The 72,089-nt window shown below is 36.0% G+C and overlaps 1 protein-coding gene, 1 long non-coding RNA gene and 1 other non-coding gene across 3 annotated transcripts; all 3 read right to left on the bottom strand.

Annotated features, from left to right (window-relative positions):
- Positions 1 to 27,528: 27,528 nt before the first annotated feature.
- Positions 27,529 to 31,801, bottom strand: LOC118499477. The gene is made up of 2 exons (XR_004901965.1): positions 31,573 to 31,801; positions 27,529 to 31,265 (listed from the first exon to the last, which is right to left on the bottom strand). It is a non-coding gene; the product is annotated as an uncharacterized LOC118499477 (long non-coding RNA).
- Positions 31,802 to 61,252: 29,451 nt separating this feature from the next.
- LOC114501826 (cytochrome c oxidase subunit 7C, mitochondrial) lies at positions 61,253 to 63,971 on the bottom strand. The gene is made up of 3 exons (XM_036020499.1): positions 63,769 to 63,971; positions 62,647 to 62,790; positions 61,253 to 61,793 (listed from the first exon to the last, which is right to left on the bottom strand). The coding sequence occupies exons 1-2, from the start codon at positions 63,841 to 63,843 to the stop codon at positions 62,674 to 62,676; spliced, it is 192 nt and encodes a 63-aa protein (XP_035876392.1). The 5' UTR covers positions 63,844 to 63,971; the 3' UTR covers positions 61,253 to 61,793; positions 62,647 to 62,673.
- On the bottom strand, positions 61,899 to 61,961 carry LOC114514389. The gene has a single exon (XR_003686050.1). It is a non-coding gene; the product is annotated as a small nucleolar RNA Z39 (small nucleolar RNA).
- Positions 63,972 to 72,089: the final 8,118 nt, after the last annotated feature.

Below are 72,089 nucleotides of genomic sequence, written 5' to 3'. Positions count from 1 at the left end.
TCTATTAATATGCCTATTCTCAAAATTTTATACAAATGGAATCATATAATATGTAATCTTTGGTGATTAGCTCCTTTCACCTAGCATAATGTTTACAAGGCTTATTCATTCTTTCATTTTATGTTTTAAAACATTTTTTGTGGTAAACCTAAATGTAGAACTTTATAGTTATCTTCATTTAATTCCATCTTTTAAATTATGGCTAGTTTTCCAACCTGTCCAAAATAATTTTAAATTCCCACCATATACTTCAAATAGTTATTCTTTTACTAATGGCCTGTCTTGTGGTAGCCTGGTCACTGGTAGGGGGAAAACATTAAAGTTACATTAATTACTATTTTATAAACCACTGAATGCCAACCAGGGGTTAACTTATTTATAAGCATTGCTATAAATATAATAACAATACTATAAGGTAATACATGTCTCCATTTTATTAAAAAACAAACAAACAATGCTTAAACCAGGTGAGTAACTTGCATAAGTTTATACAGGCAGGGAATGGCAGAACTAGGGTTCAAACCCAGTTTGAAAATCTGGTTCTAAAGTTCATACTTTAAACCAGTAGACTCCATGATACCCCATGACAATCTTCAGTCCCCAATAATAATAATATCCAGAAGCATAAATATGCACAGTTATCTATATATATTGCTTCATGTTAGTACCATTCTTTGGAAACAGTATAAATATTGTGATCTTTAATATACTGTTAAAGACCTTAAAAAGCATAGGTAATCTGTCCAAGTTTACTAGGTAATGAGTGATCTACCTTCTGTTTGCTTCCAAGTGGACCTAATGTCAAAGGCTTTGCCTTTCCCCTAAGATACTGTACCCCTTGGGTGGTGGAATAGGTCACTTCTCTAGTGATGTTCTGGGAGGATCAGTAGTTGAGAAGTCATCTGGAGTCCTCATTCTGATGTAACAGTTGATCTCTTGAGACAATAGGCAGAGGGGAGGTGGGAGGGAATAATGGGAAGGAAAAGGAGGAAGGGTTTTCAGGAACATATATAGAGGACACATGGACAAAATCAAAGAGGGAGAGGATCAAGGGTGGGAAGTGGAGATGGCTGGGGTGGGGGGAGTAGTGGGGGGGAAAATGGAGACAATTGTACTTGAACAATTTTTAAAAAGCCATCAATACTGCTATGTGAATATACACATGCATGTAAACATGCACAATATGTGTATATACATGAAATGTGTATCATATGTATATGTGCACATAGGTAAACATGTTTCACATATGCACACACATCTATATTCAGATCTGAATATACATGAATACATTAATATGTGTATGTGTGTATATATGTGTAACCTAACCTAGCCATTTGGCCTAAAACTGAGAAAATAGTAAATTCCTACTGCTGACAGATTTCTTTTCCAAGATGTCAGTTTTATGATGAAAAATTCAGCATATCACTGTTCAATCTGTTTCACTGCTTCAGTCTGAGAAGTTATTCATTTTTAAAATATATCCCTAGAAAGTCCTTTTGATGGGAAGGTGGAACTTAGAAAATACCATATTATGGATTTCACAGTGAGGTCCTTTGTTCATATGCCCATTTTAACACAAATACAGTTTAAGATGAATAATGTCTGACAGGAAATAAGGGAAGTGATGTCACATAAAAGCAATATGAGGTCTGAGGCATCCAGTTCTGAGGTAGGAGTTGGCTAAGGCTGTTAGTCAATCAGGCTTGTAGAGACCAGGGTGTATGGGCGTTTATTTAAGTTGTCCTTAATGGCTCTTACATGACTCACCCTCTTTTTTAATGGTGACAACCACTAATTATACAGTTACCGTACAAAAAATATTCATAGTCTACAAATTGCCAGCTATTATTATTATGATCATCAAAAATAGTGATAATCACACTCTGGTACTGTTCATTTTAAATGAGATCTTAAAATTATCTTAGAAAAATTATCAATTATCTTTGAAGCACAGTCTTAAGGGAAAAATTTTAATGAACATTGTTTTAATCTCCATATGATTATATAAAATAGTTACTTGATGCTATTATTTTATCAAATAATTACTTGGCATCTTTGGCTTTTTTGAAATATGGTAATTGCCACCAATATGGCTATTGCCTCTGTTGTCAGGTGTCCTGGTTCTAGTGGCCTAATAGGCAGCCAGGTTTGATTGTGTGAACTCCAGTCATCTGAGGGTGCTTTTCTTTGTGTGGTTTTGTTTAAAATTATGATGATAAACAAACTTTATCTCACCTATAACTTAATACCTTCCTTATTCATCTCAATTGGTTGGTTCCTGTATCTGAGTCAGACTCCCATATCAGAAGTTTTATATTTAAAGCCTGTCAAGCTTACTTTCAAAGAAGTCTGCTGCAATGTCCTAACTTCAACATCTATACAGCTTGTCTTTCACCTCTAAATTCCTGGTATTCTGAGAGGAAAAACTCTCCCTTCTTTTTGGTGAGTTTGCATGACTATCTAGTTTCCATCTCTGTGCCTGATTTCTTCTTCCAACCTGTTCCAATCTGGAAAACTTCCACATATGCATACTCCTTTTAAGTACTTCCTGATTTAGTAGCTTTGCTGAAAAAAAAAAAAAAAAAGATTCTTAAGGAAATAGCCACATCAGGAGCTCACAGGCTCCAAACCCTGTCCTCTCAGTTTCTCTCTCAGTACTTTGCTCTTCCAGGAAACATTCTTCCATTTTCTCCCGCAAAATATTTTTTTCCTCCCAAATTCAGCCCTCAGTGCTTGCCTTTCTCCCTAAACTCAGTTTGTTAGGGACTGTGTTCCGAAGGAGGAAACCCTGTAAAGGGAAATCTGGCAGCACAATATCCTACATGCCATGCATTGTCAATTGCCCTACTTATTGCCAATGCTACTTCTGTGCTGTCATTTCCCAGGGAAAACTTTGGAAATAAAACTGATCCATCATGTACAACATACTCAGAATCTAACCACTTTTTTTACCTTTCCACTACAGCCACTCTGGTCCTAGTCACAAGCATTTCCCACCCAGATTACTTCCATAAGTGGTCTTCCTCCTTCCATGCTTGACCCCGTACTGAGGACTCCTGACACTGCAGCCAGAGGATACTGTTAAGACATATTTTATTTCTCAGCTTAAAATCTTGAAACCTACCATTTTTACCCATAGTAAAAGCCTGAATCCGTTCAATGGCCTTGTCCCTCCCTGGCTTCTCCTTTTAGGCCGCAGAGTACTCCATGGCTCACTTCCACCTCCAGGTATTTGAACATTTTATTATTTTTATTTTTGCTTCTTTTATTTGTGCAGCATGATTCTTCTCCTAGGAAAGATTTTCCCTAGCCATTTTATTTAAAATTTCTCACACTCCTGATCTTTCTTTTCTCTTTTGCTCCTGTAGTGATTTTGGCCTTTAAATTTCTCCCATAATTTTCCTATCCATCCACCACCTCATGCACAACCCCATTCATGCCAAGAATATAAGCTCAGTGAGGTTTTTTTGGTCTTTAATTGATATGTTCTTAGAATCTAGGATGGTTCTGGGCACTCACCCACCAATAAATATTTATTATATAATGAAAATCAATGAATTAGTTACTGGCATTACCTCATATTTATACTGGGATCTATATCTAGCTCAGTACATTAATCAGTGTTCTTTAAAATTTGATTAAAAATCATCTACTCTAGGAGCACACCAGTGAATAAGCACTTAACATGTACATCTACAAATAAATAAGAAAACATTTTTGCAAGTTGATAAGTGCTTTGAAGGGAAGAAATGGGGTACAGTGATGGAGAATAGCTAGGAGGATCCAAATCAAGTGACTGCCCTCTCTAAGAAGGTGTCAAACCAAAATTTGCAGAATAAGGAGATAGCTGTGCAACGAGTCTAAATATTCTGGAGTATGAAAGAGAATTTGAAAGACTGAAAAGAAGCTGCAACTGGAGCCCACTGAGGGAGAAGAAGGAATGTGGATAGTGAGGTGGACCATGATTAGGCAGAGACTTACAGACCTAACATTTGTTTAGAGTGAACACTTTCCTTCTGAGTAAATAGGTTTAGGGACAAAGTGTCTCAGATGCTATGAATTCAAGAAATATGGGATGACACAGTTTTTATAAAATATAATAAAAATAAGAAGGCATGCATAAAGCAAAATATAGAATATAAATAGGAAAAATGAACCATTTTTTCCTTCCCTGTTAGTCTACTTCCCTATAGTCTCCAAATTATTTAGAGTCAGAATATCTTAGTTTTAATGGAAAAAAATTCACATTCATTTATATACCCATAACAACAAAAGAAAAAAGAAGAAAAATTCCAAAATAAATTGTGGAACTTGCTCCAATGAACATTTTTTAATGGAAAAGATATATTTTTTAAAATTTAAATTATTTTATTGTTGTTCAATTACAGTTGTCCATATTTTCTCCCTACCCCTCCCTCTACCCCCTCCAAACCCACCTCCCTCCCTTGCATCCACCCTCCCCCTTGGTTCTGTCCATGTGTCCTTTTTGCACACATGTTCCTGAAAACCCTTTTTCCCACTGTCCCCTCTCCCCTCCCCTCTGGCTATTATTAGATTGTTCTTAATTTCAATGACTCTCATTATATTTTGTTTGCTTTTTTCTTTTGTTGATTATGTTCCAGTTAAAAGTGATATCATATGGTATTTGTTCCTCACCGCCTGGATTATTTCACTTGGCATAATGCTCTCCAGTTCCATCCATGCTATTGCAAATGGTATGAGCTCCTTCTTTCTCTTTGCTGTGTAGAATTCCACTGTGTAAATGTACCATAGTTTTTTGATCCACTCATTTGCTGATGGGCACTTAGGTTGCTCCCAGCACTTGGGTATTGTAAATTGTGCTGCTGTGAACATTGAGGTGCATAGGTTCTTTTGGATTGGTGTTTCAGAGCTCTTAGGGTATAATCCCAGCAGTGGAACTGTTGGGTGAAAAGGCAGTTCCATTTTTAGTTTTCTGAGGAAATTCCATACTGTTTTCCACAGTGGCTGTAGCAGTCTGCAATCCCACCAACAGTACACTAGGGTTCCCTTTTCTCCAAATCCTCTCCAACGCTTGTTTTTTGATTTGTTAATAATGGCCATTTTGACCAGTGTGAGGTGGTATCTCATTGTGGTTTTAATTTGCATCTCTCTGATGGCTAGTGATGCTGAGCATTTTTTCATGTGTCTCTGAGCCCTCTCTATGTCCTCCTTGGAGAAGTATCTGTTCAAGTCTTTTTCCCATTTTATAATTGGGTTTTTTTGTCCTCCTGGAGTGGAGTTATGTGAGTTCTTTATATATTTTGGTTGCTCCAATGAATTTTTAAGTAATTAACTTGTGATTGAGGTTTTTAAAGAGCAAAATTGCCATTGATATTAAATTTAGGTCATATTTCTTTTTTGGGCTATCTTAAATAAAAGTGCACATACAAATAATATGAACATTTATCATCATTTTCTGTTATTAAAAAAAAACTCACAAAAACCACCATAACAAAGATTTTGCAACAGTGGACAAATTGCTATCAGCTCAGTGATCAAAGATAATCAAGTCATCAAAGTCAGTAGAAGGAAGTGCAGGCCAAAGTAGTTTAACATGTTCCTTCTACTGTCTGTATCTGTTGTGAAAAATAAAAGTTTCTATATATTCATCTATTATTTAAATATTTTCTGTCTACAGTGTTGGCTTTATTTCTTTGAAAAATCTGTGTTTGTGGGAAAATTCTAGAATTAATCATAGAGCAACATTTCCATTCTTTTAGTCTGTTGAAACTGAATTCAGTAGGAACAGACCAGCAGAGCCGCTGATGGAATTAATGCTTATGCAATTCAGTGTTGCCTAGTGACAAATTGTGTGTGTGAGCCTTTAGCCTTCTGGAACTACTTCCCAGGTTGTTATAAGTCTGTGGAATGCTTTATGAAATCACTAGTTTCCTAGGCCTATAAGAGTACTTCAAAATGCCTACAGTTATATTTTCTGGTTCTTAAAAAGGATCAATAGTTTTTAAAAATAAAATGCCCAATTATATATTCTTTACAATATCAGTTTTTTCACTCAGGAGTTCTACTAAGCCCTATAAACCAGAAGTTGTTTCTGTAATACCTTGGCTTCCTTGATACACTGAATACTTGGAAATAACTAAATGTTACTAAATATATTAAGCCAATAATGAAGGCTGGCTGAGTTTAATACTCAGTCTTACATGTCTCTCTGCCCCTAAAGCAACAGGATTCTCACAATATTAGCCTCTACCTTAAATGGCCTTTGGGAAAAAATATTTATATATTCTGTATTTTTCACATATATAATTCTTTTACTTGTATTAATTTAAATAGGCCTATATGATATCTTTAAAATGATTTTGGGGAAAATTTACACAAGTTTCAAAATCATTCACTGTCACTAAAGGCAATCTAATGGTCAATGATTTCCTTTATGTGGACGTTGGTTTTGGTTCTGGTTTCCTTGGGCACAGCAAAGGCTTTTCTAATGTGGAAATAACACCTGGGAAAGAACCGCACTGTCTATGCGAGTAATGAAGTCTTAACCGCCTCGCAGTGGGTTTGGCTGTGGGATCTGGGAGCCTTCCTAGAGCCAAGTTTAACAGCCCAGGGAGAATGTCTTCTCTATTTACTACCATGAACATCCTCGGAATGAACTGAAGGGGGAGATATTTACCAAGAAAATTCAGCAGGGCAGTACTTTGGAAATGAACCTGGGAACCTCATACATTTAAGATATAAATCATTTTTATTTGCCAGCTGCCACTAACATGACACAAACATCATACATACACACACACACAATGTGCAATGCAGAACTACTAAAGGGCAAATTTCAAATAGCACAGGTTGTATTATGAAATATATTCATAGATCATAGTAATAGCAAGTTTGTTTTTGTCGATAAAAGTACCCTCTACCATGTCTGTCTCAACTTCAGGAAACTTTTTTTTTAAAATCAAATGCAGTCTTAAAAGTCCCTCATACGATGGACTTTGGTTGTTTTTGTACACCAAAAATAATTCTCTTTTCAATTATGTTAATGTGGATAGGTAATGTCAGGCTCTGTGGTACTTCTCCTTCCAAGAGCTCTTTTTCTATTTCGGGCTTCTCCTAACCCTTAACAGAGAACTTCTTGCAATTAAATCTTAAACCTGTGCTAGAAAAAGTAGTCACCAGTTTAAATGACATTTGATAAAGTTATTATTGGGGAATAAATACACCTGAATAAATGTAAATGTGTATATACATTTAACTTCATGTGTATAAAACTGAATCTAATAAAATAGAAAAACAAAATAATACCTCCAAACCTGGGGATTTTGTTATCCTGCCATTAACAAAATAAACAAAACATATAATAAGTATATATGCTCATTTTGTAACAATACCCACACTACCCCTGGTTTGCCTGTGCCAGAAAGTTTGTGATTCTAACCACTCCTCTCTTTCCCCAAATAACTCAATCTGCAGTAAAAACCCCAAGCCTCCAAATTATACTACTGAGTTATTCATTTTATTCTCCAGTCTAAAAGAAAAACAACCTTGGGAAGATTTAGGTTGGTAGTATAGCATAGATAAGGTATTATTTGAAATACAGTTTAAAAAGGTTAATATTTGCTATTTTTAAAGGGGGATACTCAATAGTTGTATGTCATACCTATAAAAATCTATATAGACAGTTTTATATAATCCTCAAATATAAGCACAAATCATCACTTGTACAAAATAAATATGGTTGACTGTAGATAGCTCTCTCTCTAGCTTAACTTCTCTATCCCTAAAACGGGAAAGTTGGACTAAATTTTCACTGGACAGAGCTCACTTCCTAATCTAATACAATCACCTCAGAGACCAGGAATGAAGACTTGATTGTCCAAGGTCAAAGAGCTAAAGACAGTCAGAGTCTAGCCTGGAACCCAGATTTGCAGACAAGCCTGCTCCCTGCTTCTCCATCAGAAATGCAGTGCGTGGCTCCTAGGATGAATGCTGTTCCATGATGTTGGCAAGGTGCATACAAAGGCAGATGCTCCTGAGCCAGACAAACGATGCCAAAGTTTCCATGTACACATATCACGAAATATCTTCTACCAATCAGGGAGAAATGGAGAAAAGCAAAAAGGGGAATGAAGCTGAGAAGCATGAGGGGATGTAGTCTCCATGGACAAGGGCAAATCATAGATGTGGTGAGGGTGAGACCAGAGGCTGGAGAGTGCAAGCTGGATCCCTGTATGTTTGCCAAAATTGAAACAAGGAGTTTTCTGTAGGTTGCCAGATAATCACTTCCCTGCTGCCCCCTTCATGTAATGTGTGTTTTCGAGAAATCTTGGTTTCCCCTCCCTTTTTTTCTCTCTTTCTATATGCCTGCTCTTCTTTCTCTTTCAACTCAGTGTCTGTTCATTCTTATTACTTAAACTTTTTAAATTACTAGATGTTTAAATACATTTATATTGATTTCACTTTAATTTATTTTTAAATTGGGAAACAGTTTAAGAACTGGCATAGTCCCTAGTTAGGGGTACATTGAGAAATTAAATTTTATTTCAAAAAGAATTTGCCTTAAAATTAAGAGCCTGCTGCAACTACAAATGTAGAGCCTTTCATAACATTCCTGAGACATTTTTCAAGTATTTGCAAAATGACACAATTGTCACAGTCAAATAAACCATTTGCTTATCACCTAAGGGGCCCCAAGTCTAAAACATGTCCTCTCCTTCCAGCATTATTTTCCAGTAAATAATTTGCCATGATGATCTTGTTTTGCTCTTGAGGTGCTTTATGTCAACTCAATGCTCTTACATTTCTCTATATCACATATTGAGCAATTGAGTTGGTTGCATATTAGCAAAGATCAAGACTATCAGGTTTCTTGTGATTATTTCTATGCACTCAATCATCAAGCATGTTGAATTCACAGACAGTGGTAAAATATCAATCCCAAACTCAATTCAAAACTATGGATATGTGTTGCTTTGGGCTTGGGGACAATCTCTTTTATGATTGAAGACTGTCTCTAGGAGAGAGCACATCGGAAAGCTGATGTCCTTCTCTAAACATGATGCCACTGTTTGCTTTTGTATTTAGAGGTCTTTCCATGCTATGCATTGCTAGAGTTAGTTCTTTAGTTTACTGCTGCCATCAATTTTTACAGCTCTAACTCTGAGATTCATTTACAAATGTAGCTGTTCTTCTTTACATAGTGTCTGCTGTCAAGGCTGCTCTTCCCACTGCTCTTGTGGTCTAGCCTTCTCTAATGCTGCCATACTAATTAAAATAAGAAGATTTTTAGTTTTCTCCTTTTTATCACCATAAGTATTAAATTCCCCATAACTAACTACTCATTCCCGGAATACATACTGCTTTCATCAGACACTCAAAAGAGATATTACTATTGGGAGGTATTATTGATTTCTAAAATGACCAGAGGAAATTTTGTGATTTAGTTTTTTGTGTCTTCTTATACAAGGTTAATGAATTTATGAAGCTTTCCCACAACAGAGCATGTCAGGCTATAATGACCATCTGTGAGCCTTTGGACTCATAACATCGGCAAATCAATAGCAACCCAACAAAGCAGAGAGAGGGGCACTTTGCTACAAAAGAGTATTGAATAATTACAGATTATTCTGTAGTGTATAACTGTAGTGTATGTATTCATGTGGGTATCTTTAAGCAATCCCTCCTTCACAAATAATCATACTCAATAAAATTATAAAGTTCATGAATAATGAGAGAGCATATCTTTTCTTTTCATATAATACTTTTTATTCATTTGCTGTGTCTCTCACCTTTATGAAACATCTTAAAGCTGTACAGAAACTATGAAAACCTAGGAAGAGAGGGTGATCTGGAAAAAGGGACCAATGAACTTTAATTAAGTTCATTTTGGTAGGTCTTTGGAAGAAAGACAAAATAGAATTTGTATTTATGAGAATCTGGACATAGTGGGCTGACTGCTTGGAACTAAGTTTTGAATTATTAATGCTTAAAAAGATTTTCTCCAAATGTGCCTAATAAGAAAGAGTGGAATAGAAACCATGTGTACTAGAACAGGTACTTGAATAACTTCATTTCATCCAATGTCATTTCATTATACCATTGATGAGATTCCACAGAAACTTAACTCTTGTTTCTGAGTAGCCTATGGTAAAATTGGTTTTGTTATTTATTGTTTTGCTTAAATTCATAGAACCTATTGACAGTGTTAAGTGAGGACTGACTTACTGCACTCTTTAGTCAAAATATATAAATATTTTGATTGTGTATGACCTTGACTGCACTGATGTCTTTTAAAAATGGGAGTGCACATAAAGAAAAAAAGCACAAAGTTAAAATAAAACAAAAATTAAATGAGCAGTGTAAGTTAAAATAGCTGTAATTAGTTCCTATGAATTGGTATAAGAATATAAATTGTATTTATGCTATTTTTATGTTATATATACACATATTTCCCACTTTCCCAAAGTTTATATTATGCCACTTTGCTTTTACAAAGGACCTACATTAGTGTTGTAAAGGCTTTTGTTTGTAAAGGTGAAAATCCTCTTTAGCTTTCTTTTGGTTAGTGAAAACAAGTACTAATGAAAGTTGTGTAACTTGAACTTTTGGAGAGTGAAAAATCAGTTTCTCTTATTTAATTTGGCTATAAAAACATTTGACAAAATGATTTGCCAAGCCCTGTTCTAGACTGACTCAGAAAGAAAAAAGCTAAGACTTCTTCTTTTAACCAATTAACCTGATATTTCTCTTTCATCTTTATTATCATATTGACTAGCACACACACACACACACAGACACGATTTTGTCTTTTAATTTTCACATATTTGATGCAGAAATCTAAAACCAACACAAAACAAACCTAGCAACTGCCTGGTCTTTTGCATGGTCCCAGGCATGTTTTTAGATGCAGTTCTCAGCAATCCTCTGAAGAGAAGAGGCCCTGACACCTCCCTTCCATGTGCAGCCCTCAGTCCCAGCCGGGCCTAAAGCAGCCCATGCCCCAGGAATGTGTAGCTCCATGTTCTGGTTTTTGCTCTGACAGTCTTTCCATCTAACAATAGTGGCTCACATACAAACAAAAAGGATGGTAGTGAGCCATCCATTATAGGACTAGAATCAAATCTTGGACTAAGGATGAAGACTGAGCTTCTTATATGAAAGCTAACTCCATGGGGATTATAAAGTTTTGCCACTGAACTATTATGTATCCTTTTCCATTCAAAATAAAGTCAAGATTTATATTCAGAGAAACTGTTTTCTGGCCTCATCCATATTGATAACAATAGACCATGGTACAGATGACCCTCTTAATTGGCTAACATGTCATTTTACTTTTCTTGGAGGACATTCAGTATGAATTTATATTTTGTGTGATAGAAGTTGCCTTTGTACAAATTCCATGGTGACTTAAAACTATGCTCATAGACATCTGCTCCTTTAGTGGGAAAGTGCCCACATTCACACCTTTCTGTTGAAATAAGGTAGTCACCTGACCTGTTGGTGAGTAACTAGTCTGCCCTGACAGGGAACATGTGGACAGTTTGATAGAGTGAGCAAGAATAAGATTTCATTCACATAGCAGGACTCACAGGAAATTAGCAAGTAGGAAAACATCACTGAGCAAAAGTTGTATTTTGACACTATCTATCATTTGTCCTTTGAATCTTGCAGTCCTTATAATGGTGATAAATATATCCTTGTTTTAAGTTACCCACTAGATTAAAATACAGAACTGAAAAAAAAGACAAATTCTTTCCTACGAGGTGGTTTTAAGCTAATATATTAAGCTGCAGTTTGGATATACAAAAAGCATCTTATTAAATCACATCATAAATGACCCATGTAGAACAGTTTGTTTTTCATTAACAAGGTAAGGAGGTGTGGGGCCAAATAAATCAAAATGAACAAGGCAATAATTGTCCCTCCCATGATATCATCTTAAATGTGGGAGTAATAAAGAAAACACACTTTTAAGAAAGAATGTTTTACTGGTGAATTCATTTTTATATTTAGAAAGAAAAACTTCTTCATGCCTCTGGGAAATAGTGAGTCTATTATTTTATGTGAAAAGTAAAACCTAAAAGAATACAAAGTTAGATTCATGAAACTGGCCCAGGAAATACAGTAGTAATTTACTTTAAATAATAGGAGTGCAAGAAAATTTTTAACTTTTAAAAGTAACTTCTTAATAACTTGGTATAGTGACAGATGGATACTAGACTTATTGTGGTGATCATATTGTAAAGTATATATAAGTGTAGAACTACTGTTGTACACCTGAAACTAATACTGTATATCAGATAGAATAAAAAAATCCTAGCTAAACCAAATGATTACTTCTGATATGAACCCCAATGATCACAGGATTAACATTCAGAAAACAACATTGTCTACAATATCTTTTATATTTATAATGGTATAGATTTCATCGGAATATAATGACCATTATTATAGTATACATATATTTTTAAATACACATTGCTCAAAAATTGACAATAATGTCTTCACAGGCAGTGAGACTCCCAGAATTCAAATGTCTCTTTCCTACGAATAGGTGGTATTGACCAGGTTACAGGTTGTCAGTGAATGACACACTGAGTTTTTTAATCTCATAAAGCAAGTAGGTATGAGCCTATGACTTTACCCACCAATAATTTTTTTTCTAAATCTCATACTAAATAATGAGGACCTAAGAGCTTTTGTTTTCTTTATTTTAAGCAAAATGATCAGTGACAAACAGCAACCAATGCTGCTTCTCTTACAATTTGTATTACATCCACTTAATGAATAACATACACTCAAGGACCCACTAATAAATGAGATGATAAAAAGCTATAGTACATACGTACAACAGAACATCACTAGGCCATAAAAAGTGAAATCTCACATTTGCAACAGCATGGAGGGACCTAGAGGGCATTAGGTTAAGTGAAATAAGACAGAGAAAAACAAACACCATATAATTTTACCTATATGTGGAATATAAAGAACAAAATAAATGAACAAAAAAAAATAGAGACAAAGTCACAGATGTAGAGAACAGACTGATGGTTGACAGAGGGGACAGGTTTGATGGGCTGGGTGAAACACGTGAAAGGATTGAGCAGTACAGATTGGTAGTTACAGAATAGTCCTGAGCATGCACAGTACCGCACAGGGAATGTAGTGGACAATACTGTAGTAACTCTGGATGGTGCCAGGCAGTTATTGGACACACTGGAGGACAACTTTGTAAAGTACGTGATTGTCTAACTAGTAGGCCATATACCTGATACTAATACAAAATAATATTAAGTACAAACTGTAATAGAAAAATAAAAGTAAAAAATAAAATCTAGAAGCAATAAAAGTTTGATCAAAGAAAGCTTGAATCTGAGTGTTTTAAATTGCATTGTAATAAATAAATGTTAGTGTTACTTACTTTTTAATTTCCTTATGTATTTATAACCAACAGTCACAGATTTTTAAATAGTTTTATTGAAATTTTTGAAAATAAAAAAGAAATCTATTAATGTCTATTGGTAAGTGTGATTTCATAGGTGGTTATATTCGTATATTTATTTTGTGTTTGACCAAGGTATCTCTATGTATCTGGAACACATAGTTTTTAAATTTTAAAATTTTATCATTTAACAGTAAACAAATACTTTATGTTCATGTAGAACAAAAAAAGAGTATTTTAGAATTTCTATATCCATTAGAGACATTTAAATATTTGTCTTAACCCCTCCCCCCGTTTCCCTGTTTGTAACATATTGTTTTCTTTTGCCTTTTTCAAAAGAACAGTCTAGAAGCATATGCTATTTTGAGTATGTGAATACAAATTTTCATAACTATAAGCATGTTTCTACAATAATTCATCTATACCATGCAAACAGGAAAAGTATATAGCTAAGAATCTGAGGACTGAACCATCTGAAAAGAGCGCTTGTTTAACTAAAAAGGAAGAAGACTAGAAGGGTTATCCATGTGGAATAATATTATAAACTCGGTCAGATTATGCAAATAATGATTTTGTAAAATATGGGCTGGGATGGGAGTAAAAGACAGAAAACTGTACTTGAACAATTAAAATAAAATAAAAATAAAAAAGAAAAGAAAACATGCACCAAGGGAAAATCTATTAGTAAAATGTTTACCTTCTGAAAGCATGCAACCTAGAATATTTTCTTGATTTGTATAGAGCATGGGTGTGGTCATTACACAGAATAGAGTTTTCAAACAGGGGTCTACAGACTAGCCTACAACAGAAAACCCAATGACTGTGCTAGCAATGCAGCTTTCTAGCACTGTTCCAAACTTCACTAAACAGAATCTCGGGGACTGGCTTCATGTGCCAGCGTAGAAGAGCAGCACCCTCAGTTCAATGGTGTGCTGTCTCCATGTTGAGACTTTACACTGACTTTTGAACAATGGGCTTCACACTCTTATTTTGCATGGTGTGTTGCTTGAGTATGTAACTGGTGCTAGGAATGGGCACTCAGTAATCTATCTGCCTTTTAAGCACCCAGGGCAGGTGATTTTGATTCAGACGTTTGCATAACACATTGTAATATACACTAAAGATTGAGAATAAATGACTTCTAAGGTAAAAAAGCAAAAAATAACTAAATTTTACTCTGATTTTACTTCTTATTGTCTAACAAGAAAGGGCTAAGAACGTAAAGGCAACAAGGAAACCATGGGAGATAGTAACCATGTCATCTTATAATTCATAAAAGGCTAGTAGTGAAAGTCAGAGAAAAGCCTGAAACTATACTTATATTATAAGAACATTTTCAAAGTTCTGAGATAGATGGGATTGTACATTTGGTCAGGAGTTCTATAAAGAATGTGGTCAGTGCCCTTGCTGGTGTGGCTCAGTGAGCTGGAGTGTCATTTTGTAATGGAAATATTGTGGATTTGATTACCAGTCAGGGCACCTACCCAGGTGGTGGGTTCATCCCTTGTCTGTGTGGAGACAGGAGGCAACATATCAGTGTTTCTCTCTCACATCAGTGTTTCTTTCTCTCCCTTCCTTTCACCCTTCCTCTCTCTTTCAAAGCAATAAAAAAGGTCCTTGGTTAAGGATCAAATAAATAAATAAATATGTTCGTACATATATATATTATGTTGTTCAAAAAATATTTTTTTTCTGTAAAAAACACATGTTTTATTTCCACCAATAACTTTATTGATTGGGTATTTTGAGTAAGTGGGCTATCTCTTGCATGGTATTATGTTGATTGTTCTCAATAAATGTCTCAATTTGATTGCTATCAACTTCAGCTAGTCTACCCAACCATGGAGCATTGTTCAGCAAGAAATCTCCAGCATGAAACTTCACACATCACTTCTGACATGTTCAATCAGTCACAGCATCTTTTCCATACCCTGCACAAATCTTTTATCATGTTTCAGTTGTGTTTTTACTTTTCTTGAAATAATAAAGCATAACATGCCAAAAATGTCATTTATTTTCTTCCATCTTCAATATTAAAATAGCTACACAAAAATTCACCAATTTTAATGTTTTTTTAAATGCATTCTGATATGACAACTGTCACAACACAATTTACCAGAATTGTGTCAAATGAAGTTAAATACAATTAAGCAATATTAACCCCGTGTATGGAAAAAGAATGAACAGTCTTTTTGTCCAATCCAATACACACAAATATACATACAGGCACACGTACATACATACTGGAATATAGTCAGAAAAAATTCAGAGACAAAGTCAGTATAAACTTCATGTGAGATCCTGACCAAATTTGTTAATCAAAGATAAAATCTTCATTTCTGAATGTATCCTGAGCTCACATGTTAAAGTTGTGAAGATGCAAGAATACCAAAGATGGAGAAAATCCAAAGGAAGTTTACAAAGACCTGGAACATTTGAAAGTTCTCATGCTAAAATAACAAGGGTTCTTAAATAGATTAAATAGAATAAGAAAGGACATCAAGCAGAATCACAGGCCAACACTGAGAACCTTGTAAAAAAATCTGATGAAGTTATCAATCAATCAATCAATCAATAGATTGAAAGGAATGAAGCTTGGAGCAAACAGAGCCCACAACCTTTTTATAAAAGAGAGCACTGAATTCTACCATGAATTTGGAGACACTTTAAACCATTTTCACTATGCTCGAGTAATAGCAACCATACAGTAACAGGGCTGAATACAGAGAAGGTGCTCTATAGATTTTATCTAAACTTGTAACTCTGTGCTCATTAAAATGTGGAAGTGCTACCCAAGGCTTCCTCAGATTAAAAATACTGCATTTAGCTGGAGTGTTATGCTGAACTTAAAACATCCCAGGTGCTCCTCCACTAAGTTCTCCCAAACACAGATTAATCTCATCAAGTTAGCTCAGCAATTTGAACACCTATGTCAAGTTAGCTCAGCAATTTGAACACCTACGTATACATTTTTAGTTTCAGCTCCACTGGTTATTAAGTGGTCTTTATTCCTAATAAGTAGCATTTCTTGGCTATATTGCAGAAGACTTCTGCTCAAAACAATCCATATTCCTCAAAAAATTTTGCAATTTATAACAAAATATGTAATGTTAAGCAACAAAACAGAGAGAGTAGATTCATTCATATTCTGTTTTGTTTCCTTTTTCTCCATCTAGGGAAATAATTTTCAAGCTGGCAAATCTAGAATAAACATTATTAGGAGGGAATTGAAGTGCAAGAGAGGTGCAGAGATAATGAGAGACTACTTTGTGGCTTTAAATTAATTCACGCCTTTACCCCACATAAATTATATCCCATAATATTTAGACAACTTGCAGATGTGATCATGCAACAACTGTGGTTAAACTCTAAGAAACTATAGAAAAAAAAGTGGTCCCCCAAATCTAGACAAATGTTATCCCCTCTAAAAATTATAAATTTAATGTAAGCTTTTGGTCAAATTCTTGAACAATGGTTAAGCAGACTGTGAGTAGCTTCCTTGATGGAAAGAGCCCATCTGAATTGTTCAACATCCAATTCTAAAGTTCCTTAACAGGTTGTGTCCTTAGTAGGTACCTGTTGAGGTACCTGCCTGGTCTTAGGAATCTGTAACCACCTGTGACTATGGCTGAGCAAGAAGCCTCTGAACCAGGAGACGCTAAGGAGACAAAAACTTATTTCCCTGGCATGAACGCTGTCTGTTCTAATGCCTGGCTCCCTTTGCATGATCAGCAGTCGATGACGGGTAACAATTCTCTAGGAAAGAGAATGAATCAAAGACAGATGCAATCACTTGGGAATGCCCTAAGTGAAGAAACTGAGGGGGCTATGGAAATGATGTGGTGATCAACATTGTCTCCTGACCCCTTGGCTTTGCCAAAGCCTGAGTCCTTGAGAAATCCAAGTCTCCCAGCTGCCTTTGTCTCCTCTGCCAGACTCAGGAGGAGACAATGTTATTACCTTCGGAAATAACAGGGACGGTGCAGTCCAGACCAGAGTTGGTGGGCCCCCCGGGGTAATCAGGCCTAAGACACAGAATATGAAAGACCCTGTGAGATCTGCTTGCTGGAGGATGCTCTTTAATTAAAATATGAAGGCACAGGGAGGAAACGAAGCTAAATTTTTAAGTCCTATAGTTTTTTTAAATGGTAAAACCCCCAAAATCTCTGGCTTAGGATCCCAGCAGGAGATCTTCCAGGGCCTTTCAAAGCTAACTACTTGTAATTTGCAAACAGTATTTGTATTCAAGAATAAAAGCCTGCTTGGAGGAAAAGACGAGGTGCTCCCCACTAGGGAGAGTGGCCGTTTCGTCTCTATTTCCCCACAGGACCTGGTTGTCTCTGTGTATGTTTTTCTTGTGTTTCGACGAGGCATCCACAGCAGGGATGGATACTGCTGGCCAGTATCCACCACAGGTACCTAATAAATATTTATTAAATATTTAACTGACCACTTAGAAAGAAAAGTTATGTTTGAAATCAGCATGGATTCACCAAGAAGTATACACAAATTACTTAACTCTCAGGTTCATTATTGTGCTAGGTAGAACAGACCAGCTTATGCCCTGGAGAAAACCCCCAAATCTTGAAGTTTTAAATCAAAATGACTCACGTTTTGTACACATTTCATGTCCTTGTGGGGGACGGTGGACCCTCTCCATGCCATCCTCACTCCAGAACTCAAACTGCAGAACAGACACCATCTGAAGTGTTGCCGATCACAGGGGCAGAGAGGAGAGAAAACTCTGTGGGGATGGTAAACCTGCATTACAGCTTCCACCTGGAAGTGATGCATACCTTTGCACTCATGTGACTGGGCTAACAAGTCAGATGGCCATGCCTACCTGAGGAAGGAGGTAAAAACCTACCCTGTGCTCAGGAGGAGAATCAAAAATACCTAGCCAAAGTACCAAAGGCTACCATAGTTATCTGGAAAATGGAAATTGTAGTAGCTATCTCTTATAATATTATCGAACTATAATATAGCTATCTGTTATAATAGCTATGTTGTATTTTTTATATGAAATGTCATAACACTTTCATTTTCTAACTTAATTTAAATCTAATGCTGAGGCACCAGTGCCCAAGCTGGTGAGTAGTGATGTTATGCTCATCTTGATTTTGGTGGCATTGGAAGAAGAGCAGCATTCATCATCATCTTATATTTGCACAAGAACACACCAAAGCGCTTTCATCCTATTGATACCTTGAAAGTAAAGCTCAATTCTCCACTCTTCCCTATGTAAAATAAATTGTCCACTTCCAAGTGATCCATTAGAAAACAGGCCTTTAGTGCTCAGCTTTGGCATGGCTGTTTGGAGGTAATATTAGATTGATGTGAGGCTAAAAGCTTTGGCCAGTTGTCTAGCCTCCATGACTGCACCTTGCAGCCACCCCTTCTGAAGTCCTGTTCTTCCCCTAGGTTACTACACAGGAACATAATGCTCACCACCTGGCACACACGTTCTTTTAAAGTTTGAAGGAATCTTTTATTTTCACAGCTCTGAACATTTCTGTCTATTCTCTCCATACCTCCCTTTACTTTCCAAAGACTGGTCTCTCTCCTATCCCTCTCTGAAATGAACTGGCTTAATCTCTTAAATAGATTATGTTTTAGAAACAGGTAGAGATGAGGCTGTTGTTCAACAACTTCTGCTTTAACTCTTGCAACATCAACCAATACTCTTGAAGTAAGACAACAAAAGCCTGGCTGAATCCTCACTGAAAGGAAGAAATGTTGTAGGAGAAAAATACAACAAATTATGTTTAATAATATTTCAAGGTAATATCTTTAACTTGATAATTAAATGAAAATGCAAGTAGAATCAAATATAGTAGCTGACAGAGTAAGCTTTCAATCAATGATATTTTTATTATTACTGTCAAATCATATTTAATTAGTCATATTTTCATATTTAGGATAGTTACTGAACTGGCTATTCAATAATGATGTAATCAAAATGTCTCTATGGATTCAGGGAAATAAACAGTGTTTGTAGAAGGTAGTACATGAAATCTAACATCAAATTATGTTCCTTCATTTTGTAGATGAGAAATCATAATACATGGAGACTTTCTTTCAATAGTCAGAAATTTTACATTGTTCCCTGTAATGAGTATTAGTAAGCAATTCTATTCCTGTTTTTTGTTTGTTTTAAAGTTTTAATGTTATCAAAAATAAATGGATATCTATGTATTAATCACAAAACTATAAGTTGAATACTTTATTAGGTCTCTTTCAGTTTTATTCAAATAATTGAAAATTGTTTGGCCAGCAAAAAGATGCCAAAATACCAAAGTCATGATTGCTCTTTGGAGGGTTTTCCCCCCTTTTCTTCTTTCCAGAAGTCTGTTACAGCTTGGGGCAGTGCACCATGGCAGCATGCATGGTGGGTGAAATGATGAGGTATAGGTATATTTCTTTGCTAGAGTACAAACTGGGTGATTTAGAAAGGGGAAATAAGGAAGGATTTAGTGCATATCAGTACCTGAAAGAAGGCTCATTGTCAGGTAGTTGAATTTTAGGAAAGACCTGAAAGAAGCCTCATCAACAGGAAGGAAAGACTGTCTGGGGGTCCGACAATCGATTCACATGCCTGTGTGCCCTTGCAAAGGACCTCAGGTGAAAGACAACAGCACTACACCAATGGAATCTTTAGGGTTTCAACTTCTTTTAGTTTGGTTTGAGCAGGCATCCCTGAAGTTCTTATGGATTAACTTAAGAGAATTGTTTATCAATAGTATATGTTTCTGCCATCCTGTTTTCAAACTTATTATACTTATTAACTCCGAAGAGAAACTTGAAATCAAAATTGACCTCAATTTATTATCAAATGAAAAGGTGACAAGCAATTTCAGTCTTAATAGTTTGAGAAATAAGGGTCAAGAATCTATAAACTCCAAATCCTGACCAGAACTTTCAGTCCTGCACCTCAGATCCACTTCCTGACACTTGCTGAAAATGTCACTGACTCTCTGAGTAGCAGAACCAGTAAATGTGAAGACAGGTTTTATTGAATTCCTTTCAAATGTATTTTCTTTATTTTTACCTTTTCTAGTTTGAGAGCCACCATTGTTATTGATAACAAGTATGAACGTTAAAAAAACCCCAGATTTTTCCCTCCTTATATGTTTACCACTTGGTTTTTCCAGGCTAAAACCTCCTTTTATTTTACTTCTTGCTATTAGTACAGAATTTCACTGTAAAACAAATCTCAGTGTAGAATTCTGTAACTGTAGACTTGGAATAGCAAGTTAAATACAAGGATACTCACTACAGAATTATTTGAAAAATAAAAACCTGTAATATATGAATGGGAATTTCATAAATACGTTATAGTCTATCTATACCACAAAAGACTATCTTAAAAGTGATATAGAAGTATAGATATTTGGAAGATGCTTAATAAATATAAAAAAACATATCAGTACAATAAGTACTGTGTGATCCCATTATGCTATTAAATATTTTATACACACATTTATATTATAAATGCATAGATGAATTCTGGAGAGGTAAATTAGAATGGTGAACACTGTTACCTCTGGGGGTAGGATTGGAAAGATTGTTGGGGAGGGATCTTTTTATTTCCACCTTTGATCTTACTGTATGGTTAAATTTTTTGAATCACTATATATTTATTGTATAATAAAATGCATCTTTGCCACTTCTCTATCCTTTCATGGTTAACATTAGGCATTAATATGTAGTTCATAAGTCTCGCAAGCAAGGTAACGCCTATTTTTAAATAATCGGGAAGTTTTTTTTGTATTTATTTTTTGAAGAATTGTTACAGTAAGATACTCACAACATAATAAAATAAATGAGAAAATTAGGGTAAGAAGAAAGCAAGGGAAAAAGTAAATTAAAGTTAAGAGTTAGTACACAAAAAATATCTTGTTAAGCAGTTTGCTCTAGTTCAGGTGTATCAAACTCATTTTCACCAGGGGCCACATCAGCCTCACGGTTGCCTTTAAAGGGCCGAATGTAATTTAGGACTGTATAAATGTACAGTCTGTACATATTAACTGTTAATATCTCCTTAACAGTTAAGTGAGAGCTTGGTGCTGCTGCTGCCCGTGTAAAAACAAGGTGCCGGGCTGGAACAAACAAGGTGGAGGGCCGGATTCAATCGGCAGACCTTGTGTTTGCCACCTGTGCTCTAGTTGTTAGAGATGAGTTTTCGACAAACTTTGTGCTTTCATATATGCAAAGAAATAGGTAAAAGTTATCAGTTTTAAGAATTACGTAATATTATCCTTGTGCTGAGATCTAAGATCAATTTCTACTACTTTTGTAAGCCAGGAAAGTCTGTAACAGAAAGGCAAATCAAATCAATTTGATCCCAAATCACTGAGGTTTACTTCTAGAGAATACCAATTTTCAAAAACTTTATTCATAACTAAATGCTGCTTCCTGATATATTTGATCAGGGATGGATAGTTGAAGGGTTGTTACATTTAAATCAAAACTGAAAAAATTAAAAGTGAGTTATGCTCAGTTTTACTAGAGAAGCGCACTCATTGCGACTTTTGTCCTTAGGGAAGCAGGGAGGACTCCAAATCCTGATAACTTTAGTGTCTTCCCTAATTTTCAGTCATGTTGAGGGACTCCATCCTTACTCCTGGACCCAGTTGAATTAACCCCAGTTTGGAGCACTGGAAAGCATTATTTGAAAATATTACTATTACCACTTAGAGATATGTAAAGTACCTATGGTTTCTTTTAAGAAAAACTGTCCATATTTTAAAAAATTGCCTTGACAAAAACAATTCTGGTTTGACTAATCATTTTGTTGCTTAAAGTGATGAGTGGATACAAGGGTTACTTGATGAACCAACACTGTACTGCAGACCCACGTGTATGGTCACATACTATCAGGACAGGAGGCTCTATATGTAGAAATATTGCTTTGAAGCAACACAAGGTACATGCAAAACACGCACACTTCTGTAACTGTCTTTGGAAAAAAATAAAACAAGTTTTTGTGTTTTTTTTAAGTTGCAGGACTCCGTGCTATAAGCAATGAGAAAATCTGTGTGGCCCTGGTGTAATGCTATGATGCAGTATAAACTTGGTTTTCACTCTGAAATGTAGTTCTCTCTACCATTACATCTGTTAGCATTTTCTTTTATAGTTTCAGACCCAGCTTTTCTTTTCATCTGACCATGATGAAAAGCAACAGATAAATGATAGCAAATAAGTGCAAAATCATTTTTTAAAGGTGAAATGTGCAGTGATATATCAAAATATTCTTGTTTATGTTAGGCCTTCCTTTTTTGAACTTAATGTCTTAAAAACATACTAAATCAGCTATTTTCTCTCACTTAATTTCAACTCCGCACTATTCATTACTATGTGTGGTTTCTCAGTGTTAGTTGTAATTTACTTAATTTTCTCTACCTCCTAGTCCCACTCTCTAATACAGTTTTTCCAGGGCTGATGGAGGATCTTAAGAAAAATGGGAGATTTCTTCAGAGCTCTGATTTTGTTTTATTTTTTGCCAATATGTGATGTGGAAAAATTTACTTAAGAACATTAGTACATTATGCTATAAATATAGAGTCTGTAAAGTTAAAACAGGCCCTGGCACTTCCATTTTCTGAGGTTCCTGTTATGAAAAAGAAGGAGGAAAAAGAAAGAGAAAGAAGACAAGGAGAATGCAAGAAATTTTGAAATGTATTAAAAACTATGGCATAGTTTCAGTATTTCCATTTATCAAATCAATACTTTAATTTTAAAAATATCATATCTGATTTAAAACTTGATTTGGAAAAAACATTAAAATATATACATTTGAAGCTCTGTGGGAATGTGAGCTATGGGCTCAACAGCCCTGCTGCCCTTTTGGGCCCACCCTTGTCTTTTCCCACTTTTCTCATTTCTTTCTTCACCCTCACCCCTACTCTGACTTCCCTCCCTCCCTTCCTTCCTTCCTTCCTTCCTTCCTTCCTTCCTTCCTTCCTCCCTTCCTCCCTTCCTTCCTTTCTTCCTTCCTTCCCTGGAATTTCCCACCCTGCTAATGCTGTTTAAGTAATAGAACTACATTAAGAAAAACAACAACAGGGAATTTTTTGATTGAGGATTATTTTATGTAGTGTATGCACTATAAAGCTAATATATGGTACATTATAGAAGTTTAAGAAAATTATAAAATAAGTCATAACATTGGAGAAAAAAATTCTAAAACATCATTTAAAATCTCCCTAAATATGTTTTTCCATATAGATTGCATGTATATTTAAAAATATTTTTTCTTTTTAAAGAAAATGTCCTGCAGCTTTACTGATGAATAACTGACAAATAAAAATTATATGTATTAACAGCATACAATGTAATATTTTGATATACATATATGTTGTGAAATGATGTTTACATGAGTAAGTTAGTTAACAGGTCCATCACATCACATACTTAGTTTTTTTGTTTGTGGTAAGAACATTAGAGATTTATACTCTAAGCAGATTTTAAGTGTACAACACAATGTTATTAACTATAGTCACCATGGTGCACTTCAGATCTTCAGAACTTATTCATCCTGCTTGGCTGAAACCTTGTGTCCTTTGGCCAGCATCTTCCCATTACCCCACTACCACCATGGACAAACCTCTGCCACCACTTGCCAGCCACCATCCTATGATCTGTCTCCATGGGCTGGAATTCTTTAGATTTCACATACATGAGTAAGTGGGATCCTGTAGTATTTGTCTTGCTTATTTTACTTCCCATAGTGTCCTGCAGGTTCATTCATGTTGTCACAAGTGACAGGATTTTTTATTTTTTAAGGATGAAATATTCCACTGTATGCATGTACACACACACACACACACACACACACTATATCTATATCTTTCTATCTATCTCTCTATATATCACTTTCTTTATCTTTGATGGACTTTTAGGTTGATTCCATATCTTGGCTATTGTGACTAATGCTGCAATGAACATGGAAGTGTAGTATTTATTTGATATGCTGATTTCATTTCCTTTGGATATATACCCCAAATTGGGATTGCTGGATTATGTATATGGTAATTCTCTATGGTATTTTTTTTTTAATTTTTGAGGAATCTCCATATGGTTTCCTGTAACAACCATACTGCTTTACATTCCCACCAACAGTGTACAAGGGTTTCATTTTCTCCATGTTCTGGTCAACAGCTATCTTTTAGCTTTTGATAATAACCATTCTAACAGGTGTGAGGTGATATCTCATTGTGGTTTTGATTTGCATTTTACTTAGGATTAATAATGTTGAACATGTTTTCATGTACTTATTAGCCACTTATATGTCTGAATCATGAAGAAATACAAAATCTAAACAGACCAATAACAAGGAAGGAGACCGAATCATTGATTGAAAGACTCCCAGCAAAGAAAACCTCAGGATCTTATGGCTTCATTGGTGAATTCTACCATTTAAATAAAAATCGACAACAATCCTTCTCAAACTCTTCCAAAAGTTGAAGAGCAAAGAACACTCCAAAACTCATTTTACAAGACCAGCATTACTCTGATACCAAAACCAGGCAAGGCCACCACAAGAAAAGAAAATTATAAGCCAATATTCCTGATGAACTTAGATGCAAATATATTCAACAAAATGTGTTTTATCAAACTGAATTCAACATTATGTTAGGGATCTTACACCATAATCAAGTGGGATTTATCGTGGGATGGAAGGATGGTTCAACATCTACAAATCAATTAATGTGGCATGCCACATTAATAAATAAAGAAAAAATCATATAATTGCCAAAATAGGTGCAGAAAAAAGCATTTAAAAGCATGCAATGTTTTTTCATGATAAAAACTTTCAATAAAATTGAATTATGAGGATTATGAGGAATATACCTCAACATAAGAAAAGTCATGTATGACGATCCCATAGCTGACATCATACTCAGTGGTAAAAAGCTGGAAGCTTTTCCAGATAAAACAAGGCAAGGATGCCCTCTCTTGCCACTTCTACTCAACATACTACTGAAAGTACTAGCCAGAACATTTTTTGCAAGAAAAGAAATGTTATATAAATCAGAAAAAAATGTAAAAGTACCTCTGTCAGTAGATAACATGATTTTATATATAGAAAACCCTAAGGAATCCATGAAAAACTGTTGGAACCAATAAGTGGATTTAGTAAAATTTCAGGAGAGAAACATATATAAAAATTAGTAGCATTTCTATACACTAGTAATAAACTATCTGAAAAAGAAAATAAGCAAAGAATCCAACTTACAAAAGCTTCAAGAAAAAAATAAAATACTTAATAATAAATTTAATCAAAGAGGTCAAAGGTCTCTCACTGAAAACTATAAGGCATTGGTAAAAGAAATTAGAAAATACACAAATAAATGAAAAGATACCCTACATTCATGAATTAGAAGAATTAATATTGGTAAAATGCCCATACTATCCAAAGCAATCTACAAATTTATTGTGATCCTTATCAAAATTCCAATAGCAATAGAGATAGAAAAAACAATCCTAAAATTCACATGGAAGACAAAATGACTCTGAATGGCCAAAAGCAATCTTGAGTAGAGGAACAAATTTGGAGGCAGCATGCTACCTGATGTCAAGATATACTATAAAGCTTTAGTAATCAAAATAGTATGGCACTAGTATAAAAAAACAGATACTATACATAGATCAATGGAACAGAATTGAGAACCCAGAAATAAATCCATGCATTTACAGTCAATTGCTCTATGATCAAATTGTCAGGAATATAAAATGGGAAAAATAGTCTCTTTAAAAAATAGGATTGGGAAAATTGGATACACATACAGAAGAATAAAATTGGACCTTTCCCTTACACCACATACAAAACTAACTTAAAATTGGATAAAGACTTAAACATAAGATCCCAAACTTTAAAGCTACTAGGCAGGAACATAGGGAAACGTTTTCCTGATATTCACTGGGGCAATGCATTTTTGGATATAATTCCAAAAGCACATGCAAGAAAATCAAAAATAGAGAAATGAGATAGTGCCAAATCCAAACCAGTAGACAACCAAGGAGCAGTAAATGTGGGAGGTAGGGGTGGGTAGGGCAGGGAAGAGTATGAGAGGAAGCTGGGGACAACTGTTATTGAACAACAATAAAAAAACTGAGAAATGAAATTGCATCAGAGTAAATGCTTCTGTACAACAAAGGAAACACTCAACAGAATTTAAAGACAACTTACAGGGTGGGAGAAAATACTTGCAAACCATATGTCTAATAAAGGGTTACTATCTAATATATTAGGAACTCAAAACGCTCAGTAGCAAGAAAACAATTACTTGATTAAAAATGGGCAAAAAACCTAAATAGACATTTCTCAAAGGAAGACATAAAGATGGTCTGCCTTATATACACAGGAATTCCACTGAGCCTTCTCAAAATATGGCTCGTTAGTCCTGGTTATCCTGATGGTTCTTGTATTGGAAGTGTCATGGAGCCTCTCAGAGGAAATGTGTTCCATGTCACATTTTCTTCAGAACATGACAAGGACACGTGAACTCAATGTCCAGTCAAGGGACTGGGGAAGACAGGAAGCCAGAGAGGATTCTATAGATGTCTGTGTGAATCTTTGTCATATGTGCATTGTGGTGGAAACATGTCTTAATGCCCTAGACTATTCTTTTAGTTGTTAAAAGTCCATAGAAAATAAATAATTATCTAGAACTTAATATTGCATCAATAACACAGTAATAGAATGTTTAGGTACATGAGAAGCTGGTTCTAAAGTTCATTTGGCAAACAAAACATGCAAGAATGCAAAGGATATTTTGGAAAGAAAGAGAGCATGCACATCAGAAAGAGAGGAGAAAGAGAAAGAGAGGAGAGAAAAAAGGAATTTGACTTACCAAATGCTAAAATTCATGATAAAGTTAAAATTGCTAAAACATGATGTTACTGGACAAAAAAATAAATAAACCAATGAAGTAATGGAATGCATTTTTTAAAGTCTAGCAATAAAGCCAAATATATCAGAGAATATGACCATGATGAAAGAGGCATTTCATATTATGGAAAAATGGATTATTCAACAAGTGGTGTTAGGAACACTAGATATACTTTTACGGAAAAGATTTTATGGATTCCTCCCTAAGTTCTTATGTAGGAAAATAAATTCTAGGTAAAATGTATAAGTAAAGAACATAAAACCATAATAGCAGTACAGATAACATTAGATAATTTAAAAATAAATTTGGTCTTGAGAAGTACTTTCTAAATATAACACAAAATCTACAAGTTATAAAATGTTACTAATATGGCAATACAATAAAATGTTAAAAATCTGTTTGGCAGAAGACAACAACCACAGTTTAAAAATGAACAAAAGACAAAAGTCTTGGGGGAAAAGAAACCCATCATATTTAACAGTTAATGTGGAAGAAAAAGACAACAGAAATAACATGACCAAAAAGACAGCAGAAGAAGAGGGGTAAAAATAAACAGTTAATGAAAAAGAAATAATGAGTTTTTAAGCATATACAAAGACATTTAATATTGACCTATTTTTGGAGGAAGGCAAATTAAACTACTTTAAAATTCTAATATGCACGTATCTCATTGTCAAGATCAAAAAGTTCAATCACATCAGGAAACAAGAAATCTTAGAGGCCATTAAAATTCAGTAATATATATCAAAATTGAAGATGCATATTTTTCCCTAGAAATTCCACTTCTAGGAATTTATCTAGTGTATCCTTTTACACAAGTGAAATGATACTGTCACAAAAACACTCATTGTTTTAATATGAGATTCATAACAACATAATTGGCTATGAGTAGGGGATCAACTAAATAAATTATGCTATATCCACAGAAACAAACACTATGCAGCCATTAAAAGTAACAGGGAAATGCATAACTAACTCACATAAAAGACAAACATGGTTACCGTATAGAGACAAGGGATAGATAGATATAGATACTCTTGTACTTTGCTTTTTTGCTATAATATACAATTATCTGGGCAAAGAGAAAAGATGAGAGAAAATCCACAGGTATTTGTAGATAGAGATTATCTCTGAAACTGCCAAAAATGATAGCTTTTAGAAGCAGAACAAGTGGCTGGAGGTTACAATGAGACAGAAGCCTGTTTTTCCTCTCCATATCCTTTTGGACACTTTGCATTTGCTGTTACAGGAATGTTCTACATTTCAGAAAATTTTAATTAATTAATGAATGTTTAAAAGAAAGAAAATAAATTCCAAGGAGATGACTTTGTGTCTTGCTGCCAAATGCCAGCTAGGAATATGGAGACAAGTGCTGAGACTGTGCAGAATTAAATCCATATTTGGAACTCATTTCTTCCTTGAGAAACAGTAACTGAGTAGGAGTTCAGGTAGGTACTTGTTATTGAAACAAGATATTTTTCCTGTGATTTTCTTGTACTCCTCTCACAGCTCTTGTTGCCTTTAGCAGTCTTTATAGATGGCAAGTGGAAGTTCTAATGCCTCTCAGCTGAAGCTGGCTTTATTTGGACAAGTTAACCTGCATAGGAGATTTGAGAGCCTGCAGCAATTTTTAGGGCAGGGAATTCCAAACATGAAAGTGTCTGTAATTGAAAACCACATGTAAACCCCAAGGGTCAACACAGTTGACTGCCTTTTAACCCAGCAAATACCCAGCTGGGTAAGGGATTAAAAATGTGTCTTTACCAGAGCAGCCTCCTCCCTTAGACTGTGGCCTTCCTTATTCATCTGGGGGTGTCCAAGGCTCTGATTTTCTAGTGTCACGTAAGAGTCTTTCTTCAACTTCATTTCCACTAGAGGAGAGGATGAAGTTGAGCATGTGCAAATAAGGTGCAGGGTCAGATTTGACTTCTGTCTTTTCTCCATGTTCTGGAGATTTAATGCCTTGGAGCATCTGTAAAAGCTGGCACCCGCAGGTTCTTTCTGGCAATGCCATAACCCATAACACTTTATTGGGAGGCTGTAACATTGCAAAGGTTGAAAGTGGAAACTGAATTACAGCACGTCCCAATTCTTCTCTCTGCCCACTCATGATATTTAAACTTAATTAAGACCCTAGGAGGATGTAGAGTGGTAGAGCATTCATATGTACCATGGCGTCGTCTACCTAATAGGGATACTGTTTTCTGTTTCCTTTTGGAGGTATATCCACATAGCATCCTTTTGGAGGTATATGTACACACACACACACACACACACACACACACAGATACACACACATACACAAAGAAGTTGTAATAGGTTGTTCAGCTACGTCTACTATTCCACTAGTCCCTTCATTCTTTGCCTCTAGGAAAAGAAAAAAACACATGTCTTGACATACATTTTCCCCCCTGAGAAATCAGGACCAGGTGTAGACAATAGTTTAAAGTAAGCATGTGGGCTTTCAGGCCCTTTCGGGTCTGTTTTTGGACCTCACGTTAAGTGGGTTTCCTAGGTCTGACCTTTAGGCCCCTGCATTGAATTTTTCCAATTCTCTTTCTCCTCCTTTTTTCATGGCTCTGAACAGTGGCAGTGTCTACCAACTCAAAATATGTCAATTGGTATAAAAATTATTTTGATCGCTTAAAAAAAAGCAGGTATAAGAAGAATGCTCTGCCTTTCCCTTTTTGTCCTAAAAGCAGGAGAGAAAACTTCCATGTGAAAGATGGCCTCCCTATACCTCGAAGAAGAAAACATTCTTCTCACCAGAGGTGGGGACCTGAGGCTGAGAATGTTGTGCAGAGTTTGTTAAATACTCTCATCTTTCTCTAGCCTCCCCTTATATTTTAATTACTTTTTTACCACCTCTTTGTCTCTCTGTTCAACATAGTGTAAAAGCATTTAGGTCTTGCCACTTTTGTGGGTCTTCATTTCCTTATAGGGGTTCCCATAGCACATGAAACTTATATTAAATACAATCTGTGTTTTTCTTCTATCAATCTTTTTTTATTTTTTAATTACAGTTGACATACAATGCTATATTAGTTTCAGGTGTTCAACATAGTCATTAGATATTTATATGCCTTATAAAGTGATCACCCCTATCAGTCTAGTACCTAACACCATGTATAGTTATTACAGTGTTATTAATGATATTCCCTATGCTGTACTTTATATCCCCCTAATATTTTAACAACCAGCCATTTGGATTTCTTAATCACTTTCACCCTTTTCACCTGGCCCCCAGCCTCCTTTACATACATCAGCAGCCACCAGTTTGTTCTCTGTATCTATGAGTTTGTTTCTTTCCATTTAATTTTCAAGCCTAGGAGACCCAAAGAAGGTAGAAGTTCTGCTTCCTCCCCAGCTTCCTCCCCAATGACATTAAAATGTAATGACCACTTTCCCCATTTCTTCAGTGTCAGATTTTTGTGAAAAAACCATGTACCCTAATGCATAGCTAAAATTCTAATATATGTGCTAATGTTATGCCTTCTTATACGACATATTTGCATTTAAATAGAGTTGTCTGGAGATTTAATGGTTTAACCCAAAGGGATTAGCATGTCTCACATTTGTACAGCACTTGGTAGATTATTTCAAAGAGCTTTTCACAAACAAGATTTCTTATGAATTTCTAAGTCACCCTGAGGCAGAGAGGGTAGACATTTTTCATTTACATGCACATTGCTGATAACTTTAGGCTCTGAAAAGTTTAGTCGCTGCCTTGGAGTCACAGTAAATAGCAAGATATCCACTGAGGTCCAGTGACTCCTGTTGTTTCACCATTCTCTACCACGTCTGACAACTCCAGAAATAGATGTGAGTTGTATATATGTCTGTCAGAGTTGCCAATCACAGCGTGTATGTGCCCAGTGGTTCTGTCTGCTTGTAGGGCAGGTAGCATTCAAAGGATGAAGCTTCATATGGTGTGCTGAACCTCTAACCTGCACGGGCACACAGGGTGGAGAGAAAATATTAAAACTTTTAGTCAAACAATAGATGAAACCACTTGACTAGCTGACAGGATAGCACAATAATTTTCTTCAAATTTTAATGAATAGACTGCACCAGAGTTACCTGATAATGGGACTGAAGGTTCTGTTGAAAATGCAAGTATATAGGCCATCACTCCTAGTTAGTAAAGTGAAATGAGCATCTGTGATACACAAGAGTTTTGAAAGGCCTTCAATTATTCCTTCTCCTTGAGTATAGATGCATGTCATCTGTATCCTAAACTTCTCCGATGTGTACCATGATCACTGGCAGGCTAAATTCTTTGGCGTGCCACTCAAAGCTTCCTACAGTTCTGCCCCAGCCGTATCCCTTTTCAGTTCCTTGTTACCCCATTTCGCTCCGATCCTTGCATACGGTCTTCGGTTTCACCCCTCAGGGAGTTTCCATTACTTTCATTGCCCAATGAGATAAACATATTCTTTGATCAACTGAGATTTCCTCCTTCCTCTGAACTCATAACACCACTTTGTTTGTCTTTTCCTTTTTATTAAAATCTTATCCTTTATTTTAAAATCACACAGTTTAGTGATATTGAGTAGGTTCACACTGTGCAAAAGCTATCCATCTCCAGAATTCTGTTCATCTTGGAGAAAAGAAACTCTATATCCATTAAACAACACCCCATTTCCCACCCCTCCCCCCCAGCTCCTGGAGACTACCATTCTTTCTGTCTCTACCAGTGTGACCACTCTAGGTACCTCATGTAAGTGGAGTCATATGCTTTATGGCTTATTCCCCTGAACATAATGTCCTGAAGCTTCATCCATGCATGGGTCAAAATTCCCTTCCTTTTTATAAAAGAAAATTTTTAATTACAGTTGACACTCAATATTATATTAGTTTCAGGTTTACAACATAGTAATTAGACATTTATATAACCTATGAAGTGTTCACCTCAGTAAGTCTAGTACCCATCTGACACTATAAATAGTTATTAGTGTTTTTAAAGTGGGTCACTCTTTTTTAAATAATTTTTTAAATTTATTGATTTTTATAGAGAGAAGAAGGGGGAAGAGAGAGAGAGAGATAAAGAGAGGGATCAGATTTTTGTTCCACTTATTGATGCATTTGTTGATTCACTTTCTACCTGGCATCTAAGTTAGTTTAAGATGCTTTTGTTCTTTTATTAAATTATGAACTAAGAGAAAGCTCTGGGTGATATATTTTTTCACCTTCTTGGCTCTTTTACTGTATTTTGAGCTAGGTGAAAGTCCTGGGTCTGAAACATCTTTGCATCTTCAAGATCGATGAAGTCAAAGGTTTGCACAGAGAAGATAACCAAGATACGTTGAGTACATGTTTCAAAGCACATTCTTGTCTGTGTAGCTACCATCATGGTTTTGTCTGCTGGAAGATAAACTGAAGTTGTTGGGTTGAATAAAAAGATTATCATGCTCTTTCATTTTATTCATATATGTATATTTACATGAAATAAAGATAAACTGACTTAAAGTCTCCATATTTACATACCAATTTTTCTATTGAAAGGAATAAAACAGGGCTTACTAGAAAAAATTCTGATTTCACTCATATATGGAATCTAATGAACAAATTGAACTAATAGGCTAAATGAAGACAGACACATATACGGCAAGCAGGCTGACAGCCCCAAGGGGTATGGGTTTGGAAGGATAGAGCAAAAAAGGAAAAGAACTCATGGACTTGGAAACAGTGTGGTGATTGCGGGGAGTGGAGGGGGGCAGGTGGAGGTGGAAGAGGTTATAAGAGGGATAAATAGTAATGGAAAAACACAATATAAATGAACTATTAAAAAGAAATTAATTGGGATTATTTAAATATATTTGCAAGTGAACCCATTCTAAAAATAGATAAAACTAGCATAAAAATGTTAGATATGTAAAAGTTATTGATTCATGTGTATATATGTGAAAGACTAATAATATTAGTTGCTACATAGTAGTTGTAAACATTTGGGCCTTTGAAGCTCTGAATTAATTTATTTAAAACATGAGACATATGGTACCTTCACTGTCAGTACCACAAGAACAGAAGTCCTTAGCTTCTACTAATATCTGCCGGAAGCTAGTTTAATCATGTACAGCAGGTTAAAGAGCAAGTGGCCTTATCAGGAATGAGGGGAGCACTAACTACTGTATTTTTCAGACCATAAGATGCACCTAGGTTTTAGAGGAGGAAAATAGGAAAAAAAAATTTGAAGCAAAAAATGTGGTAAAATATTTAATAACATAAATAACATAATATTTTACCAGTGTAAATATAAACAGAACTCAACAGCAGCATTAACAACCATTATTTCTCCCAAACTTGAGGGAGGGTGCATCTTATAGTCCAAAAAATGTGGTATATTAGATGAGTTGTTTTTTTTCTGACATGTGCACAAATGCAAAAATAATATCAACCATGGTTGTTAATTTACAGAAGAATTTCTATTACTCAGCATCTCAATATGATAAATCTTATTACCAGTCTTGTTCTCATATACTTTAGCCAGCATTAGCTGAGACGTACACAGAAATATTTGTTCTGGGAAAGGTCACCTTATTCTGACTAATAGTGTACTGGCATTGTAAAAATGATTGAGAGTCCACTCATCACAAATGGACCGCCCATTTCAGGAAAGGTAGTTAGGTAAGCAAGTCTAAAGTTCATAATCAAGAATTTAAAAGGAGGAGGCAGTTTTCCAGAAATCTTTGATATAATGTAATATGAACATGACTTAGGATGTTTCATCTCTCCAATTTCTTTTGAATCCAACTTATCATATTCTTTGTTATTTTGAAGTCTTTTTGTCTCCTTTTTCATCAGCCGCCAGTCATGAGGCTGAAAGGAACATGCTTTGCAGAAGCCCTATTTGATATCATGGTCCTGTTCCCAAGAATAACACCAATGGGGACTTCATAACACCAACCTGAAAAAACAGTTGCAACGATTGAAATAAAATTTTGATTATAATGTACATGTACAACTCTTTTTTTATAATAGGAAGGTTTTAAAATAAAGTCTAAGAATGAAGTTCCAATCTTCACAATCATACATCTTTTGAAAACCTTTATCTATTTCTCACCTCTTGTTATTTTTCTTTTACTGCTAGAGTACTTTAAACCAAATTCTAGAAATTATATTATTTTTCATAAATACTTTAATATGTCTAACAAAGAGGAATTTTTTAGAATATAAACACAGTGCCATTATGATACCTAAGAGAACCAGCAGTGATTATTTCTCATCAGCTAATGCCCAGTCCATGTTGAAATCTTCAGAGGTGTGTCAGAAATATCTTTTTAGAGGTGATTTACTTGAATCTAAATCCAAACAAGTCCCACACTCACATTTGAATGATTTCTTAAATTTTTTTTAATCCATTACACTTTCCCTCTTTCTACTATCTCTCTTTACTTTTCTCAAGTTCATTACTTTTAAATCATGTAATTTCTCCTTAGAATTTCTCACATTATATTCAACTGATTTATATTTTGTAGAATAATTTAGCATATATGTCTAGGCTTATTTTCTGTATGTAATGGTTAAATTTATAAGCTTGATTAGATCCAGATATTCAGGTTTTATTTTATTTATGAAGACACATAAGTGACTATGTGTGATTTTTATTTTATTATATCAGGAGACACATAATGTCTGATTTTTTCTATCCTTAGTGATATTAAGATTGATCAAAAGCTTCATCTTCATCCATCATAAAGTTGCCATCAGCCATTTTCCTAGTAGTTTCACCAGCCATTGATGATTGATATTTAGATCAGTTATTGTATTAAGCCTTGCAAAATTGAGGTTTTCCAATTCTTTTATTCCTTATCTCTTGCCCTGGCTGGCATAGCTCAGTGGATTGAGCGTGGGCTGGGAACCAAAGTGTCCCAGGTTCGATTCCCAGCCAGGGTACATGCCTGGGTTGCAGGCCATAACCCCCAGCAACCGCACATCGATGTTTCTCTCTCTCTATCTCTCTCTCTCTCTGTCTCTCTCTCTGTCTCTCTCTCTATCTCCCTCCCTTCCCTCCCTAAAAATAAATAAATAAAATTAAAAAACCTTATCTCTTATTAGTTAGATTTATTTTATATATCTTTCATACCATGATCTGTATCTAACTCTTATTTTCCCAAATATATTTATGATAATTCTAACTTTGTCAGAAAATAAGAGACTGTTATTCAAAATAATGATAATAATTTCACAGTAGGAAAAAAGAAAGAGACAAGCAGATTTTCAGTTGCTCTTTCCTGGAAAATAGCAACAACAGGCACTTGATTCATTTCTGTGGAGCGTGTAATTGTATTGTCCTTAAGAACAACCACCATCTAGAACACAAGTATATAAATGTATAACATTAGCAAATTGTATGACAATATAATGATATAATGCAATATGAACATTTAAACACAATTTGTAAAAATACTGATTAACTTCAATTAGTGTAAATTCTCACTGTAACATAATTGCATGAAGACAGGTATTTTTGTCTATTTTGTTCAGCAGTAGATGTGCAAGACCTAGAAAGATGCTTCCACATCATAGACTCTTGGTAAATATTTATTGAATCAATATTGAATTAATGAGTGACACAATTTGAAGAAGTGAGTAGTTAACAGTGACCACATCACAGAAGGAGAGAATTAGGAGGAAAATCCCCTCTGGCTATTCGTGGCAATTGTTCACCACTGTGAGTTAAGAATTCACATTAGTGATGTGTCTGAGCCACCAAATGTAAGGTTTAATGGCTTTAAGTTAATTACTTCCCTTGCTAATAAAGTATAAACACCTTTGGATCAAAGAATCAGTGACCTAGTATTTTTCTCCTGTTAATAGCCTCTAGTCCTATTTATCCAGAAAGAAACAATTTCAGATTAAGTGTCCTCCATGCTTAACAAATATTTGTCAAATAGATGAGTGAAAAATTTATTAGTTTACTGAGCTTCCTGATAAAATATATACCAAAGTTTTCTCAATAGCAAAAGAGTGTTTTAAGATTATTTACCTAGAGTTATCTTGTTATTTCAATTAGTTATACTTATACTAGGATGGGGATAAATATATTCAAAAGGCCCTTCTGAAATTAAAGAAAATCTAAAACAAAATCTAAAATAATCTTATGATGCCATTTTTTTAAGGAATAAAAATGTTCTTGATTTATTGATGCTGGTCTGGAGATTCTCCTCCAACACTGACAACTCCTCCCCTCTTCTTATATGCCTTGTCTTCTCCTCTCTTCCACATAAGGGGTAATGTTCACTGTGTCTCCTTCAGTGAGTTCATTGACTCTTACAATGTAACAGTTACTTAAATTAGATTACCCACACACCCACACAGATTCACACAAACTATATCACCAATTATGACCTTTTTTCCTGTGTCTGGTTCTGCATTTTTAGTTGCAAAATAACTCAAATATGTTTGAAACAAAGTTCCAAATAGAATTTCAAAACATTTCCATTACATCCTATAGAATTTATTATTTCTTTTAATGATTTAATTTTCTTGGTCTCTTGAGCTTAAAACCACATCACCTTCATCTCCTCAATGCGTTTTGCCATCTACCTGCAATTAATCACTAAATCCCATTGGTAACTCCCCTAATCTCTTGAATTGGTCTCTTCTGTTCCATTCCCATTATCCCCTCTCTCATTATCTTTCAGCTGAACCAACATAATTGCCACTTAATTGATCTTCAGACTCTCTCTACTCTAATTTTGTTTCTTACTACAGATTAATCTTCCTAATGCACAACTCTAAATACATCACCTTTATAGTCACAAAACCCAGTGGCTTCCCATTACTAAGAGTATTAAATATAAACTATTTTGTTTGTCATTCATGACCTTTGTCAGAATCTTGCATAACATGCACTAATTTACAGCCAAAGTAGTTATTTCCCAAATGAACTCCAATTTTTTGCCTCTGTTTCTTTGACTATATTTATATCTAGAATGTCCCTTTTCCACAGCTTTTTTCCCCCATCCTTGTCCATAAAGATAAACGCATCCTTCAACATACTGCACAAATGCCACGGCCTTCTTCTAGGAGACTTTCTGACCCATGCTTTCACCATATTGCAGCCTCTCTCTTTTCTGAATATCTGCATTGTGTTACTGCTTCTCACAGAACAATTACCACTTGTTTGTTTATATTTTGAAGCTTTGTATACTTATTGGCTCTCCCCTTTAGGACAGAAACCAACTTTAAATCTATTCACAATCTTTTATTCCTCACTAATAAAATATGGCACAGTATTTTATACACTGTAGAGCTTCCTAAGTATATGTTCATTTAACTTTAAGGGTTCTTTGCAGTAATTCTGAAGAATCAGCTATACCCCATCTATGTTGTCTGAAACAGCCATGTGTCAGCCAGATGATACCTAGGTGTTACTGGTTCAGAGAAGGACATTAGAGTTGCAGTGTTTGGCAGCGTTGACCACGGAAATTTAAAAGATGGACGCCATGTTTTCTGCTTCCTTCATGTACATCTCATAGAAGCTAACATAATGCTCTCATGTTTTGACTAATACATTCTTCTTATATGAATGATTTATATAAATCTCAACATTTGTATTAAAAATTCCTCCCATTATAACAAAAATTCATTATTTTAAAATCAGCTTGTCAAAGGCTTAAATACCCACATTTGTTTTTTAACCCTCTAATGAGAAACAATGAAAATCACAACAAAACTAACTAACTTCAGCACCTAAATTTTTATAAACAACTTCTGGGTGGAAAGTGTGCAGAAGCCCACATCTCTGACATTCCTCTGTCTATGATGTCTTTGTCCTGTGTTATCCTGCTTTATGTGAGGCATCTTGTGTGTAATGACAGTCTGACGATGCTGCCAGGCCTTGCAGGGAAGACTGATCTGCGTTGTCTACTGTGTTTCATAACGCCAATGAGTACTTAGGCATTTTAGATTTTGGAAAGCAGAAGTTCATATTAACAGCATTTTTCAATAGAAGAGTTTAAGAGATAACACACATTACTGTCTTTTTGAATTCAAGTTACAGACTTACTAAATACTTTAAACTACAAACATCTCTATTTCAGAGCTTCCCACCATTCCTGATTCCATGCGATGGAGTTGGGGTAGTAGGAAACCATAAAAAATTGAAAATCTCTACTGTTGTCCAGTGTCACTAAGTGAAGAAAAGTTATTGGATAAAGCATCTCAGTTACCTGTGATGGCCGCAGGAATGGATAGTTATAGGAAACTCTTGACATGCTGTAAAATAACATACACCTACTACAGAGCTGTGGTGGGTAAAACTGCAGATCTGTGGTGCGAAGGTAGGGCTCTCTCTGCCCCACTGAATGTCTTGGAAAAGAAGGGATAATTGCATTAAATAAACAATAAATATAACACAGAAGAATAAAGCAGGAACAATTCTACTCTACTCTTGTCTCAGAAGAATTCTTTTTCCTTTTTGATTTCACCCCTAAATAGTTGAATGTACATTGGTGAAACATTTAACTTCTATGGGCCTCAATTTCTTCTCACACAGCACAAGAAAGGTGAACCACCATGACCCTTATGAGCCCTTCCTGCCCTGCTTTCTTTCTGTTAGGGAGAAACAGACAATAAACTTTATTAGAAGTATAATTTCAGATAATGATAAGTGCTATGTAGAAAATAAAGCTAAAAGAGTGACTAGGAATGAGGAGATGACATCTAAGCTGAAACTAGGCATGTGAAAATCGAGGGGAGAGTGAGCTAAACAGAGAGAATGGAAAATACAAAAGCCTGAAGGCAGGAGAAAAGCCACTGTGAGTACTGGGAGAGTGATGAGAAATGACATTCGGGAGCTGAGTCTATGGTGAAGAGTCTGGGTTTTAGTTTAAGTCCGCTGATAAAGGGAAGCCATGATGCGTTTGATGCTAACAAGTGAAATGATCTGATTTAAACTTTCAGACAGCTGCCCATGGTGCTATGTGGGGGACAGACTATAGGGCAGCAAGAGCAGAAGCAGGAAAGGCAGAAGGACTAGGACTGTGATATGGAAAAGGGCTTCAGCCATGAGACAATGGTGAGAAACAATTAGACTTAATAGGTTTAGGAGAGAAAAAAACATGACTTGTTAATAGATTAAAGAAGGGGTGTGAAGGAAAAAAGAGGGCTAAAAATGCCTAGTTACCCATTTGATCAAATACATAGTTTTATCTATAGATTTAACTTAATGTACGGGCTTGGCTGTTGGTAATTTGAAACAATTCACCTGGATAGGTGGCTGGATTTCAGCATAAACATCAAGGTTGCAAATTAAGATTCTGAAGACCTCAGCTTATAGATGGTACTTAAAACCGTGAACCTGGATAAAATCTCGAGTGCTCTCACTTTCACCTTTTTATTATCTAGCTGCCGAAAATTAGATCAGGTACATTGAGTAATTCTTATTAAATTACTTGCCATGGCATTTTGAAGTTCTTTGCGCTGATTTAATGAAGTGATACAGATGGGCAGAGAAGCCGTGAAATGGGCCACTGAAAATACATAGTTTTAGTTGTAGCTTAATTTAAGGCTTTGCTATTGTACTTTCTAACCATGCAGTGTTTCCCAGGCATATCACCGAATGTTGTTCTTTATCAGACTGAAAAGGAAGACACAAGTTTTATCATCTAAACTTACTTGTGTCCCATTACCATTTATTTTCTGACCAACCAGAGCCAATTGATTTCCAATTAAGAGCAAAGTTTTCTTTTATTTTAAAACTATTTAATTAATTGTTTTAATTGCAATCCTAACAGTTGCAGGAAAAGCTTCATTTAAAGTTTATTCTTAACGGGAAAAAAATTGCAGAAAGTAGAAACATAAAGAAACATAGGATTTTGTTGTTAACAATGTTTTTTCTCTTTTATAATGGAATGTAGTGTTTCATCCTTATTTTTCCTTTTTCATTGTGATTTTAATATAAACACAAGTCTGCTTTATGTAAGTAATAGGATAGACAAAAGGCTTATTTCTTTAATAGAAAAAAGTTCTTAATAACCAATCAATCAATCAATATATAATAATGTGTGTCTCAAACAAAAAAGGGTACACCAAAAACGAGAATCAGGAAGTTCACATAATAAGACACATAGCTTTAATTCATATATGCTGTATTTTGAATTTTTCAAATGTTTCTTATTTTAGAATAATAAATTCTAACTTTGAGAAATATGCCATGTAATCTGTACACTACTGGTCTTTCATTCTGTTTGTTTGTTTGTTTGTTTGTCTACCTAAACTGTTTTTCTGAGTCTGCTTTGTTCTCTTAATTGGACTTCAGTTTTAATCCTTATGACAAAAAAACCTTCATATCTAAGCAGAAGAAAAGTGAGGAAACAGAGGTAAGAAATATTGCTGCTCCTCATTATCCACCACCAATTCTGAGTTCTATGCCTCCTTTGACCTTTTGAATACATTTTCTAAACCTTCTTTTTCATAACTCTTGTTTTCCTAGTTCCTAATTGATTTAGTTTTTGAATTTTTTTCTGTATTTACTCTTACAGGCCCTTCTGCATCTCTCTACATATTAAAAATGTCTAATCTTGAAATTACCTAAAGGTAATACATAATTAAGATTACAACTGAACATTAATTATTTTGAAAGCATGCCTTAAAATATGGATTAGAAGAGTTTTCAGGAGTTTATACCAAGGAAATAACTCTAAAAATGTCATTTTAGGAATGAAAACTGAGAGTTGAATCTATATAGATGTTGCTGCCAGCCAGTAACAGGAAAATTGCTCTTAGAATAAAAACATGTCATTGAAGAATCCCTTAAATTGCTCTTAAATACCCAGAAGATAAGCTTTGGAACTCAGGAGCTAAGAACTAAATTATGTTTTCCTCCGAAAGAAAAGCTTGATCAGAGTGAGTCTGTCAATCAGACTAATGTCTAGTTTGGAGAGGAAGCTGAGGCAGTTTCCTGGTGGAGAACAAGGATTTAATGAAACAATTCTTTCTTCTCTTCACAAAGGCACTCACTTGAATGTTTTCTTTTTTAGTTAAATTCTCCTTTGATGTACTTTTCCTCTTAGCTTTTATATTATTAGATCCAGCTTTGACTATATCCAACTTTTTACCTATTTGGTGACTAATATATGTTATTATTGGCTTACTAATAGGATTCAACACTCTAGAACAGAGAGAGCAGTTGTGCATAGAGATACATGGTAATGACAAAAGGCTTTACCAACAGCAGCTGCAAGATCAGGTCCAAGGATGGTCCTCCTGGGAACAGTAACAGGAAAATATGTTGAACCACTTATTCTTCTTTTACACCAAAGTAACCAACCTCTAACACAGCTGATCCACCGCTGCTTGGCACCTCACTTGCTGACATAGAGAGAGGCTCTGACTGGAATCATAATCCTGAACTGGACACCTCACCTATGTGGTAGGAGCAGCTGGACACCACCGTCCTTAGGTGGATACTATACCTTTGAAGCAGAAGCTACCTTCCTATCAACCCAGCATTTACCTGCTTGATAGATCCAGACATTGGCAGCTAGTCTGAAATTCTTGAAGATGTGGTTTTCCTAAAAGGAGAAAGGGACAGTTTGGCTTTAACAGAGCTACTCATCATGTCTCTTCCTCTGAAACTCAGAGCACAGCTGCAGTGCTGCATGGGTTCCCTGCTTGACAACAAACATTTTTCCAGGAAACTCTCAGTGTTTTGTCCCTTTGTCTTCCCCCCCACCCCCTTTTCATTTTCAGGGTCATAGAGAAAGTGAGTTAGCACTTTCCTTGTGAAATATAGTTTTAAGAGGCACATCTTGATATAACAAACAAAAGCAGCAAAAGCAGTAGTTTCTTTTCATTTGAAAAGGAATTATTTTTTAAAAAACTGTATTAAATTAAATCTCTACTATCTGGCTCTCAGATAATAACCCATCAGAAAAACAGCTTGACCAAAAAAAAAAAAAGATTGTTGATCAAGTATGTGGGCTGAAAAACCTTGGGTAAAACACAAAATGTATCCATTTGATACAAAAGAGAAATAACCATTGACTCGAGCTATTTTCTTAAATCAAAAGAACCAATTCTTCCATCAAATTGCATTCTACTGCAAAGACACAAAAGTGGATTTTTTAAAAATACTTGAGAAGTTAAAGAGACAAATCCGATTTCAATCAAGGCAAGAAATGTTTTATTCTAACTTTGTGGACATCCATTATATACTTCTGTACCCCAACATTTATATACTTAAAAAGATATTTACTTGAAATTTACCCCAGGTTTACACACCCCCTCCCCACATAAAAACATAGACAACTTACATACTCAAATTATAAAACATCATTTGAAAATTGAGTTTAAAACTCTGAATTTTCAGAGAATCAATAGTAGTAAGTAAGGGATTAGATCTTTCATTCAGTAAATTCTACAGGAACTCATTTGGTGACCAGCTTTTAGAGTTTTGGCAGTTGAACTGTTCCTTTTCCCACCTAAGCCATTTCAGTTACAATGGCTATCCCCAAATTTAATGGCTTAAAATAATGATACTCATTTATCTCATAAATTTTGTGGGTGAGGATTTCAAAAGAGGAGAGGCTGTGCAGTTCTGAGTCAAAGTGTCTCATAAGGTTGCAGTCAGATAGCTGCGGCTTGGTTATCTCCGGGGTTTCTGTAATTGCATACCATGCATCTGATCTGTGAGACTCAAACAGGTGGGGGCAGTAACAGCTGGACTCCTTAGACATCTGTCTCTGTCTCTGTAAATTCTGTCCACATGATCTCTTCAACATGGCCGCTTCAGGGTAGCCAGATTTACATATTCACTCAGGACTCCCAAGGTGTGTGTTTTGAGAAGGAGGGAGCCATACAGAATCTGCATCAGTTTTTATGGCCTTGTTTTCTATCACCTTTAGTGATAGGGCCAGCTAAAAATTTCTGCTCAGGTTCCAGGGAAAAGGTACATAGATGCCACTATTTAATAAAAGAGATTTAATATCATATTGTAAGAACGTGGCATGGCTGACGTACTGATGAGTTCAACTTCAAATAATATGATCTGCCGCACCAACAAAAGTCTGACTGACCCACACCCAGATCTTTCCCTGTACAGTGATGTGTAAGATAATAATGATAAAAGATATAGGCTTGCATGACATCCATATTTAATTGTATCCTTCCCATTTATACCTTGAGTTCTTATGTTTCTTAATTTTTTGGTTCAACAGATACTTATTGGATGCCTTACTGTAATAAGCAGTATTTAAGGTGGTGAGATGAAGTTGTAGGCACAAAGGCATAATCCTGCCCTCATTGAACACATTGTATATGTACACACTCAAACTGCATTTTTAATAATTTGTGTGTAAGAGTAGCATGTTTAAATTTTAAAATAGGAACTCATAAGAAGCTGAGTGTTATATGACTCCAATAAGAAAGAAAACTGGACAGCACCGTTTTGAGTTCAAAGACAGGTGACAGAAGATAGACTGATTTTTTTTTGTGATTTAGAAATTTTGAAATGATCCAAAAATGTTCTAAAGAGAAAAAAGAGAAGTTTTTGGACCATAGCAGTGATATTCTAAAAGACACTTAGCTCAGTTCTCTAAGGGAACTTTTTGGAAACAACATGTTCATTTAATTATGTGAATGTAAACCTCACCTAAGTGTTTCGGTGTATAACCTGTAGGTTTGTGTGTGTGTGTGTGTGTGTGTGTGTGTGTGTGTAAGTTTTCCCATTACCCTAGATCACTTCTTGAAGGCAGAATAGCATCAATGACACTGCCATAAGATGGTATTTATTGCATAAAAATAAGGTATAATTACATGACAAAATATCAGCTAATTATTATTAAAATATTTTTAAAACAATCTGAGGCCAAAGTCATCTTTTTGGTTTTACATTCTGGTGTATAATCTTAACAAAACAAGTCATAAAATCTCAGTGTTTATAGGAACTTTAAAAATTACCTAACTCCTGGCCATCTCCCATGTTTTGATTCACTCCACACACTGACTCACAGAGTCGTCCGGTTTCTCCTTAAACTCCAGTGAAAAGGCAGCAAATCATGGCTGCCTATATCCAGCAGCGTGGTGCTTATTTCATTTTTGGTGTTTTTGCAAACACACCAGTTCTCCTTATTTATAAATTATGCATTTAAAAATTTGCCTACTCACAAAAATATATGTGTAACTTCCCAAATCAATACTCATAGCATTTTCAGTCTTTCATGGACATGAGTAAAGTGGCAAAAATTTGAATTTCAGGATGGACACATTCCCAGCTGAGGGATAAGGTGATGCCCCATCTTCTTGTTTCAAGTTTCATACTGTAAACACGTGTCCTTTGGGGGATCTATTTAGTGCCATGCTACTTGCGTTTTTGTGTCTTTTGTCGCTGGTGGTGGCAGTGGCGATTTTGTTTGAAATAGCTCCTTCATGCTGAAGGGCTGCCTGGTGTTCCTGAGCACAGGAACGCTGAGCTGGACCTTACAGAAGAAAAGACATTGGGTAATACTTGTTTAAGCATGAGTTGTACACCTGTTGGACATAAATTTAGTGTTAGTGAATCAATAATATATATTAAATAACATATCTTTAAACAGAAACACACACAAAACAGAGTTATATATTAATCAGTTGACAAAAAGTCATTAATAGGGGCTTGCGGAAACCTAACCCTATATTTCTCATAGGAGTGAAGAGTCAATATTCACTAATTCTGTATTTGTGGCAACATCATAGAATACGACACCTACAAATAATAAGAACTGACTGCACAGACAAGCATCCTACAGACACCCAGTATGAGTGAGAATTGAGCTTTCCTTTCTTTTGTGTATCTTGTATTCTCAAATGACAATTTTGAACTTTTGATTCTCACTATAAAAATGTATTTTATGGTGTCACTTCTAATGTAGTCAGAGAAAATATTAAATAATTACAAATTAGCCCTGGCTGGTGTGGCTCAGTGGACTGAGTGCTGGCCTGTGAACCAAAGGGTTGCTGATTCTATTCCCAGTCAGGGCACATGCCTGGGTTGCAGGCCAAGTCCCCAGCAGAGGGTATGCAAGAGGTAACCACACATTAATGTTTCTCTCCCTCTCTTTCTCTCTCCCATCCCCTCTCTAAAAAGAAAGAAATAAAATCTAGAAAGAGAGAAAGAAAGAAAGAGAGAGAGAGAGAGAGAGAGAGAGAGAGAGAAAGGAAGGAAGGAAGGAAGGAAGGAAGGAAGGAAGGAAGGAAGGAAGGAAGGAAGAAAAGAAAGACAGAAAGAAAAGAAAGAAAGAAAGAAAGAAAGAAAGAAAGAAAGAAAGAAAGAAAGAAAGAAAGAAAGAAAAAGAAAGAAAGGGAAAGAGAGAAAGAAAGGCAGCTGTTTTCTTCCCCTTTTGTTTATAAAATCTCTCCAGGAGGCAGACAACTGTAAATCTTAGCTTTTAAGACCCAACTACCTAGAGAGGTCTTAACTTCCAGAGCTTCTTCCCATTTTGACATGTAAATCCCTACTGAGGTAGTCCTCCAGTCTTTCAGGTACATTGGGGCTTAACCTAGTGGCCTGGTGAAGACTCTAACCAGCTGGTCTTGAAAGACGACATAAATCTGAGAAATTAACTTGGCAAATGACTACAGAACTAACTTTCATATGTGAAGATGCTTTTACATTCTAAGAGAATAGAAAACAAACACTCTCTACCTTTATAGCATTTAAGTTTCTGTGGCCCAGGAAGCTAAAGCAGAAGCATTGAGAAATCCAGGGAAGCAAGCTGTATTTCTCCCCACTACTACGGCCTAGCCTCACCTGGACAATAAAAGAGTTAGGAGTCAGAAGAATTTGACAAAGGAGAGTGTACTTAGATGAAAATGGAACAGAAAACTGAAAAGGAAGCCTGCATATATGTTTTTGGGGACTGAGAGCACATGGCCAAGGGTTTGGCTTTGTATTCATTCAAATCTGTCATAACGGTTTTGGAGGCCTTGTTATCCAAGGTGTCTATGTATCGACTTACATCTTCTTACACGTGCCCGATATATTCGAGTGTGAAGAGGGCTCAAAGCAGTAATGAGTCTGTAGTGAGGAAAAGAAATTTCCTTGGAATAAATTTCACAAAGAACCCCATAGTCTCTAGAAGCAGCTGTGGATTCTGACCCCCTGAAGTCTGACACAATCACCGCCGGGTAACTTAAAGTAACTGACTGTCTGGGGCTGGCAGAGTGTGCCCCAGGGGGACACACATCTCCCCAGGCTTGGCTTCTGCTGTCACATCACCACACTCTCCTCTGGTGATGACCTCTAGCAGTTGTCATTCAGACTGACTGTAACTTGGACTTGATATCTAAAAGACCAAGAGAATTTTAAAAATTTCCCTTAAAAGACTAAAGTAAGGTTTTGTAAAGTAAAGTAAGGTTTAAACTGAGGTTATGCTATTACTTCATTAAATGAAATTGAATGTAGGTTGAAATATCAGCTGTGAAATCTTTAAAATGTAAATTCTAATCCAGCGTTAAAGGGGGAGTCTGAGATTCTCTTGAGGAAACACAGTTTTATGAATGCAAATCTCTTGTGTTTAGTGTGCCAAAGATTCTTCCTTCTGTAAACACAAAGCCTAGCAGAACAGAAAATAAAATAACATGAATTTTTATCCATGGCTTTTGTCTTTTCTTCTTGAATTTAGTTCATCAGCACAGTGTCACAAGGTCACTTTTAAAGTCTTAACATTGCACCTTGAAATTGGACTTGCTGATGGAAATGATAAAAATAATGTATTTCTCCTATGAAATCTATATCTTCAAAAATTGAGGTAAATAAACAGGAACTGTATTTTTTATAATAATTGTTCATATTATTATGGCATTTCACAAGATACTTGTTTTTTCCTCACCTGTAATTTAGTGTGACATCTGGGAATGACTATACGAAGCGCGCCACATATAATTTTCCAGCTCTTAGTAGTGTGTAATTAAAGTATTTGTAGGCAATGTGAGTTTAATTGATGTGTAAACAATATGCTTGTGGATGATAATAAGCACATACTAATTTCCATATCAAAAATTGAAAAGTAAATAAGAAGGTTTCTGTTTCCTTGTCTTTTGACAGAGCCTCTTTCACTGGCATAACAATTTTGCTCATAATTATGTTATCAGGATAGGTTTGGCTCAAAGTATGAGTATTGTAGCCTTGATAAAAATCCAAATGCTAAGTGGTACGTTGAAAACTGAGTAGGAGGCAAACTTAAATAGAAGACAAAAGCAGAGAAATGGATGAGAATTAGAGGGTGCGGAGGCACAAAAATGAAAAATTATTTACAAAAGAAATATTTCTTTTGATGGTTGAGTGGTTGAGTGATGCTATAACACCACTCTGCCTCCTTCCCCACCCAATGTCACAGTGGTTAAGAGCTTCTGTGGCACAAGTAGACCTTAATTTAAATGTTCATATCATTTGATAGTATAGAAGGTCTGTCCAGAAAAAGTCCAACCATTGTCAATATAACGAGAATAGTCTGAGTGATGATGTAAGCTGACAGCCAAGGAGAGTGGACTGGAACATTCCAGTCATACATGGGGGAACAATGACAACTTCACTGTACTCGTCAGTGGTGGTGGTAGATGCCATTGAGGGAGCATGTGTGCTGTGTGCCCATCACATTCAAAATAACTGAGCAAGTAGATCAACAAATCTGCATAAATTTTTCATTAAGCTTGAATATTCCTCAGTGGAAACTATTTTGATGAATCAGAAGGCCGCAGCTATGGGCAACTGGTGATTGGCAGCTTCATCACAACAATGCATCTGCTCATGCATCACATCTCCTGTAAAATTTTTTGGCAAAATATCAAATCACCCAGGTGACTCAGCTCCCTTACAGCCCAGATTTGGCACCTTGTAACTTCTGGCTTTTCCCAAACCTAAAATCACCTTTGAAAGGGATGGTGTATCAGACCATCTATGAGATTGAGGAAGATATGACGGCAGCTGATGGTGACTGGGAGAACTGCGTGAGGTCCCAAGGTGCCTACTTTGAAGGGGACTGACCTATCATTTGTCCTATGTACAATGTTGCTTGTATGTTGTATTTTTTTCAGTAAATGTCTATTTTTCATAACACACTAATGGATACTTTCTGGACAGACCTTGTATGTCCTAGGACACACTTGGGTACGGTTTAAACTACAGATTTGTTAATATGTAAAGAAGCATGTTCTTTCTTTCTCTCACTCCTTGACAGCTTATTTGTCAGGAAATCCTTGTCAGCAAATCCTATTGGCTCTACATTCAAGGTATACCCATGCTGCTCTGAGTCCCTGCTATCCCTGTCTGAATACTGCAATGTGCAGCTCCTTTGCCTCCTGCTTCCAATCCTGCACCCTGCAATCTGTTCTCAATGTGGAGGCCACAGCAAACCTTTGAAAATATGTCAGATTGTGTTACTATTATCCCCTAAATCCTCCAGAGACTCCCTTTCTCATTCAGAGTAAAAGCCAAGGTACTTTGAGAGGCTTGGAGAGTTCTATGCACTCCAGCCCCTCAGTGACCTGTCCAGGTTAGGGTCTCTCACTGCTGTGCTCCAGCCCCTCTGACAGTTTGGCTGTTTCCTGAACCCAAGAGGCAAACTCCTGCCTGAGGAACACACTTCCCCCAGGTATCTCAAGCTTTTACTTAAATACTAACTTCTCAACCAGGCCTACACTGATGAGCCTACTTAAGATTACCACTTCCCCCCATCCCTCTTTCCCAGTTACATCTTTTTCTTACAGCAATCCAACTTCTAAGAAAGATACTATGCAATTTGTTTATTATGCTCCTTTTTAGATTCTCTCTTTATAACTCTGTAGGATATAAATTTAACAAAGGCAGGGATTTTGCTCTGTTTTGTTCACTGATGTATGTCAATTTCCTAGAACAATGCATTAGTATTTCTTAAATAAATAATTACCTATGTGATAGTGTTGTTTTAAGATTGTATCAACAGTTTAATAGTGCTACTATATATTCTTGTCTAGATATTTCTAAACTTTCCTATTTATGAAATGTCACCAGTCCTTCCTGTATTCTCAAGTAAAAGAAACATAAAAAGACACCATGTAACAATTCTTTCAAAAAGATAACAATGAGATATATTTTTAGCTTCATTAGTATGTTTTCCTGCTTTCAGACCCAGGGCCCTCAGCCTCCCACTCATACACAGTTTTATTAGATGCATTTTAGCTAATCCTTTGCAGTATTGACTGCAAACTGAATATCCTGAAGAGATTAAGCCTCTGTAGAAACAATAACAACAAACACACACACAAAGTCAGGAAAAACAGTCAGATTTAAGATCAAGTGAGTAAAGGGGGATCAGCAACAGACTAAGAGGTACCAAAACATACTGAGAACTAAATAATGTTTCCATCTCAGTTAACACATTAACAGCTTAGTTAACTGCATGATATCTAGGAAAATAAAGAAAGATGAATACCTCCTTGCACTGTAGTAAAACATACATTATAGATAATGCATGATGGTCCCAAAATTCAGCACTTAATTTCTCAATAAACATTAGTTGCTTTTGAATATTAAAACCATGTATACTACACTTTACAGTTTAATATTACATTTTTTCCATGTTTTTAATTTTTATTTTCTCTGACTAAAACAATAAAATGTTAATTTAATCTCTCCAGTAAATTTTCCTCCTGAGAAGGTAAGTGCAGATTATTACATATACACCAATACATTGTCATTCTCTTCTACAACTCAGTCTTCTGGATGTTTAAACCCGATTCTAGGCTCTGCACCCACCCATGCAGTCTTTAGAGCTATGCAGATGCTTCCAGAAACAGCCTGAAAGGCCCACTCATCTGTCTCTGCCGTATCCCACGTGTAATTACAATTTTTCACTAAATTTCAAGCCATAGTCTTTCTTCTCTGGGAGGCTTTCAATGTACTCATAAAATAAAAATCCACTCCTTTTCTCATTCACTCTATTTGAAATGATTGTGATATATGTGTGTGTGTGTGTGTGTGTGTGTGCATACTCACACAAATACTGAAAGGTTTGGAGGCCAATGCTCAGTCCACTGAGTCACACCACCCAGGGCTGATTGAAAGGTTAAAAGGCTGAAAAAGTATCTGCCTAAATCATCCTTGAGGGCAACTCAAAAATATATGAAATATATCATATATATATACACACATATATATGTATATATTTATATGACTATAGACCTTGAATGAAAAATTTAATGGATGTTGCTGAAAATTATTTCTAAATCCACCAATTCTTGCTTACATTCCTTTTTAGTAATCATTTTTGCTTCCATATATTACATTTTAACAGCTAAATTTTAGCTTTTTGAAGCTCTCATAACATGTTTGTTGCTTGGGAAGTTTTTTACTTTTGCAGATTGATGACTTATTTGACCCCAGGGCACTGAGGTCCAGTGTTTTGTCCTAATGAAGATTCCTTCTAACAATGTAATATTTGGGAGCCTATCATCATTGCTCACAAACTGTACAAAAGATGTTGTCATAACAGCCAGAGCTTAGTGGCTTAGTGTTCCAGATATTCAGATGTAATTTTTATAGCTAAGCAATATAATCTCATTGTATTGCTTTAAACCACCTGTGAAATAAATAAAATGTTTACCTTGAGCATTAAAATGATGCTTAAAGAACTTTCCTGTAAGTAAACATATCTGTACAATTCATATATGTACGTCTCTCTATATAAATGTTTATAAGTGTTATATCTATAATATGTGTGCAAATATGTGCTCTATTTCTGAATGACCCAGCCTGTTCCCCACATATCTATGACCTTCAAGTCCGCCCATCCTTCAAGACCAAAACTTGACAAAATTGTCTCAGACACACTAGATTCCCAGCTCTCCAAAGCAGTCAGAGCTCTCTTTGAGCCTCACTTCCAGCACATACTCTTATCCAACTGGTACCTGATTTGTATAGAGAGAGCTACCTTAATCCTAGGTTTCTTTCTGTACTCCTAAAAGATAGGAAGTATCACCTTACTTTTCTTAGTGTTTCTCTCAAAGACCACTACAATACCTTAAAACAGAGGACTTAAATATATATTAGGTGATAGGAATGCACCTTTGTCAAGCAACTCCTTGGACAGACCACATAGAGTTCTGCTTTGATGGAATACTGACATGGTATGAATATACGTGAATGGGACTGCTTTCAACTTTACAGTTCAACATTCATCTTATTAAATATTAAAATGAGCTCTCTGTAGAGTACTGCCTCTTACTGTCATTTGATTAACTGCACTATAAAGTTATTTTATAATGCCAGAGAAAGCGTTAAGTATTCAAGACATCAAAAGGCTTTACCACAGGTATTAGAATGTAAAGGCCTTAAGATTTTAAGACCAGAATTAAATTAACTATAAAGATAGAGAAACCAAAATACTTTTAACATTGGCTTGCCTTTTGAAGAAGTTTCTATTCTCATTTCTTTTTGAAATGATAATGTAAGATACAGTTACTATATTTTGCACATGTACCTGATATAATAGAATTGCTAAAGCAGTTAATAAAGTGCATAAATATAATAAACACATTACTGAAACAAAACAATTAGGGGTAATGGGAAGTGTTCTTTTCCTGCATTTCATTTCCAAATATCTTATATTGAATATTCTACCCTTTCACTTTTAATGTTCCAACCCTGATTGAACCCTCATATTCCCATTCTTAAATTATCTCTTTCTGGCTATTCTTCTACTCTTCTTACTAGGCCACCAGGCAGGTGTGACACATTAATATTGTTCTCATCACCCACAGGCTCACAACCATAATGGGTTGTAGCCCCAGCATCAGTCCTGGCCCTCACATCAATCCTGGCCAATCCCACCACCTTTCCTCCTGGCCACACATGTCTATCTAATCTCATCCTAAGCTCATCCTCAGCTCATCCTCAGCTAAGCCAAGGGCCTCTTGATACTTCATGAAGTTCTACTTATTTTCATTATCTTCAACTATGTTCTAGTCTTCTGTATACTGGAAATGGTCTTAAACTCACTTCCACAAACATTAATTGAGTACTCACTGTTTACCAGATACTGTGCTAGGTACAAGAGACACAACAAAGTAAATATGCAGCAGTTACCTTTAAAGATACTTTATTTCTTACTTTTTTCTTGTTGATCTTTTTTTTTTATCTTTTCTCTGCATGCTACTTAAGATACCTCTGAGAAGAAAATTTTCTGACTCCTCACTCGATGCTGCTAATTCTTTTACTACATATAAACTCCATATTCCATACCTCTTCAATTGTATTATGTCATTGGAAAGCTCTTAGGTCATATTTTCTATGAGAAGTGTTTTGAAAATACTAGAACTGATACTAATATTCATGTTTCTTAAAATAATACCACCTAATAGGTGCATCTAAGGCATCTTTATTCTTTTAAACTTTTTAAAAAATATTTTATTTATTTATTTTTAGAGAGGGAAGGGAGGGAGAAAGAGAGAGAGAGAGAAACATCAATGTGTGGTTGCTGGGAGCCGTGGAGTGCAACCCAGGCATGTGCCCTGACTGGGAATTGAATCTGCGATGCTTTGGTTCGAAGCCCGCGCTCAATCCATTGAGCTATGCCAGCCAGGGCACTATTCTTTTAAACTTTAATACACAAAAATGATATACACTATAATGTTCTAGAAGAGACTAATCTATGATGAAAATAATCAGAAGAGTTGTTGCTTCTGAAAGATGGGGCAAGGATCAGCTGAGAGAGGGTGTGAGGCTACTTTCTGCAGTTAAGGTGAAGTTCTCCATTTTAACAGGAATTTGTACTATATACTGGTATGTGTATTTATCTAAACTCATTAAATAGTCTCTAAAATTTTGTCCGTTTCACTGTATGTAAATTTTACCTTTTTATGTCTTTGTTTTGCATTTATTTCACAGCTGTTTTAAGCCTTTCCTTCAGTTCCTTTATTAAATTTCTGGCAAATCTATCCTTCCTTAGATATCTTGTAATTTCAAAGATCATGGTGTCTTCTTTCCTATTTGAGTCAGCTATTATTTGATGGGCTATTTTTTTATTGTTTCAAAGCTCCCCGAGGGCCAATTTCTGTTCTAAGTTTTTGAATTTTTAATTCAATGTGTTTTGATTTCCCTCAATATTTGCAAATGTTATGGATATTTAATTTGCACTGAATTGTGTTAAGATTTCTTTTGCTCCAAAGATAGTGTTCGGGGAGAGGGGCAGAATTTTCATCAGCTGAACTAAACTGCTGTTTTCTTCTTATAGTAACTTTGTGTGAATGCTGTCATATGCTATTAACTTTGAAATATTACTTTGCTGTACTAGTAATACAATTACATGTAGCCAAAGTGAGAGTTTGAGGAGGCTAACCAGGCTTTTTAGTTAGAAAAATGTTCCCTTTTTGTGATATGGTTACTATTTCTTTAACAAATGTTTTGATAGGACACGGCTTGCTGTATCCTCTGAATCTGTAACTCTTTGTTTTTACAGGAACTTTAATTTCCCCTTCTTTTTTCTTCATTTACCAGCAAGCCTCCAAGGGTACACCTCCCTGATACTTGCAATTTACTCAGAAGTGGTGCCACTGGGTGCTCCTCATTTTCAAGTCACAGTAACAGTGCTCCATTCTGTAAGGTCTCAAGCTGGCTTTCGAGTGACTTTATCTGTATCTCAACATCCCCAGTCTCCCTACCTCCCGCCCTCATGCCTATCTCCTCTGCCCTCACTGCCCCTCTGCTTAAGTCTCTCCTGGGGTATAGGCTCTACACATGATCTTGCTGGTCTGAATGCTTATTTTCCTACTTATATGTAACTTAAAATATGTTTTTTTAGTTTTTAGGGTTTCTAAACACAATTTCAGGGTGTATGTATGTGTAGGCTTTCCTATAGCAACAAGCAATTCTGGGATACCAGCAGGCTGTCTGAGAATTCAACTCAATTCTGACACTGTCTACCTAGAGGTAGCATCATTTCCAGAGGTAAAGGGCTCAAATCCATTAGACTGCCCTCCACTTCAGATGCCAGTTGGAAGCCCAGGTTGTTATTTGTGCTTCTGACCCACTGGCTACAGTCTGAGGGCTCCAATGACTCCCTCCAATATAGGATGCTATTTGCAAGTCCAGGTTATTACCTTTACTTCTGGCCAGCTGGCTGTATATCAGAGGCCCTCATGAACCTGTCTTTGGTTTGACTAATGTGCTACAATGGCACACAGGACTCAGGAAACCTGTTTACTCACTAGATTATTGTTCTTGTTCCCCAACCTGGAAACTCTGACCCCCTCCCTTGTAGGTTTTGTTTTAAATGCTTCATTACATAGGTATGATTCATTATCTCCTTGGCCATTGGTGATTGGTGCCACCTCTATCCCTTCTCCCCTCCCCAGAAATCAGGGGGTGGTAGTGGAAGTTCCAACCTTCTTTTCAAGGCTGGTTCCCCTGGCCATCCTTTGGTGCTTTCCAAAATGTTACCTTCATGAACATAAATCCAGTTCTGGTAAAAAGGGGCTTGTTAGGAATCACGAGACACCCATTTCACCTTTACAACTCTAAAGTCTTTTCATTAACTCTGAGAAAAACAGACCAAATATTATGCTCCCATTACTCTTATTACTCAAAAAACTAGAAATGTTTTGGGAGCTGAACTAGGAACTGTGGGTGAAGAGCAAATATGCATGAGAAATGTATTTGGTCATCTAAATGACTATATATATATATTTTTTTTTTTTTCTTATAAATCACATCACACTTAGTCACATTATAGGCAGAGATTATGGGCGAATTTGCTTTTCCTACCAATCAGTAGATTTGGGGGAGAACATGTGGGGAATTTTAGATTTAGGAGGTGTCTCAGTCCATTCAGGCTGTTATAACAGAATACCACAGACTGGGTGGCTTATAAACAACAGAAATTTCTCAGTTTGGAGGCTGGAGAGTCCAAGATCAAGGTGCTGGGCAGATGTTTCATGTCTGATGAGGGAGCTCTCAGGGATCAATTTTATAAGGGTACTAATTCCACTCACGGGGGCTGCAATATCATGATCTAATCACCATCCACAAGCTCCATGGCAAATACCATCACATTAGGGTTTAGGTTTCAACATGAATTTCAGGAACATGCAAACATTCAGAACATGGCAGGAAATTTTCTTTTTTCTACAATTACTTGGAAATATATAGAATTACCTTTCTGAACTCCTGACAACTTTTTTCAGACAGTTCATACTAACTCCTATAATGGTAAAGATTGCAAGCCAGAGTCTTGCTGTAAAGTCATCCTACTGTGTGCATCAGGGCGTATTTTTGGTACTGTAATTGAAAGTAATGTCTCCAAAAGTTAGACTGTTGGAAAAAAGGTTGCACTTGAGAATTTCAGACTGTCTTTTTCTTTAATTGCAATAAAATGATACCAGATTGCATGGTTGCAATTCTGCTACACTGGATGTATGAGTATAGAACACACTTCATCAGTTGCTGGTCGTGGGAAATTCATGGCTTCCCAAACATGTACATATACGGAGGAAAGAACTCCATGAGTAGTCCTGTAGCTGAAAACTATGACCACTGAACCATCAGTAATTGCTATTTTTATGTCCAAAATGTGAAATGTTGGTAATTTCATATGGTTCAACTTAATATCTACTCTGTCGGAGAAAAGTGTGATTGATTTTGGTAGTAGCAGGAGAGCTTTAGCATGAATAAAGATTTCACACTACACAGTTTATAGATAGAATAGAATTGCATTAAACAAAGCTTTTAGAATGCAACATGGGGAATTTTGTTGATAATATTAATCTGAGCAGATCAAAGATATAAGCCTGATAAATTAGTATATTGATATTTAACTAATAATTACTAGGCATCAAGAGAGAACTCCTTTTATTGGTCCCTCATACACTTGGAAATGTTATTAAACCTAATTAGTATTCATCCTACCTCCATCTACCTAATTTGTTGAAAGTTTAATATTTATGAAGCATAGTACTAAGTTGTGGAATCCAGCAAACAGAACATACAAAGCTTATTCTAAAGGATATAGAACGAACTATAGAAATGATCCCTGAAAGTATCCCATCCCTCTCCCCTTCTCTTCCCAGATATTTATGTGAAATTAACTGTGGCTTTATTTTTTTGAAATAAAAACTTCAATAATGCAAAAAGTATATAAAGTATATGAAACCCTATTAAAATTCTGAATAATTGTTCAATGTCAATTACAGTGATATCTACCTCTTGCCAGATGTGGGAAAACTGGGAGAGGGCAGTAAATTTCAGTAGAAATAATCTGAAAAATTTAAGTATGAGATGACTGTGTAGGAATGCTACTGAGAGTTGTACTGTTTCCCAGTGCTCAATGTGCAGAGAAGGTGACTGGACAAGGTGTCCAGTGTGTTCTGGCATGACGCTGTGCTCAGCTGGAAGGGGCTTATTTTTCTATAATTTTTATAGAGGTGTCCAGTAGGTAAGTGGGGTCCATCAAAATGAGAGATAAGGTGGAAATGTCTACTAGGTAGCAACTCAAAACTGCAGCTCAAAAATTTACTTGAAAAGCCAAAAGCTATTTACCTCTATCATTCTGGCCCCTGTTCACACTTGAGAAGTGCTAAAAGATTTTTCCTTACAACCCGAGTCAGGCTTTTGTGTGGCCCCCAGATTTGTAGTTGTGGATACAGTTAGTTTTAAATTGGAAGAGCTGACACAGAATTCTACAACTGAAGAATCAGAAATGTAGAGAAGTTAGGTAATCCTTTTTAAGGTCATATGGCATGCCCAGGTATTTTGATGAGGGTAGGCAAAGTTTTGCTGAATAGATAAACCTTAAACAATACAAGTTTCTTGCTCACTTTTAAACATTTGACAAAGGGCTGTACTCGCCAGTGTCTCAGGGATCAAGGCTGATAAAGGTTACAGCCCTGCAGCGGGGGAAGGCAACTTGGTGAATTATATAGTCTTTTAAAGCTTCCATAAAGTAAAAAGTTATTTCTGCTCCCATTTTCATTTGTCAAAGCAAAGGGAACAGAGTGCATTTCTGCAATGCATACAGACTGGAAACTGACATGTTTTTGATAAGCCCTAATGTCTAGTAAACCACGTTAGAGAAAGACCCAAATAGCTTGTACCCACAAACAGGAATTCAAGTCTCTCTAAAATTAACTAGAAATCATAATTATATACTCACTAAAAAAGTCTTCACTGTATCAATGTAGACATATAGAAAGTGGCTATATTTCTTCTGGTCTGTTAAATTTCAATGGGTACGGAAACAAAATATTTTACAATGGGTGATTTTTTAATGAAGTGTTTATGTGGACAGAGTAAAAATGTAAAAGCTTTCATTACTTATACAGAAACTGTCTTTTATTGAAAAGAAACAAAAAATCGTAACACTGTTTCTTTTTTCTATATCAGCTTATTGTTAAGTTCTAAAGACTCCTGCTATGGTTTTATTTATTGGATATACTAAAGGCTTACTACATTTTGATATTTGAGTTGCTCTTTTCAGTATACGACACAGAGCAGATGAAGCAGACACTATCCTTTGCACACCCAATAGCCACTTTCTTCTCCCTTTCTATTAGAATCTTGGTTTGTGTCAGTGTTTGTTCTTTCCACATAATACTTCGGAGAAAATCTTAATTGCTCAAATCATTTTCTAGTGTTATATTTAAGAATGGATATATAACTGTTATTGACAAGAAATGGTGAAGGAGTTTTCTGATGGGTTTCTAAAAAACCCTTCTTCATCTTTAAAAATAACTTGAAACAGGAACTCTTATTGCTGGATAGTGTTAAGTCTGAATGGGACACCTGGAACTGTAGCTGCTGATTTATGCCAAAGAAACAGCTTCTAATAACAGGCTGAATAAGACAGGCCCTTAAACTAACTGAGCTATCTTTTGTTATTTAATACAATACATTCCCTAATTCTTTAAGCCAGTGCTTCTCAAATGCTGGTCAGAAACAATATCAACAGCTACTATCAGAATGTAAATTTACATACTTTCTTTCATCAAGGAAGCTTGTTACAAAGAATATAGATGAATTAAGTGGTCAGTGACATGGTTGAATTACATTTTGGCAGAAACTTCTAAGTCTGCAATATTGGATTATTTCAATATACATATGGTTGAGAAACCCAACTCAGCAAATTAACCTAGGAAAAATTCATTTGTATTCAGAAAACATTAAAACATACTCCATTTTAGTGCATAGACTAGGTAGGAGGCATGGGGTTTGCTCTTCTTAGGTAATGTTATCATTCTTGGCTTCAATTCAATAATCCATTCAATAACTGTCCATTGGCCACTCACTAAATTATACATGCAGGATACATGAATAAATAAAAGCCTCTTTGGTTTTAGAATGATCACAAGCTGGTATAGGAGATACATAAGAAAGTCGGTAATTACAGTACATACTGATGTAATTATTTATAAAGCTGTTCCCTGGCTGGGATTGACTTCTGTCTAGTGTTTGGGATAATGGGAGCAATCAGCAGGGAAAAGCTTGACAGAAAAGGTGGCACCTGTTATGAGGGTGGTACAAAACCCCTCGGAGCTGTGTGGTGACATGTGAAGGAGCTGGAATTTTACTAATGGTGACAGTTTATTATATGATGATTGCATTTTAGTAGTGACTCCAGACATCTTTATATTGGCATGGTGGAAGTGAGACTGCAGCTCAAGTAAATGAAAATACCAATCTAAAACAGCAGAATAGCTTTGGGTTTAACTTGAACAATTTACACCATGTATGGCTTAGCTCAAATTTTTTCTTTTAAGAACTCTATAGGGGGGAAATATATATATATATAAAATATATATATATATATATATAAAATTTATGTGTACGTAAATAATATATACATATTATATATGTAATACATATCATATATATGTGTGTGTGTATATATATAATTACAAAATTAATATTCTGCAGTATTAAAAAATTGAAGCCAACACAAAATATTTATATTGGAATCATGAGCTTAAATGAAATTACGGTGGTTAGTTTTATGTGTCAAATTGGTGGGGCCATGGTGTCCGGATAGCTGGTCAAACACTGTGGATATTTCTCGAAGTGCTGTTATATTCATAACGTAGGTCAGCTTCAGCCAATCAATTGAAGATCTTAATAGAAAAAAAGACCAACTTCCCTGGAAGACAGAATTCTGTCAGTAGATGCTTCAAACTAGAATTGCAACCCTTCAGTATTACCCCATCCAATTTTGGGCCTGTCAAACCTCCACGATCACCTAATTCCTTAAAACTAAGTCTATGCACATCAGGTTAGTTGTTCCTCTGAATTCTGATACAGAAACTGAACATTTCTCGGCCCTCTATCACTCCACGTACTTAACACAGTAAAAGCCAATCTACTGAAGCCTTTTTATGGTGACGGGAAAATCCACTACTCCGATTTCAGTATAAGCAAAGGTTTTTCTCATTCAAATCAAATGTTTTCAAATGTTTTGTTGTGATAAGATACTAAATCTTGGCCACAGCCAGTCTGATACTCACATCCTCCCATTTGTATTTTCTGGTTACTGATTTCCTCCACATCCCAGAGGTGCACAGTAACTGATACGCATCAATTGTGCCAGTAGGGGTGTGGGTTTGTGGCCTGTGATGGAATGTCCTTGCATCCTGAGTTGCTCAAAGAATCTCCTGCCACCAATCCCGAACTGAAATGAACAGGCTGTAAAAGAATTATCTCATGTGTTTCTGTTAACCTTTCTTAAATGTATGTATAGTTCCCACTGACTTAAATGTTTAATCCTGTGTTTTGGATCTTTTTTAGTGATTTTTTTTTTTTACATAGGAGCTTAAATCTTTATACCAATTAGCCTATAGTAAAACTGGTTTTTAAATTGTTTCAAGTTGCAGAACCTATTGACAATAAGGGAGGATTTAATGTATAATCTTCAAATACTATAATTTAGGAAGACAAGTCAGGTGTCTTCTATCTACATCTTACTATCCAATACTGTTAACTTTTGATGTATTTTCAACCTGCAAAAACCCATTCATTTCAGACTTGCCAGAAAGTACGTTTTTTACACAGCTTGATTCTCATAATGCTTATGCTCATCTCCATTTCCTCCAAAAAACTGATAGCTAAATTTGTAACTTAAGGGCAAAGATTTGAACCAAGACTTCAGATCTTTATGCGACTTACTCGTGATTCTACTTTTCTCAGAGGTAGACAGCACTGATGTTGCATAGAAAAACTCACCCAACATAATGAATGTCAGGATGACATGATTCATAAATGGAAAAGCACAAACTGACACACAAAAGCAGGGAATGGCTGGACAGTTGTTTAAACCGCATCCATTATTTAAGGAGTTGCCAGGCAGTTATTGAAAAGTCTCATATAGACCCTCTCAAACAAACAGGAAAATGTAAGGTACTAGCAAATCAGGAGGTAATGCTATGGCCGTTATCAGAAATCCAATGTTATGCCAAGGACTAAGGGAGGCAACTGTTTTGTTCCATGAAGGGATGTGTAGAACCACCCAGAACAATTGTTCAAGAATTCAGAAATACATAATTTTATGTGAAAAAAAATACGTGAATATTCTAGTTTTACATATTGGTTTAAAAGCAGCACAGCAACTCCCCAACTCCACCCCGCCCCGAAAGTCGGGGGGCCACACAGACCACCAGTTTATACCTCTACTTTACAGTATTCTTTTAACACCAGTGATATTCCAAAAGTGACCAAATTGATATTAAAATATTCAGTAGCTAATTAGTTTCTCCTTGCCCTAATACAAAGCCCTGGGAATTAAGTCACTATACTTTAAGTGGCAAGTAGCATTTCACTATTCATGTAACTTGATTCATTGATATAATTACTAGTGAGGGCCATCTTTCAATACATTTCTACTAGTCAAAGCTCCAGAATGGACTGGTAATTATTTCTTATATTCTATTTCATATGCCATTACATTCCACTTTAAACATTGTCCTTTTTTTCAGTCTAAACAACTCATTTGTCAGTGGCACATTTACTAAGACAAAAGTTTCAGTTTTAGGGTATAGGTGGATTAAAAAAAATGAAGTTCTTGTACTTTAATCTGTATACACTACTGGTTTTCCTCGTACAGTTTTTTCCATTAAAAAAAAAAAACTTCATGAAAAAAAGCAATTTACTCCTTCAAAGAAGAGGGGAAGACTAAAAGTAACTTTTTCCTCCCCCTTTAAATAAAAGGGGAATCAGTACAGACTTCAAGTCAAGTTTGCATTTCTCTTTTATAACAGAAATACCAACATCGTGATTAATAACTGGCAATTAATAATTAAATAAAATCTCAGAATTTAAGACAGAGTAACAAGCTAAATCACATAGGTTTTGATAATGGAATAATACCCAAATAAAAAAAGTACACAGATGCCCAATTATCACATTTTGTATTTCAGAGAAGAGGCATTATGGATTCATGCCATTAAGTTTATTTACAAACATATCTAGTATGTCGAGTTCAACAGTTTGATCCATTTTTTCAAAGAGACTGCACCTCTTAAAATGCTCTTCTTCATATCTGTAAATAAAAACACACAAAAATATGGTATTGAAAAATCCCCTTCATTTAACAGAAATCATGTAGTTTCATTAATATATTTCATTAATCCATCCTTCAGTTTGGTACATCAGAAAGCGTTTACAGTATCACAATTTCATTCATACTGATTTGCTTCATCATATGCACCACAATCTTTCCATATTAATGACTTACATAGATCATATCCCTCCTAAACTATGACAACTATTTTCCAAAATACACTTGGGATTTACTCCAATTATCCTACAGAAGTTTCCAATAGTGTCATTTTGAGGAAAATTTTGGTTATAATTAAGAAAATAAATCTTTTCCTCTCACACAGGAAATCTGCTAACCCCCCAGAACAACAACAACAATAAAAAAGACTACTCTGGAATATACTAACATATATTGTTCTCAAGAGAGACTAACAATCAGTTTACTAGGACTTTCCTGATTAAGAAGTTACGAGGTCTGGCTAAAACTCTGGTCCACCATCACTAGCTATGAAATATTGGGCAACTTGTCATTTTTGTTTCTCAGATCAGGTTAATACCACCTACTTCACAAGCCTGCTAGGGAGCTATAGGAAATCATTATTGTAAAGTGTGCCTTACAAACAGTAGTATTAAATAAACCCTGGGTTTCACGTAAAGAAACACTTGTTTCTAAGTTTATCAACCTATTTCCACCAATGTCACATATACACTTCCCTTCAGGAATCAGCTCTACATGCAAAAACATTTTGTAATTTTGGGGGAAGGAAGGTAATTTTTTTTTTGAGGGGTGGAGAAGGGAAGAAATAAAAGGAAAGCACTGCTTTGGGAAGATTATAAATTTATTAATTAATTACCTGTTTTATGGATTAACTAAAACATCCTTATTTTTTAAGCAGTTGGTGTCTTACAATAAGGAAAGGTGCAGCAAATCCAGATCCAAAATACAAAGTCATCATAGCTAGTAACCGCCACTTGTTTTCCACCGAAAACGGCAAATTCTGTAGGAAAAAGAGAACAAGCAACAAAAACTGATCTTCAAGTCATCTGATTTTAGATAAAAAACACATACAAGGAAATGCCAGATTTTCTTTCTTTTACAAAATCAGGTTCTATATGTCACATACCACAGTACTTTTTTAAAAAAACACAATCTTTCAAGTTTTATAACCTTCATCATACATAATGCTAGAAATATATATATATATATATATATATATATATATATATATATATATATGTATCTGACTTGACTGAGCGCCAGAAAGTGGTCTTATGAACTCAGGTGTAAAATGGTGAACTTTCTCTTTTATTGCAAGTAATCGAAAATACTCTCCAACACTAGTTTTAGAAGCAAAATACATTGTTCTGGTTCACCATTTGTTAAAAACTGGACACCTATTAAAGAATGCACATGTCAATGTTAACGGCACTACTAAGTACTTTTCTTCATAACCAAGCAGCCCTACCATTCAACAGTTTCTCATCCCTTTACTAGGCCTCGCATAACCCTCGGAGGCTGTAGCTACTAATTTAGCCGATTTAAGCTATGTGTGTTTGACACTAAACTCAACCTCAACCAAGATGGGCTAATACTTACAATTTAGTCAACTAGTCAAAGACTCGACTCCACGACCACAGGCCCTCATACCTTCATTAGTTTGCAGTGACCTTCACTCTGAGTCCGGAGACCTCTATTTTGGCTAAGACACAATAACCGCCGACAAGGTGTCCACGACCTCCCGCAACCCCCGTCCCCAAATGTTGGAGAGGGTGGTAGGGCCTTCAGCTCTACCCACTCATTCCTTTCCTCGACTAAGGAGCACATCCAGGGTCCCTAGCTTTCGCTCTGGGGGAAGTGGAATGCTAGTCGGCGTTCCACTTTAAATTGCGGGCTTATTACCCCCATTTCCACAGAGATCAGTGAGTCGCAGCCAAGCGCCCCCACCCTAGCGAACCCGGGCCCCTTACACACTAACCTTCCCTGGACCTTCCTCATAGTGGCTTCTACGGACCACAGAGGTTGTGAATCTCCGAATGCTCTGTCCCAACATTTTGCTGTTGGAAGCCCTGCGAAACGGACATAAACTGAAAGCGGAAAAAATGGCGCTACCACACTAAGACCTTTTTTCGTGACCTTGTCCCCTTTCTTGCAAGTGCGGAAAAGGAAGACCGGACGTGGGTCAGAGCTTTCGGAAATCGCTATGATGCGGTGGGCGCCTTGTGTTGTGGGAATTGTAGTTCAGAACTTTGCGTGTCCTCGTTGGCCCTGAAGGATTGTGGGAAACGTAGTTCCGCGCAGTCTCAAGGAGGGCCGGAGCCCACATTAGTTCCTAGGAGCAAGGATTGATTCCTTCAGATCTAAGTTATTGCCACGTTCTTGACAGGATTCGTGTTTCCCAGAACGATTTTTACTTAATTTAGTGAAGCAGTTTCACCGCGTGTACTCTAGTTTATGGAACAGGAAAACACCTTTCCTTTTTTTTTTTTGCTGTGACTGTATGCCAGGACCCTGTGATTTGCAGTACCCTGCCTGCACTGAGAGGTGTGTGTTGTCATCTTACCTGAGAAAACAAAGCATAAGCCCAAGTAACCAGTAGAAAGGATGCTGGAGAGAAAACTGAGCACAGTGCTAAGGGAAAGCTTTCTGAAGATATAGGGAACTGAATAGGACAAAAGTACTGGCGGAGAGCAGAGAAAACTCAAGGCCAGTATGAGCATAGCATGTTGAGTGCAAAAGAGAAAAGCAGCCTCTGATATCCAGAGCTAAACCGGACTAGGACGTAATGTTCCCCCGCTAAATGTAATCAATTCCACAGCACACCAACACCAGACGGGATTATTGGGTCAGTGATGGATCAAGAAGAATAAGGGCACTGTATTATCATATCTGAACATAGACAAAATATGAACATTGTTCGCCACAAAAATGACGAAATATCACTGTATCCAGTCTAATACAATGACTTCTGCCTCCTTACTATTTACAACCTTAACCTCAGACTACTTACTACTCCTTCTTTCTAAGTAAGATTTGGTAAGATGGGGAAAGTCACGGAAAACAGGTCCAAATTCTCTAAGTCCTAACACCTCACTAAGGTGCCCACGGTTTCTCGTTGTTTTCAGTCTCTTTTACTGAAGTGAGTAATACATCCAGTTTGTCCAATTATAGGTCTGTTCCTGATAGTTTTTGACTAGAGGGAAGAAATCAGTGATAAATGAGACTGGGAAAGTGGTACGTTAGATTGTGAAGGGCCCTGGTAAACTAGGTTTTATGTTCTTCATCTGAGTTCCCATGGGCCCTGTGGCAAATTAAATATAGTCGCAAATTCTTTTATCAAGAGGTGGGGTCTCTGCCTTCTCTTCTTGGATCTGGCTGGTCCTCTGTGACTATTTTGACCAAGAGCATCTGGCACAAGTAACGCTGTGCCAGTGTTCTGCACACGGCTTATGAGAGTGGCAGCTTCCTTTCCTATCTTTTGGAACACTTGCCCTTGGAACCTTGAGCCTTCACATGAGAAGTCTGACTAGTCTGCAGGGAAGATCATAAGAAGCTACCAAAAGGAGACGGAGGTTGGCTGAAGTGTCAGGAATGTGCGTGAATCTATCTAGGTCCCTTGAGCCCAGGTTGGCTCCCAACTGAATAGCACTGAGTGACTCTGGCCAATCCTGGGTACAGAAAAGTTGTCCAGTTTAACTCTATTCAAAATGCCGATTTACAGATTTGGGAGATATAGTAAAATGATTCTTCTTTTAGGTTAATAAGTGTGGGGCAGTAAAAATAACTGGAACAGATGCCTGGAAGTAACATTGCTTCATTTAGGGAAATGGTTTGCCACGAGGAGAACACAGTTTCTCACCATAAATCTGTACATTTAGGAATTAAGCTGTGTCATTTCAAATATTTATCTTAAAAGAATGTTTTTGTCAAAAAGCCAAATTGAGCACAAAGAAAAATTTTATATGAATTTCCATATTGTTTTTCTTAATTGTTAGTTTGTAACCAATTAATAAATTAGCTAACCAACTCATGTGCCCCGAGTTTAGGGGTTTTATGCTAATATTGATATCTTAAATTGATTATGGAAAATAAAAGAAGTTTGAAGAAATCTGGCAATAGTCCATTTTTGAATAGGCATTGTGGTAAATCAAAGATGGCTATAATTTCTTTGCAACTCTTCCAAGTGAAAGGTGCAGTTTGACTCCCCCCTGGACCTTAGTGACTTGCTTGACCAATAGAATGGAGCAGAGTGACATTCTGAACTTCTGAGGCTGTCTTATAAAAAGCATGGCAGTTTTTATTCAGACAACTTGGAATGTTTTCATAGGAGAGGTCAGCCACCATGTAAGAAGTCTAACTACCCTGAGATGGTCAGGACTATGAGGAAGCTCAGGCTAACCATTGGAGAAGCCACTTGGGTGGGGAAGGGGAGAGGGAAGGGAAGGAGAGAGGGAAGTAAAGGTAAGAGGAGGGGGGAGATATGCCATATGCCTTGATCCTAGCTATTTCTGTCATCCTCAAGCCCAGGCAGCAAATATGTAAGAAGCCTTTAGGTGGCTCCAGCCACAGTCATGATTTGCCTACACCTGTATGAAATATGTTAAGCAAGAGCTGCCCAGCTGAACACACCAGCCTCTATAACTATAAAAGAAAAATGATAAGTTGTTGTTTTAAGCTGGCAAGTTTTGGGGTAGTTTGTTATACGAGAATAGAATCCTGGAACAGGTATCACACACAATTTCTGATACACATAGCCTAACAATAGAAATTCACTCATAATAACTCACAAGAAAAACATGAATCATCCTAGAGAAACTTTCGATTCAGTATGATATTCTTTTGCTATAAAATAAATTTTAAGAGAAATGAGACATTTCATGGATTGGCACAAAATAAAAATGTCTTTAGGGACATGAGATTTACTCGAAAGTTCTATTTAAAAAATAAAATCCAATTATTTTAAGTAGTGAGTAGGGTATATATCATAGAGTGAGCAATGTACTTTCTAGACCCATATGAGTCTTTGGAGACTGAAATTACAGTTTACAGAACAGTATATCTAAAAATTAAAGTGCAGTACTTGTCATTCCTTGCAACAAGTACTATATTGGATTTTTAAGGAGTAGTTTAGAGTTTATTTAAAAACAAATTGTTTAGTGGAGAAATTATACATTTCTATCCTATTTTGAAAAACTCAAGTTAACAAGTTTCTTATGGTCTTATGTTTTTAGAATGTTCTGCTTCTGTAGAATTAAAGTCATAATTCCATGTTAAATTTTATTTGAAGTTTTACATTACTGGGGGAAACAAAACAAAAAATAAACCTTGTTTTGGGAAATGAGAAAATGTGATTCCACTGAGGCAGTTAGCATTGGAAAATATTCAGCCATCTTTCAGGATGATTTAATGATGATCAACTGGAAGAAAACTTTTGTAAAAAGCTATAGAAAGTGCTTACCTGATCAAGCTGTATATTTTACTCTGTCTTGTTTTCATTAGTTTTGAATGTTTTCTCCTTAAGAGCATTTCATATTTCTAATTCCAATTTTATTGCTTAATCTCAATGTAAGCTTAAGGATGATTCATTTTTTTTAGATTAACCCTTAATATAATTATTTGCCATTGAGGATTGCCAAGCATAGGAGATTTATTTTTATAAGACAAATACAGAAACTAACATTTCTCAACTTGAAAATCAATGATTCATGTTACACTTATGTTTTATTTCCACCTTAACTTGCAATGATACTTGTTATCATCACTTTGAACAGGTTTCTTTAAATTCACTATAGGATTTCCTACTTGTTTCTATAACTGAAATACTAAATGATTAATAGTTTAATTTATTTACTTTAAGGAAACATATAGTTTAAATTAGGAAGGAGATTTTGAAAATGAATTTGATATATCATTCTAAAAAGAAATCTTTGTTTTTTTTTTGTTAGAGAAGTAAGAAAAAACAAGAGAAATTTGAGAGTAGAACCAACTTTCTTGCATTACATCTGATGATTGTTAAGAATTGTGCAAAGAAGGACTATCTGGAAATCTTGATTTATAACCAGGCCCGTTGTTGCTGGTCAATGCATATAAAGGTGCTACTATATTTCTACAATTCAGGGGAGATTTCAGGAATCCAATACATGGCACTCTGTTCCTTCAGACAATGGTCTGGCAACTACGCAGTTAATACAGTCCATCACAATGTGTGTGTTTATGCTGTAACAGTTTTGTATTTGGCTTTTCAGTTTAGACTTATAATTAAGAAAAATAGGATTTACTTGAGAATAACATTTGTGCACTCTGAGTAAATTATTACTGAATCCATCAAACAGTTCTTTTAAACATTCAACTAATTATAAAATTATTACACAAGGGTGTTAGGTTTAATTTCCAATTCTCTTTCTATTCCTCAATTAAACTAGACCCTTAATAAACATTATTCTAAAACTGTAGCATTATCCCTGAATTGTTCTCAGCTTCTTCTTACCACTTTGTACTAAGGGATTTTTATAAATAACAGACTTATGAAACTCATTGTTGGGTTTACTGTGAAGATTTTTTTCCTTCAAGGATGTGTTTCAATATATTTCATTTTTGTATCAGTGTTATGAAGGCCCACAGGAGAAATTCTTTTCTCATCTTAGAACTAGAATAAAAACATTATTCTGGGTAGCTGATTTGCTTTTATCTTATGAATACTGTGAAAAACAATCTTCATTGTGATTCTTCTCTTACTGGTCCTTGAAAGCTTGGAGTGAAGGTGTAACCCACATTCAATGGAGAGGATGAACATATTTTGTGTACTTTACACCTGAGCCCATCTTTTTTTCTAAATTTATCTTTGCTTTACTTTTCTCTTCAATTTTAAATTTATTTTGTTATATTGTTCTGTACCTCGGATGTTTTGTGGAACCGTACTAGCATGCAAAAAAACTAATAAATCATACATTTCCCCCGCATGGACAGTTGTAGTGTTACACTTGTGTGTGTTGTGTGCCGCAGAGTCGGCTCCAACTTCTGGTAACTCTGTGAATTGGAGATGTCCCCAGAGTGCTGTTCTCCACAGCTCTGCTTGGCTCCTCGACACTCAGGCCTGTGGCTTCCATTATGGAGTCAAACATCTCATGTTCAGTCTTTCTCCTTTCCTGCTGCCTTCCATTTTTTCCCCCAGAATTACTGTCTTCTCCAAAGAAGTCCACCTTCTATAATATACCCCAAAAAGGACAGATTCAGTGTTGTCATTTTTGTCTCCGGCCATGTTTCACGCTTAATTTGCTCGGGGGCCCACTTGTTTATCCTTCTGGCAGTCCCAGGTATCTGTAGAGCTCTCCTTCAATACTTTATTAATTCTTCTCTTCTTTGCTTTACAGAGACTGGGCTAGGTAAGACAGTTAATTCTAACTAATGTAAAAAATAATAACCCCCAAATTGTAATGATTTAACACAATCAAGATTTATTTTTCACTATGTCATCATCTGAATCAGGTGTTCAGCATGCGATCTTCCACATAGTAATTTGAGTGCCATTGGGTCTCCATTCAATTCTCTGAATTAACCCTGTAAAGTATAGCCTCCCACAGAGCTGTTCAGGGGTCGGGTCAGCAGATGGCATGCACTAGTTGTGCCTACATTATGATATCCAAACCAATTACATGCTACCACCTAGATCCAGGGGGGTATGGGCCTGAGAGGAAATTGGAAGGGGTTTGGTTGAATGTTTAGTATCTCCTCCGTGAAAACCTTCTAGTTTCTTGTTGAAATCTTATAGAGTGCCTCTGCAAGAATTCAATCTCCAGTACTTATATATAATCTTGGGACTTTGCTACGGTGGCTGCAAATCCTCATCATTCTTCTGTAATTTCTTGTTCTTGCACATTTCTCCAGAGTTTCACACTCCAGGCAATATACTACAGCCTGGAGTCAGACTGGCATGTGATCAAATCCAAGGCCTACCCTGTTTAGCTTTGGACAATTAGCATGACCTTTCCTCATCTATCAAATGGCAACAATAATGTCACCTACTATACAGCATTGTGAAAAGCGTTGAGATATTTGCTGCTTCAGAGTGTTCTATTAATAAATGTCCCCACGACAATGCCCTTTTGGTATTTCTTTCCATATGTCACTTTTAAATTACCTTTCTGTGTCCTCTCAATACATTGGCAATTGAAATATATTGGTCTGAAGTATGAAAAAAGGCTGATCCACTACTAGAATGTAAGCCCAAGGCAGGGAGTTCTTTTTTTTTCTCCTTATATATCCTTTCTAGGAATCCTCCTTAAAGATGTTCAGTGAATGTCTACTGAAAACAATGAATGAATGATGTGGCAGTTTGAATTTAAATGCAAATATCTACTATGTTTTGAGTGTGAGATTATGATTTAGTTTTTGAAATGCATTTTATTGAGGCATAAGTTACATGCAACAAAACATATCTATTTTGAGTGTACTGTTCAATGAGTTTGACAACAGTATACACTCATTAACCAATTAAGATATACAATTCAATCACCCACAATTTACTTTCAGTAATATTCTTTAAAACTATTGATTTGTTTATTGCCTCTGGGCACCCTACCCCTTGATGCCTGATATTGTCAATTAAAGCCAAAGATGCACTCAGTCCTGTAAATGTGAGCCCTGATGGCACAGCTTCTCAACAGGGGACAATTTACATTATAGACTAGATCATTCTTTATTGAGGGTGATGCCCTATGCATTATAGCAGACTTAGCTCCATCTCTGGCATCTGTACGCTAGGCTCCAGTAGCACTCACACTCTCAAATTATGGCAGTCAAATATGTTACCAAAAGTCCCTTCTGCTGATGAAAATTGTTCTGAGTTGAAAACCACTGCCCTATGGCCATCTCTCCAGGCCAGCATGAATCAGCAGAACATACACTTGTTGTGCACTCGTTGAGATCCACAGGGAGATCCACTCTCTCAGTGAGGTAAGGCTCAGCTGCCTCAGAATCATGCAGTCTGCTGGCATGGTGCCCACTCCCTTTGCTGCCATCAGTCCGTGTCATCTGCTGCCTGTACTCTTGAACATTTATAAGTGTCTATTGATCTGCTCTCTGGTCCACCCTGAATTCAGGGCAGATAGCATGTGATATTAAAGCTTGCTTTAGTTTTCTTCCTACCTTATGAATCTGTGTTCTGTAAGAGCCACTCATTTAGAAGATAATAAACATATCCTTATTGCTACCTTTAAAATCAGGCAATTACTTTTTAATTAAATGAACACTTGTGCTTAGAATTGTATCTAATTGGTAATGCTCAATACCCAGCAGGTACCATTACTTTCATACCAGTTTCTCTGTGCTGCTGTTTTTCCCCCTGTACCATCCCCTTCCCCTATGCAGGGATCACTCTTACCTTCATCACACTGGCAGCATTTCCCTGTTTATGTTATTAGCTTTTGTATTAAGGCCACACAATTCGTACTCACATGTCCCAGAGATACTTATTTCTCAAGCCACCCAGGCTACCAAGGCATCCTTGCCTGCTGGCCTCTTGGGTCACTGATCACACATTTTACATTCTCAGCTTTTGGTGTAAGATTTTTTAAAGAAATCAGATCCTTAGGAAATCTAATCAGCATCTGGTTGAACAGGAACTGCTTTACTAACTAGTGCCAATAGGAAGAAGATCAGCCTCTGAAGGGAAAAAAAAAACGCAATGCTCGGTCTCACTGTTTTCTCACTGTTGTGCCTAGGAGAGCTGTGGTACTTCATACTGGTACCTTATGCACTTTTTGAATAACACAGGTAAACAGAGCATTTGGTTAAAAGTATCTACTACACTTAATTAAAGATAAGAAATTACTTTTTAAAAATTATAAACTTAAGCCCTGGCTAGATGGTCTCCTTGGTTGGAGTGTCATCCAGTACACCAAAATGTTGCTAATTTGATTCCCAATCAGGGAGCACACCTAAGCTGAGGGTTTGATCCTTAGGCTCAAACCCTCAGGGCATGTACAAGAGGCAACCGATCGATGTTTCTCTCTCATTGAAGTTTCTCTCTTTCTCTTTCCCTTTCTTTCTCTCTCAAATCAATAATCATCTCCTTTGGTTAGGTTTTTAAAAAATATATAAACTTAGGAAGTAAGGGAGTATCTCTCTTACTCCCCAGATGAAGAGACTGGAATATTGTTCATTTATTGTGAGCCAGGCAACCCTAATCATACGGGAAACCTTGAGTGTGGAGTATTATTATAAAGTGCCAGAAGTTCAGAAATAATAAAGTAAAACCAGTACATCACTGAAATAGTGATTAGTAAAAGTTTATTGAAGAGG

The sequence above is a fragment of the Phyllostomus discolor genome, chromosome 3, assembly GCF_004126475.2.
Source record: "Phyllostomus discolor isolate MPI-MPIP mPhyDis1 chromosome 3, mPhyDis1.pri.v3, whole genome shotgun sequence".
NCBI lineage: Eukaryota > Metazoa > Chordata > Mammalia > Chiroptera > Phyllostomidae > Phyllostomus > Phyllostomus discolor.
The sequence above is the reverse complement of the archived record's forward strand: the minus strand, read 5'-3'. Positions and strand labels throughout refer to the sequence as shown.

Excerpts from the sequence above, each read along its gene's own strand:
- LOC114501826 (XM_036020499.1), bottom strand. The coding sequence starts at position 63,843 with ATGTTGGGACAGAGCATTCGGAGATTCACAACCTCTGTGGTCCGTAGA. Across the intron at positions 62,791-63,768 it reads ATGAGGAAGGTCCAGGGAAG|AATTTGCCGTTTTCGGTGGA; the intron begins GTTAGTGTGTAA and ends TTTTTCCTACAG.